Raw genomic sequence first — 71,113 nt, forward strand, 5'->3', positions numbered from 1 at the left:
CTCCTCAGACCATGCAAGTGCGGTTTGGACCGGAGAAGACAGCCCAGGATATTTGAGAAGAGACTTGGGCTGCTCCTGAGGGATTAAACCCCCTGCCTCCTGTCAGGTTCTCAGGAGCAACAGCTGACACAAGGAGTCTCCCAAAGTGATTGATTAAGGAAATGCACCAGGAGAAACTAATGGAGGATGAGGGAAGAAGACGCCCAGCCAGGGTGAGATCTCAGCAAAGCCTTTGCTTAGCCTGATCCTGCGGGGGAGCCTTGCTGTGTAAATTATAGCTCAGGGGGGCCCAACATTCGAGGCAAAGTAGCGAGGGCTCCAGCGCTGACCCGCCATGGCTGAGCTTCCTACAAAAGCAGTGCTGGGCTCAGAAGCTCAATGCTGTTCCCCATTGAGGGGCCATCAGCTCCTGAACTTGCAGGTAAAGCATCCTGTATCCTCTGAGCAGACCTCCAAAGACAGTCACAGCTGCAGCCACAGGATGCACGAGGTCATAGAGCTGAGGACGTTATCCCAGGAGGGACAAGAGACAGGGACTCCGGGTGGAGCTCCAACACTGCAAATCTGCTGAAACCCAGGTGAGCTGGTTAAAACCAATCACCCATTTCTGATCTGCAAAGTGCCCGATTCTGCACATGTGTCCCTCCTCCCCAGGAGCCAGCAGACAGACATAGTGGGTTGAGCACCCATGAGATGAGTGGGTAGCTTGGTGTGACGCCCTTACCACCGGTGTCTGCCATGCTTTCCCCTCACCTTCTAAGAGGCTGCAGACGTCTCTCCTGCTCATGATTTATTTGTCTCCAAGGTTGTTCATTAAAGGAAGCACATCTGCGCATCAAATCCACCCGGCTTCATCAGCTGAGCGCTCTCCACTCCCTGGCAGACAGCCCTACCTCCAAAGAACCATCTTCAGAATGTTCTTGAAGCCACACGTGAGCTGGAGGATGCTTGAGAGCATCGAAATTTTCTTTCCAGAATTGGCTGTGAACCTTCATTCTCGGCAGGGCGAATTTCCCGTTCCGTGGGATTACCCAGGAGGACCCGGGGCCCAGGCAAGTGCCAAGACCGAGCGCCTTTCCTTGGTGCCATGGAATTGCCGTATCCTTAGGTCTCCTCCTTGGCAAGGGATGCTTCGATAGTGTACCACAGTGGATGGCTCATGCCCCTGAGAGTATTGCCTCACCATTCTGGAAGATGGACATGTGGGATCACAGCATGGGCAAGGCTGGCTCCTCTTGAGAGCCACGAGGCACGTCTGTTCCATGCCTTGCCCCTGCCGTTGGTTGGCAGACTTGGGCTACAGATCTGTGCCCCACCTCTGCCTTCACCTTGATGTGGGGGTCTCCTTGTGTGCACGTGTCTGTGCCCAAATTTCTCCTTTTGATGAGACACCCACCATATTGAATTCAGGACCCCCTCCTCTAATGCAGTCCAATGCCTTCAAGGACCCTGTTGTGAGGCCCTGGAGTTTAGGCTTCAACAGGTGAGTATTTGGGAAATGCAACTCCGTCTCCTACAGGCGTCTCACGGCAGGACGGGCTGCCATCCCGTGTTGTCGGGATGATGTTGGAGTGAAGGGTCGAGGGGAGTGTTCACAGGACAGAGGAAGGGAAGATGGCCGGGGTGACAGACAGGTCAACTATGGTGAGAATGAGCCAGCCTTGGCCCACAGCCTCTGCCGAGCCTCCCTGTGGCACCAATGTCTCCAGACCCTCTGTGCACCTCTTCCTATCTGCGCACACCTGCCTTTCACCCCCACGTGTTCCCTTCCCCCACTGGGACACACACACACACACACACACACACACACACACACACACACAGATTGGCCCCAGTTCCAGGTCAGCGGCCACCAGCTTGCTGCAGGTAACACCCTGACCGTGTCGTGGACACTCTCTCTGAAGACTCTGTCCCAAGGTTTGTGGATACCCTGGGCAAGGCGAGGCCCTGGACATCACTCCTCCTAGGCCACAGGCACCTTGACCAACAGAGGTGGGAGCCAACTGATAAGTGCTCCCGTCCTGGGGCCCTGGCAGACACTTCTGAGATGCGTTTCATAGGACTCCTTGGGTCCAGCAGAAGAAGCACCTGACGCCTATGGTGTGGCCAGGTCCTCAGGCTCCTGCCCTGATCTTTTTCCTTCTCCGTGGGGTCAGGTCCTACGTGTGCTCTCTGTGCATGAACCTTGCCTCTGGCTCTGCTCTCAGACTCAGGCCAAGAACTTCTGGGCACTTCCACAAAAGGGAGTGGGCTTCTGCCTGGTGCCAACAGCACATCCCACCTCCTCCAACCCCCTCCCATGGGGACAAAGAAAGCTTTCAGGGGACAGCATTGGGCGGGTGAGGAGAGGGGTGGGAGGGGCTGGGACACCTTCTCCTTCCTGTGAGCTGAGATGGGCTAGGGGCTTGAGGGAATCCCCTGGGCCACTGAGTAGCTCTATTCCCAAGAGCCCTGAGGCTTTCTGCACCTAGTATTTGGAAGTGGGCTGGTCCTCCAAAAAAATAAATAAAGCCACCCTCCCAGGAGCTCCATCCCCCCATCCCCTCCCCCTCCCCCTCCCAGGAGCCCCATCCCCCATCTCCATCCTCATCCCCCTCCCAGGAGCCCCACCATGTAAACATGGCACCCCTGGGGTTGTGTCAGCCCTGAGAGCAGGTCTCAGCAGGGCTCTGGGCTGTGGCCAGGGCTTGAAGCTTTGAAGCCTCACCTTCCCAGGAGGAGCCTTGGGCCAGGGGCTTCTGCTGTCCGCACCTTGGTATTCTGCTCTGTGCAATGGGCGTCCTAACAATGTGGAGGGCAGTGACCTCAGGGGAGCCCAGGGAGTGACAGGGGGCTGCGAGTGTTCTGCTTCTGCATCAAGGGTGCTGCTCTCTGGGGGGGGTCTGGTGGGTGACCACTGAGGACATCTGTGGTTCTATAATAAGAACTTTTAAACACGAAATAAAATATTACCTGCTGCTGTTGCTGTTAGTGATGTCATTCATTCCAAGCTATAGGAGAAGCTGGAGGTGCTCTTGGCTGATGCCAGGACCCCAGGGGCCCTGCCTGGACCCTGGTCACTCGACACCCCTGAGCAAGAGCCCAGGTCACATGCTAGGGACCTCTCCCAGTTATCCCCATTTTACAGAGAGGGACACCGAGGCCCATAGAGTCAAGGTCACCCAAACACAGCCCTTGCTCCTGACGGCTGCCCTTCCCAGGGGGCCCCAGCCCTCCATCCCTTTCCTTCCTGCCCTCACCCCTGCCCTCTCTCCCCTCCCCCGCCAGTGCTTTTAGCCAGGCTGGGTCCTTGCCAAGTCTGGGCTGTCACAGTGTTCCCATCTTGGATCACCAAGCAGCCCAGATGTTGGGCTGATCAAAGGCAGCTGCTGCCTGGACCCGCCCCAGAGAGCACCATTATGGATGCTCTTGGAGAGGGCAGAGCCTGGTGGGACAGATGCAGGATGTGACAAGGAGCCTTGCTGGGCGGGGCTCCGCTGGGTGGTTCCAGGGAGTTAGTTGGGCTCTGGGCCCTTCCAGAACGCTGCAGGTCTCAGAAGGACCGGGTCATGCAGAGAAATGGGTGCTCAGCCCAGGACATGCTGCAGCTAGATCCAGGGGCCCTGGCCTCACGTCAGGTCACGCAGCACCATGTCAGAGGTGAACGAGGAGGCGGGCGGCAGCCTGGCTCCTGGGAATGATTCCTACCATTGATGTGATCCCAGCATCTCACAGGTGCTCCAGAGACAAATTTCCTGCTACAACTAAATTAATTTTTTTTAAAAAAAAAGCAGAGCATGCAACAACATACACAAGATACCTAGTGAGCTTTTATTTTTAAAATACAGAAGAACAGAGGGCAGAGAAAAACAGATACAGTGGGGGTGAATACAGTGGTTGATCTGTTCGTTAATTTGACTCAATTTATAAGCAGACTCTCAAATCACAACACCTAAGATGTATTCAATGTTTCCTGGTTTCCAGACACAGGTTTACCTCAATTTTGGACAATTAACGTATATGATTTTTATTAATATATTTTTTTAATTTGAGAAAAATGTAAAAGCATGCCTACTTGGATACCCACTTTCCGACAGATGTGATGTAACCCGGTAAACACTCCTGGAGGTGACAGATGACCAGATACAAAGCTGGCACATGCCAGGAGCCCTTCACCTGCAACCTGACTGGTGGGTGGAAACCCCACCTCGTCTCTCCTCCCCATGGGCAAAAGGGGGATTTATGGTGTGCTGAAGGGCTGGTCTTCCCCCACCCCACCAGCCCTGGGATCATGCGGCCGCCTTGCTGGGGTGCGTGCTCTGTGCCCAGCTCTTTGCAGTGTTATTTGCAACAAGAGTTGTGGAAAGTGGGATTGTCCTGGGTTTGCCTGGTACAGAGATGGAGACAAGAAGAACCAGGAACTGTGGGTGCTGGAACCCGCACACACCAGCTTCTCCCTGCAGATCATTGCTCAGAAATTTCCAGAGTCAGTGGTTGAATGTGGCCACCATTATAAAAATTATCCATTAAGGCATAAGATTGCAGCTTTGTGGTTGGGCACCTGCCTCACACATGCAGGAAACTGGCCCTAGCAGAAGCGTTGGTAACCTGGAAACTGGCGATCACTATACAACAGGTGTTGTGGTTCAGAAGTGAGGTGTCCCCCCAGAAGGTTCAGAGGTGAAATGATGGGGTTCCGAGAGCCTTAACCTAGTCAGCCTGTTAATCCAGTGGCATGGATTAGCTGGGGTCACCCTAGGCAGGGCGGGTGTGGCTGGAGGAGGCAGATCCCCGGGGTTGTCTGTGGAGGGGATAGTGTCCTTGTTGAGCAGAGCTCTCTCTGCCCCCCGACTGTCATGTCCTCAGCTGTTCTCCTCCGCCAAACTCTTCCCTGGGCACAGAGCAATGGAGTCGGCTGTCTATTGACTGCGACCTCTGAAAACCATGAGCTCCAAATAAACTTTTCCTCCGCTAAGTTGTTCTTGTAGGATCTTTTGGTCACAGAAGCAAAAAAAAAAAAAAACACACACACACACACACACAAACACACCTAAAAACAACTAATACAGCAGGAATTCCTTCTCCCCACAACATACTCTGTCCCATGGAAAACCATTGTTAAACATTTACCAGCTGAGACAGGAGGATCGCAAGTTCAAAGCCAGCCTCAACAAGGGCAAGGCCCTAAGCAACTCAGGGAGACCCTGTCTCTAAATAAAATACAAAATAGGACTGGGGACGTGGCTCAGTGGTTGAGTGCCCCTGAGCTCAAACCCTGATACCAAAAAAAAAAAAAAAAAAAAAAATGGGGATATAATGATGAGGACAGAATTCAAAATACATCCACTCCTCCTTCATGCTTAGCTTCCTTTAAAATTGTCAAATAAAAATTGAGCGTCTTGAAGATGTGGGACATGAGTTGACATACTAGAAAGCACAGAATCAAAAACACAATCTCATGGACACCTACAAACTCCCCCTCCCCAGCACTGGGGTGTTGAACCCAGGGGTGCCCTACCGTGGAGCTGCACCCCCAGCCTTTTTTATATTTTATTTTGAGCCAGGGTCTCGCTAAGTTGCTGAGGCTGGCCTCAAACTTGCGATGCTCCTGCCTCAGCCTCCTGGGCCACTGGGATTACAGGAGTGCACCACTACATCCAGAAGTACAGACAAAGGTCCCAACCCTGACTTTAGCCCTGAATGGGGCATGCATACCAGCTTCCTGGGGCCCACAGCTGAGAGCTACATCTGGTGGCTGAGAATCGTGACAGTACTTACTGAGCACTTGTGCATACCGGGGTGCATACTTGTGCATACTTGGGCAAGTGCTTCAAGGTAATTATCCCATCTCTTCCCACCATAGATGCTTGGACATTGAAATATGCTGAAGAAAACCCACTTTATGTTTCTATTTCCCCCAGTCAAACATTACACAAACCATTCCAAGCCTTTGGAATAGAAGAGCAAAGAAAAAAGAAAGCCCAATTCATAGATATCCTGGTTTCTCTTCTGTCACTCTCTATCTTGAAACCGTCATGTAAACCCCAATCCTGGCAGTCAGCAGTCTGTCAGCCAGCAGACCGGAGCAATACCCCCCAAAACCAACTTTAACACAATCAGAGGGACCCTCCCCATAAAGATCCGGTCTCTGTGCCAGGACAGATGAGTCTCCCCTCTGCCTGCCTGTGCCTTCCTCACAAAGTAACCGGCCACCACCCTAATCTATGCGCATTTGCTGAGTGCTGAACAGACCCAGCTCCCCTGGTTGCCATCTCTGTGCCCTCAAACCGGTGGCTTGGCTTAAAGGGCAGTGCCCGTGAGCTCCCCGTGTGACCATTCCAGACAGCACTTGCTTGTCACTTGTGTGTGACAAGACCTTTGGCTGTGCTTACTGGAAAGGCAGAGTAACCCTGTAACTGAAATGTTACAGATGGCAGCCCTACTGTCTAGCCCCATGACCGCCTGTGAGGTACTCCCCTCTCTGAGTCCTGGTCTCCTCATCCATAAAAGGGAAATGTTAAATCTCTCCCTAAATGAGCTGCAGCAATACTTTAAAGTGCTTAGAACATACCTCAGACATGGCGCCCTCTGTAGACATACCACCTCCCTTGCGGGTGTAATGAACAGCAACAGGAGCTGCTGTGTGACCACAGGTATTGCCCCTACCTCTCTGAGCAGCTTCTTATCAGAAAAGGGTAGTCATAAAAATAACAAAGAAGAAAAAGGGTAAGCTTTCCTGCAGGGTAGAGTTGAGCAAGTCATGAACTGAGATCACAGCGGGTGGCGGGGGGGGGGGTGATGACAGCCACACATTAGGGTCATCCAAGGACAGATGGTGCCACCTTTGCCTCAGTTTCCCACCTGGCACCGCAGATGCTTTCTCTCACCTAGAAATTCCGACACAGCATTGGGTGTGGCCCCGAAGGCAGTGGGTGGACAAAGTCCCCTTTTCCTCCCGGCCTCCTCGACTGTGTCCCCTTTTCATGGAGTTGCCTGAGGCAGCCTCCTCCATAACCACAAAGACCTGCACCACCTCCTCCTTCAGGTCCTGAGGTCAGGGTGGGAGGAGCCCTCTCTGTCTGCCTGGGGAACTACATTTCCCAGCATGACTTGCAGCTAGAGGATCATGTGGCTGAGTCCTGGCCAATGGTAAGCAGGTATACTTTGCTGGGACCCTAAAGATGCCTCTGTGGGTGTCTGACCAGCAGCAAGGGCGCCTGCTCCTCCTCCTTGCTGCCTCCTTCCCATCTGCAATGTGGAGAAGTTGGCTGGAGCAGCACAGAGTGTCCTCCATCTTGAACCACCCTGTGTCTCTCCCCCTCTTATGAGGACACCAGTCCTACTGGATCAGGACTTATGTCCTCATTTCACCTTAATTACCTCCATAAAGTCCCTAATACAGCCGCATTGGGGGCCACTAGGAATGCAGTGGGGACACAGTTCAGTCCCTGCTGTCCCCTCTCAGGTAGACAGTTGGACCCGTACCTCCACAGCATGGCTGGCATGTTGGTGGCACACTCCTGCAGCCAGAGAGAAGCCAGTGAGGCTGTGGACAGAGGCTGGCCTCCCTCCCCCACAAGAAGTGCCTGGCTGGAGGGGGAGGGAGAGGAGTTGTCCATGTCCCCTCCACCTCTGAACCTGTCTCAAGTTCCCAGAAACTCAAATCCCACAGCTTAATCAAGAAAAAAAAGATGATGCTTATGAATGCCCCGCCCCCAGAACAGCACATAGGAACATTGAGCAGGAAGGGAATCTGCTGAACCCCAAGGGGGCGGGACGCTGGCACTCCTGGGGCCAGGCCACCCATCCCCCCCTTGCTGCTCTCCTGGCACCTGCTCCCCTGAGGCCAGCTCCTGCCCTGGGAGCCCCAAGAAACTACGTGGAGAAGTCATCAGGACATCAGGACACCTGACCAAGGGCGTCTGCTCTGGAGACCCCGGGACCACCTCTGCCCAAGTGCGTCCGTGAGCATACAAATGGATGCTTGAGCCAGGGTCACCATTGGGTTCTGGACTGTCCCCTGAGGCTCCTGTGGTCCCCAATGCCGCAGTGTTCAGAGGTGGGGCTGTGGGTGTGACTGGATCACGAGGGCTGTCCTCTCCAGTGGACCTAGCTAGGAGTGGGTGGGTCCCTGGGGACATGGCCTTGGGGCTGTATCTTGTTCCTCACCCCTTTCTATCACTCTCTGCTCTCGGCTGCCTAGGGGTAAGCAGCCTTCTTCCCCCTTGCCCTTCCTCCATGATGCTCTGCTTCTCTGCAGTCAGGAAGCAATGGAGCCAGGGCCGAATGTGGAACTGAAACCTTTGAACCCATGAGACAAAATCCACCTTTCCTCCTCTAAGTGGCTTTTCTCAGGTATCTTGTCACAGCATCAGAAAGCTGACTGACGCCATGGCTTTAGGGATAATTCCTCACACAGCCTTTGTAACTAGAACCACCAGGCATTCTCTCTTTAGAGCTGCTAAAAAGAAAGTAGCACAATCTAGGAGACTTAACAATGGAAATGTATTCTCCCACGGTTCTGGGGGCCTGAAGTCCAAAACCAAGGAGTCTGCAGAGCCGTGATTCCTCTGAAGGCTCTGGGGAGGATCTGTTCTGTGTCTTTCTCCATTTCCTCGGTTGCTGGTGGTCCTTGACCCTCCTTGCCAAGGGCATGAATGCATGGCTCCACTCCATGCCTCTGCTGCCACAAGGTGTTCCCCTGAGCGTCTCTTATGAGAACAGCAGCCATTTTGGACTAGAACCCCTTCATCCAATACCAACCTATCTGAATTTGACTACATCTGCAAAGACCCTATTTCTCGATCAGGACAAATCCACAGATACTGTGAGTCAGGACTGCCAGGTCTCTCTGGGGAGAACACAGTTCAACCCCCTACACAAATAGTCACGGTAGGTAGTACATTTTGTGGGTGATCAAACCAAGGCTCAGAGAGGTGGAGTGACACCAGAGAGGGGACGGGGGAGAGCAGCACCCCTTCCCCTTCCGTGCCCTGCCCACCCTCCTGACACCTTCTCCATCCGGCATGGCACCCAGTAGATGCCAGGGTGGCTCTGTCCTCTGGCGTCCAGGTGGGCACAACCAAAAGGAGACCCCCACATGGGGTCACAGGACAGGAAGCCCCTTGGGTTGGGATGTTTGTTGCACGTCCCCCCTGCAGGGCCACCTCAGGCTGGTGGCATCCCTGAGGGTCCCAGCTGCGCCAGATAGGGCCCTGTACACGCCCCCTCTGGGCTCGGGAGCCAGGCCCTCCCCTCCCCACTTCAGCACTAGAGATGGCCACTGCACTTTCCTGGGACCATCCCTGGGCCCTGGGCGCTCTCAGTTTTACAGGTCACAGGGCTATGCTTCCTCTGAAGGCCTCAGGAGGGACCATCCTTTGTGTCTTCCCATTTCGGGGGGCTCCCGCCACCCCTGGGGCTGTGGCCCCACCACCCCATCCCCCCTCCTCTGTGTGGGCCAATCCCAGGGCCCACCTGGGAGATTCAGGACGATCCCAACTCAGGACCCTTAGCTTCTTGACACCACAATTTTTAGGGTGTGGACAGCCTATGGGGGCCACTTCTGGGGCTCCCCCATTGCTGGGCCTTGGCTTTCCCTTAGGCTGCCTGCACCTCTGGGGGCCATCTCTCCAGCCAAGTCCCTGAAGAGCCCCAGGGGCTGCTTCCCTACCCGGGACCCTGTCCAGCACCTCCCCTGTCCCCCTCCCCAGCTGGACCTCCCTCTGGAGCCACCTGCACTTAGCCGCCTTTGGCTCCTCCAACTTTCAGGTTCAAATCTACGTGTAGACGCAGAAATGTTGACCACCTCTATAGCCTGGCGCTGCGTTGAGCTGGCTCCTTCTGGCGAGAAAGCAGGGTTCTGTCTCCCTGCAGCAGCAAAATCCGGAATAAACCTCACCACTGTGCACCTGGCCAGGTTGGGAAGGAGGCTCAGCCTCAGGAAGCCTCCCTGTTCTGCGCCCCTGCTTATCCGTGGTCCTCTGCTGGCCAGTATCTAGAACTGTGGGCAATTTTCTAGCATGCACAAAGGTGGTCTGAGCCCAGATGCCTCCTGGTCACTAAGCAGCAGGGAAAATGGGTTGGGGACAGTGGAAACCAAAACCTAAAGCAAGCAAAGAGGCATCGAGCTGGCCCGGTCCATGGCAGCTAGGATGCAGGCTCCAAACCCTCGCCTCCTACTCCCAGCTCCGTGAGCTCAGGGAAGTCACTTCATCTCTCTGCTGAGTGTCTTCATCTGTAATAATTGTCCCTATATCACTGGGTTGTTTTGAGATTTTCTTGTGACACAACAAAATATGATTTTGTGGTTGCTGTTATGGGTACTGTACTGGATGGTAAGAATATATCATCTCTAATCCTCGCCACCACCCCGAAAGTGGGCATCAGTGGTCCTGCTTTATAAATGAGAAAGAGGTTCAGAGAAGGTGACTGACTTACCCAAGGTCCCACAGCATGAAATGTCAGCATTGGAATTTGAACCCAGATCTCCCCACTTCCTGTGTCTACCTACATCCTTTCCAGGACTCCTTATCCCTGAGGATCTCAGGATCAGCTAGTTCACATCACGATGTTCCAGGGTTCACCTTGGCCAGCACAAGGGGAGAGGACAGGCGGGTAGATGGTGGCACTATTTATTCTTAAAGAAATGGCAGGGGGCAGGAGGGCACATCTAGGAACAGACCTTAGATGTACCCTTGACGTCTCAGCTGCCTTCTCTTCTAACATGGTGCCCATGATGGCAAAGCACTTGTCCCACAGGGAATGTGTTCAGTGACAACCTTAACGGTGTGTCTTAACTTCAGTCTCATCCACTAGATAGGACCCCACGGAGGCAGGGACTTGTCTCTCCAATCGCCACCTCGTGCTCAGTGGCTGGCCATGACTGGCACAGGACAGGTTCTCCACAGTCACCTGAATGAATGAGCAGATTCGCTCACGTGTGAAGGTGGTGATGGTCTTAAGGGGACGTGTTCCACCAATGGCTGCTCTGTGGTCTGAGGATCTGGGGCTCAAATAACTTGAGAGAAGCTGCTGCCCGTGGGCAGGATCTGTGGAGTAGGTGGAGGGCATCGGACAGTGGCTGTACCTTGAGGCTACAGTCAAGAAATGGACTCATCACAGGCAGCCAGGGTCACAGACGCACGGGGATTTGCAGCCTCCAGAGCCCAGGACAAGATGCCACCAGCTCATCATCTTCGAATGAGTTTGGCTTAGCTGGATGCAGCAGTGCACACCCGCAATCCCTGCAGCTCGGGAAGCTGAGGCAGGAGGATCGCAGGTTCAAAGCCAGCCTCAGCAAGTTAGTGAGGCTTTAAGCATCCTGATAAGAACCTGTTTCTCAAAATTTAAAAAAATAAATAAAAAGGGCCGGGGATGTGGTTCAGTGGAGGAGCACTGTTGGGTTCAGTCCCTGGTACCACAAAAGAGAGAGAGAGAGAGAGAGAGAGAGAGAGAGAGAGAGAGAGAGAGAGAGAGAATGAGTTGGGCCTTTCCCCAGCCCCACCCTGTGTGATGGACGGTCTGTGGTTTCTGCAGTTCCTGGTGGACATTTATGGTTTCCTGCCATGATCAGGAGGAGCCCCCACATCTCCCGGGTTCAGCCCCAGATGCGCCTATGGGGAGGTCAAGGCTCAGCTGCCTCCTGATCACACAAGTGTGGCCGAGACGGGTCACACCTGGTCTCCTGTGTAAGTTCCCCTGGCCACTTGGGAAGTTGTTGACCTAAGAGAGCCCCGGCCGACACCCCTTAAAGTCATGCAGTTTGTCGTTGGGGACAAGTTGACATCACAGCCAAAGACTCATCAGCCAACCAGTAAGTAAACAAGCTAAGGCCAGGTGCAGAGCCCGCCCCCATGGCCACGCAGAGCGCTCCTGGGGGTCCGTCCACGTCTAGGCCCACAGACCGCCTGCACCCCTCCTTCCCTGTGCTTAAAATATCTTCTAAAAACGTCACGCAAACTCTACTTTTGAGTAGGTTTTAGATTGACAAGGAAAGTCGTGGGACCGGTGTGGACAGTTCCAGCACGCCACCCCCGTGCAGTGTCCTTAGCTCTGCTCTGGTTCTTAGTCACAGTCAACCAGCGTGGATGCATCGTCGGTCACTGAGGTCTGGCATCATTCAGATTTCCTTGGGTTTTACCCCGTGTCCTTTCTCTGTTCCAGGATCCAACATTACGCCCAGTCCCCTGGTCCTCCGTGGGCTCCTCCTGGCTGGGGCGGGTTCTCAGTTGTCCCTCATTGTTTGTGACCCTGACAACTCTCGGGAGTGCTGGTAGGTTTTACGGAGTGTCCCTCACGGTGCCGTTGGTGTTCTCATGGGTGGACCTGATGGTGTTCTTGGGCAAGATGTCACAGAGGTTCAGATGCCATTGATGTGATATCAAACAAGGGCCATGTACGGTCACTGTGCCTGGTCATGATTGACATTGACCTTGACCACTTGGTCTGAAAGGTGGGAGCAGACCCGCCCTGGGGCCCCCCGTGGAAGGCAGCCTGCCCACCCCCTGACTCGGACCCCCTTCCCCGGAGAACTAAAGACCAGGACAGGTCCACAGGGTGCCAGGACCAGGTTAGGACGGTGGGGACAGGGGGAGAAGGGGTGGGTGACCTAACTGGCCAGCGGACTAGACAGGCTGAGGACGCGGGAGGGGTCTCGGGACAGTCCCAGGTTTCTGGGGGACGTTGATCCCGTTCATTTGGCCTGAGACCCACCAACCTGTGCAGGACGCCAAGAGTCCAGGCCCGGGAGCATCTCTCCCCCATGGGCCTTTCCCTGGGTGGGATGTAGTTCCCTTGGGGACCAGCCCCGACTTCTCAGAGCCTGGAGGTCACCCCGCCATGGCAGGAGCTGGCAGACCTCCCTGGTTGACTCAGTCCCCAGGCACAGTCCGGGTGGGGTCCAGGGACCCCCGGATTGTACTTGCAGGGACGGAACAGGAGTCAGGAGACCAGGAGGGCTAATAATAACGTCCAATAACGCGCACGATTATGAAGGGCCCGGGAACACGGAGCCTCTGAATGGCCCGCTCCTCCCCACATGTGGTGGCCACATTTCCCTGGCAGGCCTGGGGACATGGAGATCCGTAAAATTCCATTTTCTTTTAATACCTTTAAAACACCTTCTGATTTGCCAATGTCTTTGGGGAAGGATATATTTGGTCGTATGTTTTAATAAAGGCCATTCATGAGGATATAAAAAAACTTACGAAGCCAGCCAGGGCCAGTGGGCAGCCCCCATCTGACCTCTCATCCAAGGCTCATGCCTCGAAGTCACCCCCAAAAGGCATCCTGACAGGGCCTCGGGCACAGAACCCCCCCCCCCCCACCCACCACCATGGTCATTTAATTAAAGACATCAATAAATAGAAATAGCTGTTGAATAAATGAACGACCTCGAAACAAGGACCCCCCAAGTCATTTCCAGGGTGGAGGGTATGTTTTTAAATTTTTTAAAAAATTTTTAATTGACTCATGACAATTTTGCTTTTTGAGGGGGTCACCATCAGATAACTGGCTTAGGTACCACCTCAGACATTTATCATTTCTTCGTGTTGGGAAGATGTAAAATCCTCTCTCTCTCTGGCTGTTTTGAAGTAGATACTTGTTGTCTAGCATGGGTTGTGGAGGGTGCGTTGTTATGTGTGTGAGTTTTAACTGAACAGACATCCACGGAGGTCAGAGGCAGGGTGAGGTCTGGCCTGCCCAAACCCTAATCCCCAGACTGATGATGTCACCTTATTTGGAAAAAGGGCTTTGCAGATGTAATTGAGGGTTTTTTTTTTTTGGTACCAGGGATTGAACTCAGGGTCACTTAACCACTGAGCCCCATCCCCAGCCCTATTCTATATTTTATTTAGAGACAGGGTCTCACTGAGTTGCTCAGGGCCTCGCTTTGATTGAGGCTGGCTTTGAACTCACAATCCTCCTGCCTCAGCCTCCCAAGCCACTGGGATGACAGGCATGAGCCACTGCATCCAAACTAACTGAGGGTCTTGAGATGAGATCGTCCTGGATTTAAAACATCCTCAGCCCAGTGGCAGGTGTGTCATCAGAGGCGAGGAGGTACGTAGGGTGGACTCAGACATCAGAGAGGAGGGGCCACAAGAAGACAGACACGGGGCCTGGAGCCATGCAGTCACAAGCCAAGGAACCCTGGAGTCCCAGAGGCTGGAAGAGCGAGGGAGGGCCCTCCCCTAGAGGCTTCAGACAGCATAGCTGTGCCCACGGCGTCATTTTGGGATTCCTGGCCTCCAGAACTGCCAGAGAACAATTTCTGTTATTTTAAGCTGCCTGGTTTCAGGTAATTTGTTACAGTAGCTCCAGGGAACCAGTGGGCCCCGCAGTCCTTTCACTTAAAGACACAGAGACCGTGTGGCTGCACATGGCTGTGCGTGCTGTCTTTGGGGGCTTGGAGTGAAAAAAAATAAAATTACAAAAGGTTTCTTAGTATGAAGGGTGTATCCCTCCAGCCACACACCTGCTTCCTGGTCCCCTCCCAAATTCACAGGGCAGAGTCCCACCATCTAGAACCCTTGTGGCGACTCCATTTGGAGACTGAATGGTCAGGTTAAAATGTGCTCATTAGGACCGCGCTAGCCACCATGGTGACGTGGCCACCATCCTGATGGGGCTTCTGTGAGCACGAGACGAGGCTGAGATGGGCGATGAACCCACCACCCAGGCCACACCAAAGGTCACCCAGAAAGGAGGGGAGGGGAGGGGCAGATGTGTCCTCGTCAGAAGCAGGAGGATCCGACCTCCCAACCTCGACCCACCCAGGACTGTTCCTAAGTGCACGGGGGCCCTAGCTCACAGGAACAGGGGGAACAGGGGGGGACTGCACCCCGTGCTCCTCTGTCCACCTGAGTGACAGCACTTGTCACACACTAGTTAGCACTTGGCTTCAAGGCCACCCTGGGTGCTACTCACTCTCTAGTGGTCAGTCTCCCGAGCACTGACCTGCTCCCCCACCCTGCTCTGCACCCACGAGCTACCTGTGTGCGCCTGGCGCTCCGACCATGTCTCCGGTCTCTGGCTGGCTCAGCCTATGGGAGGCTGCAACAGGAAACAGGAAGTAGGAGGAAAACAGGACGGAGCAGGGGACTCTCATATCCTTCTGGGACTCCCATACCTCTGCTTCTGTCTTTGCATGACTGACTTCTTGTGTCTCTCATAGGGACACTTGTCACTAGATTAACATCCACTCCGATGACACAGGATCCTCTCATTTTGAGATCCTTCATCACATGGGCAAAGACTCTTCTTCCAAACAAGTTGACAGTCATAGGTGCCAGGGGCCAGGATGAGAAGGTATCTTTGGAAGGGACACCTTCTCCTGGTGCCTGCTGCAGCATTTTGCAAAGACAGATCTGCTCGGGCCCCTTGGGCACCTTGAGGTGGGAAGACCACATGGTCCCATCTGTACCCTGGAATCAGCTAAGTATGTTCCTGGTATCAATATCTGTGCGCTTATGCTATGGCAGATGCAGGAGCTCTGTGCATCTGGGACTCAGGGAGGAAGAGATGGGTTCAAGGACACTACGTCTGAGCCTGTCTTGGAGAATGGGGACAAGGGTTGCTTCAGAAAGATACACAAATGGCCCAAAGTTCACAAATAGATGCTCAAGAACAGGAGCCAACAGGGACCTGCAAACCCAAACCACAGGGAGACGTGGCTTTACCCCCACTAAGGTGGCCAGAATGGGTGGAGACCTAGTAAGAAGCCAGAAGAGATGGGAAACGGGAACCTTCAAATGCCACTGATAGGGAGGTCACAGGGTGCAGCTGCTGTGTGGCTTGGCAATGCCCCTACCAGGAATACACCCTGAGAAACGAAGACACACTTGCACACAAACACTTGAAAGCTCATAGCAGTGTTATCCACAATAGCCACAGGTGGAAACAGCCCAGATGTCCATCAGCGGAGCACTGGGTGATGAAATGCTCTTTATCCGCCCATGAGATATTATCCAGCAGGCATCAGAGGGAAGCACCAACTCACCTTGCTCAGGATGAACCTCGAAAGCAGGATGCTAAATGAAGGAAGCCTGTCACAAACCTCTGCCAGGAACCCCCAGCACAGGATCTGCTCTACTTGGAGCGCTAAGCAGGGGATGTGGTTTTGTGTCCAGTGTTGCCCGATTCCATTTGCATGAAATGTCCAGGGGGGCAACTCCGGGGAGACAGAAAGTCGATCCGTGGTTGCCAGGGCCTGGAGGGAGGAGGAATTGGCCAGTGACAACTAAGGGTGCAGATTTCCTCTGGGGGGAGGGGATACAGACATTTTAATATTGACAGTGATGGTGGTAGCTGCAAAACTTGGCATATATACTAAAGACCATTGAGTTGTACATGTTAAGTGTGTGAATTGTAGGAAGTGGATTGCACCTCGATAAAGCTGTCAACGACAATCACAACCAAATCTCCGATTTTCTGTGTAGTAGCTTTACTCCTCAGGTCCCCATGTCCTGCCTGCAAAATGGGACTGTTCCCAAAATGCACATTCTACCATTTTCCCTGCAGTGCTTAGTAAGGCTGTTTCTCCACCTCCCAAAGGGAGGCAGGGATCCTTAGTCTAGCCCTCATTCTCAGGGCTGTCTTAGGAATCCATGGTAAAGTACAATAAGAAAGGGACACAAAACCACATCCCCTGCTTAGCACTCCAAGTAGAGCAGATCCTCTGCAACCCCCAGCAGAGGTTGGAATCTGGCGCCACCTGCCGACAGGATCATGGCATTGCACTCTCCCAGAACTGCTTCAGAACCTGTGCCTGGGCAGAATGCAAGCGCTCAGGCCCACCTCTTAGGGGTGTGACCTCCTCATGCAGGTCAGGCTTTGGCCACGCCTACTTCCGGGTGGGCGGGCCAAGAGTGGGGCTATGTGACTTTTTCTGACTTGTTGAAGCTGGTGGTGCCCACCAGGGCAGCATGAAAGTTGCCATGGGCAGTCGCTGTCCAGAGGTGCTGGAATCAGAACAGAGGGACCTGGTGCCATGTCGCGACTGATCGTAAAGAACCTCCCGAATGGGGTGAGGAGAGAGCCTGGTGTTGGGAATCTGAAAATGGGACCCTTTAAGCCCTTTGTCCAGGCCTAGCACAGAACCCAGCCCTTGGTAGGCTCCTAGCGAAATTAGTGAGTGAAGAAGAGGGTGGATGGTTGTGGTGATGTTTCTGGCTGCGGGCTACCCAAGTGGGTCGTCGTTCCTGTTTCCTTGTCATTTCTCTGGGATAGAGAGCACCCACACCACCGGTGTGGCCAGGAAAGCATGCCCCAAATACCAAGCCAGCCATTTGGATGGTGTGAGAGTGTCTTCTGAACTCCTGCCTCCATCCTCGGGTGTCTCTTTCCCTAGACAGAGAATGTTAGGAGCCCTTTCATTTTTATTGTGTGTGTGTGTTTTTGGTTTGTTTGTTTTTTTAGTTTTGTTTTTTTCTCTTTGTCATGTGGGAGGCGTTTATGCCACACAATTTAAAAAATCAAAACTGGACCGTGGTATGTGAAATGAGAAGCTAAGTCTTTCTGAGAATATCCATCTTCAAGTGGTTTGTTTTTAGAAGGACTTCCCAGAGGCTTTTCTACATACCCAGGTACTTTGCTCACCCCTATAGTTTATCACAGGGACCATCTGCTGATTCCCTCTACTATGAAAGATGAGGACTTTACATAATCGATTCTTCTAAATATTCTAGTTTTTAACTATCCTGCTCTTTACCTGAAGTGGTATACTTTTAAGATATGTATTACTGATCCATCTATCAGCTTTTTGTTGGTGCCAGGGATTGAACTCAGGGGCACTGGACCACTGAAACCATCGCCAGCCCTATTTTGTATTTCATTTAGAAACAGGGTCCCACTGAGTTGCTTAGCGCCTCACTAAATTGCTGAGGCTAGCTTTGAACTCTGGATCCTCCTGCCTCAGCCTTCCATGCCGCTGGGATTACAGGTGTGTGCCGGCTCCCAGCCATTCATCAGCTATAAACAGTGTCTCCTGATGCTTCACTTAGTTGGATGAGAGTTTCAGCCTGGCCACCCTTCTTTTCCCTCCTAGTTTCATTTTGCATCTCAGTGGCTTCCTTTCCCATTGTTCATCTTTTTATTCTAATTTGTTACATGTGACAGCAGAATGCATTACAATTCATATTATACATATAGAGCCCAATTTTTTACATCTCTGGTTGTATACAAAGTATATTCACATCATTGGTGTCTTCGTACCTGTATTTTATATAATGATGTCCATCACATTCCACCATCATTTCTAAGCCCATGCCCCCTCTCTCCCCCCCCACCGCTTTGTCCTATCTAGAGTTCATCTAATCCTCCCATGATCCCCCTCCCTACTCCACTATGAATTAGCCACCTTATATCAGAGAAAACATTTGGCATTTTTTTTTTTTTGGTATTGGCTAACTTCACTTAGCAAGATATTCTCCAACTCCATCCATATTCCTGTAAATGCCATGATTTTATTCTCTTTTATTGCTGGGTAATATTCCATTGTGTATATGTAACACATTTTCTTTATCTGTTCATCTATTGAAGGGCATCTAGGTTAGTTTCATAGTTTAGCTATTGTGAATTGTGCTGCTATAAACATTGATGTGGCTGTGTCCCTGTAGTATGCTGTTTTTAAGTCCTTTGGGTATAGACCAAGGAGTGGGATAGCTGGGTCAAATAGTTGTTCCATTCCAAGTTTTCCAAGGAATATCCACACTGCTTTCCATATTGGGTGCACCAATTTGCAGTTCTACCAGCAATGTATGAGTGTGCGTTTCCCCCAACATCCTCACCAACACTTATTGTTGTTTGTATTCTTAATAGCAGCCATTCTGACTGGAGCGAAATGAAGTCTTAGAGTAGTTTTGATTTGCATTTCTCTAATTGCTGGAGATGTATGAAAGAATTAACAACAAGCATTAACAATAGTAATGAGCCCTCGGAGAGTTTACTGTGTGCTAGGCGCTGTTCAGGTGTGTTAGGTGAAGTAATTCATTTACTCCTCACACAACCCTGCAAGTCAGCTTCTACACCCATTTTAAAAGTGAAGAAACCAGGGTACATCAAGGTAAAGTTATCGGCCTGAAGTCACTCACATGTGATAACTTATACAACAGTGACAGAATTGAGGAGTCTGTCTGGAATGAGCAGTTCTGACCACTGCACCTCCCGTCTCGCTTAGCATGATTGCGTGCCCTTGTCTTAATTATCTTCCAACAGATAAACATTGGGTCCTGAGTACTTCTGGGGTTGCTGACAGTGTAGACCGAAGTGGACAAGACTTGGTCCCTGCTTTCATGGAGTTTGCAGGGAAAACATATCAAGATGCAGAGATTGAAGTGTGAGCGGGTGCTGCGGGAGCACAGGGGGCTTTGGTTACTGACCCACAAGGTCAGTGGGGCTGCCATCCTTCCGGAGGCTGCAGGGGAGAATCTGTTCCTTCACTTTTTCAGCTTCTGGAGGCTGCCTGCCCTGCTTGGGTCCAGGCCACACGCTTCACTTCAGTCTGCAGAGTGCTGTGGAGCATCTTCCGGTTTCTCTCCCTCTGTTTACCTCATTACATCTCCTTCTCTGACTATGATCTTTCCGATTGCTTAGGACCTGGGTAATGCAGGGTCCTCTCCCCATCTCAGGGTTCCTAATCAAATCACATGGAAAATCCCATGTGCCATATCTGGTGTGTAACCAGCATCTGGGGGGCTAGGGTGCTGGCATCCTTGGGGAGGCTATAAACAACAGAGTGTGCATACTCCATCTGGCGCTCCTTCTGCCCAGCCTTTTGAAGTGGCTACTGGGCAGCAGCATGATAATTCTGTCCTTGGTCCTAACCTTCTAGCAGCCACACAGAGCACCACCCTCATGAGTCTCATTTCTTCACCAGTGAAGTGAGGAGGGCTTGCTTGAGGGCATAGCTCCAGTGTCAGAGCAGGGACTGTTGGGAGTCACCCGGGCTCTAAAGAACTCCCCCCCCCCCCCAGAAGAGCCGTCCAGTGGTGAGCCCTGCTGGCTCACATGATACTTACCCTCCATTCATAAAGCACCCCATGCCAACTGTCAAACTCTTCAACTGTTAAACTGTCATAACTGTCAAACCACCCCTGGCTCTATAAATATGCAGAGCTGTTCCTCAATAAATGGGCATTTTCCCCAAAGACGAGCCTTGTTCATTCTTTCATTTTTGCCAAAATTCGGGAAGGGAAATTCCTCCCTGCTCGAGGGCCCCCTCTCTCAAGGCTTGCCGTCTTTGTTCTCTCTTTCGAGCGCTGCTCCGACTCGCACAACACCGGCTCTTCAGTAGGTGAGTTCCCCTATCGGGATCCACCTTCAGACGGGCTATGCAGGGGCTTTGACCATGATCGTCCAGCAAAACATTGACGCCCAATCTGGAGGAGAGAATGCACCCCACCACGACCTTCATGGTCATAATGGACTCTCTGGAACCCGGTTCATGAGCGGGAGGTCCTGAGGGGTGGAAGAACAGGCACTCCCCTCCCTCCCTCCCTCCCTCTCTCTCTCTTTCTCTTCTTCTCTCTCTCTCTCAATAACCACCCTTGTATGAGGGCCTCTTCTTCCCTCCCTGCAGACTCCCCCTTATTAAATTCTGCACACAAGATTGGCCTACTATCAATTAGACAATCAAAGTCAATGGCCCCCAGGAGGATCCCTAGATCCCGCAATTCTCAGAGATCTGTTTAACTTCTGCGAGCGCTCAAAAAAGTGGAAGGAGATCCCCTATGTTGAGGCTTTTTCTCTTCTTCGTTCTCATCCTGACCTGACTGGCAGATGAACCCCCTCCCTACCCACCTCCCTCATCGGCTCCATCCAGCCTCTCAGGTGCTCCCCCTGACCTGGCCGATACCTTTAGTGCCTCCAAACTAGGTCCCACTCCTTAGTCCCACAAACCATGGCCGCCTTAAGAGAGGTTGCTGGACCTGAGGGCATTATCCGGGTACATGTCCCATTCTCTATGAATGACCTCATGCAACTCAACCGAACGTTGGGCTCATTCACCACAGAAGAGAGTTTCAGTGGGTCCTCCAGGCTTATAGCCTCACTTATATGTTATTGGTTAATACTCTTCTTCTTGAGGAATGTACTAGAGTCTGGGAACTTGCCAGAGCCCATGCTGATGAAAGTCACTGAGTTAATCCCAATCACCCTCGGGGGCCACTCGCTGCCCCAGATCAAACTTCCGACTAGGATTATACACAAGCTGGCATACAGAGTAGGGACCGATTCTCTGCATGTATTATTGCTGGGCTCAATTTCCAAAAATTACAAGAGGCCCCATCAGAATTTCTGGATCAGCTTACGAAAGCCCTTTAGCAGTAACCTAGATCCCAAAACCCCAGATGACCGTCATGTCCTTATGACATATTTCCTCTCGCAGAGCTACCCTGACATCCGGGCCAAACTAAAAAAGCTTTAACAAGGCCCTGCCACCCCTCAGACTAAAATTTTAGATGCTCGCCCAGGCCATGCAGGGTGCTTCCTTGGGTCACCGCCCATCACCGAAAACCCCCTTGGGTGCCTGCTTCAAGTGTGGCAAGGAGGGACATTGGGCCAGGGCATGCCCCGCACCACACACTCCACCTACTCCATGCCCTAAATGTCAACAAAAAGGTCTTTGGGCCTCTGACTATCCTAGATCCTGTAGGAGGCCTATGACCAGGGGACCCTCCGACCTTCTGGGCATGGCAATTGAAGATTGACGGAGCCTTGGGTCCTTGTCCCTGGCTGTTACAATCAATAGACAGGAACCCAGGGTGTGGATTCAGGTGGATAGGTGCAAGGTTGCCTTTCTCCTTGACACCGGGGCTACCTTCTCAGTCCTGACAGTATTCTGGGGGCAAACAGTGCCATCCACCTCTCCTATTGTTGGGGTAGGAGGAAAGACCATCTATCCAAGAAAGACTCCCCTATTCCTCTGTTCCATAGACAACTTCCCATTCTCTCAGCCGTTCCTAGTTATGCCCCAATGTCCAGTTCCTTTGCTTGGCTGAGATATTCTCTCTAAATTCAATACAACAATCAACATCTGGGCTCCTGGCATCAGTCAGGCCCCAGAATTGGCCTGTTCATCTTTTCTGGCCCTTTTGGCAGAAGACTGGCCATTCTGCTCCACTTGTGAGGCTGACGTGAAATACCATACAAACCTGGTTGACCCAATTGTATGGGATACCACACCCCCGCCACCATTTCCTGCCCACCAGTTAACGTTCATCTCAAAGATCCTAACACCTTCCCCAATAAGGCTCAGTACCCCCTGTCCACAAAAGGTCTTCTAGGCCTACAACCTATCATTCAGGACCTTCTTAGCAAGGGGTACCTCTGTCCTGCTCATTCCCCTTACAAGACTCCCATACTAGTGGTAAAAAAGCCCAACGGGTCCTATCACTTAGTTCAGGACCTACAACTCATCAACACCTCTGTTAGGCCCTTACACCCTGCTGTCTCAGGTCCCCCATACTGCCACCCACTTCTCAGTCATAGATTTAAATGATGCTTTCTTCTCCATTCCCCTTGCCCCCGAATCACAAGATCTTTTTGCCTTTACCTGGACAGATCCCACCACCAGATATTCTCAACAAATAACCTGGACTGTCCTTCCCCAGGGATTTCGAGATGGTCCACACCTCTTTGGACAAACCTTGGCCTCCGACCTCCAATCTTTTCACCCCCAGTGCCCCGAATCCACTCTCTTGCAATATCATCCAGCAAATCTCTTTGCCCACCTGCGGGGAGGAAAGCACCCCACCATAGCCTTTAAGGCTACAGTGGCCCTCAGGGACTCCTTCCTTGGGCAGATTCCTAAAGTCCTAGTCCTCTCACCTTTAAGACTCGGCCACTAGAGAGACGCTTACCCTCCCCTTCCTCTCTCTTGCCCTGCCTCTTCCCTCTTTCTGGCCCTGGGAGTATTTGGTCTCTCCAGGAGGGGTTCCGAAAAGCCTTGGCCAAGGTCTCCCATGGCTCCGGCTCCATTCAGGATGAGAGCTTCGACTGTCAGGATTCGGTGACGACCAATCTCTGCAGCTTGAACCTGCCACTTAGGCACTCCTGATTTTTTTGGCTCTAGTGGGAACGCCCCTTTTGCCAATAAATCCATTTCCTCCTTCTCTGTGTCCTCTTCCCGCCTCCTTGAATGGGTAATGTGTCCTCTCTGCCGGTCGACTCTCCCCTACGGTGTCTCTTGGATCAAATATAGCACCCAGGCCTGGCCCACTCATCCCTTAGACAACCAAAGTAGACGGCCCCTTTTTGGGTCCCTGGATCCCTCCATTCTAAGGGATCTCTGTAATTACTGTGAGCGTTCAAGATTCTTCTAGCCCTTCCAAAGGGCGCTCAACAGATGACACAGTTCTCCTACTTTCTTGGCCTTAAAGGGATATCGGGCCTCTCCACAAAAGACCCAAATAGCATATAAAGAGGTCACATATCACTCAAGGGAAAAGGCCATTACAGTAGACAGAAAACAGCTTATTGTATCTATACCTACACCAAAGACCAAAGATGACAGTCACTTCCTCCTTCCAGGGTTCTATCCCTCCTTGTCTCTCCTTGAAAATCCTTCCATCTCTTTTCAGTCCTGCTCTCCATTAAACCCTGCCTCCCTCCTCCCATCTTCTCCCTCACATGAAGGGGTTAAAGTGGCGGGGTATGCTGTCGTTTTCCTCTCATCCATCACAGAGGCAAAACCTCTCCCACCCAATACCACCAACCAACAAGCTGAACTCATAGCTGCCACAGGGCATGCGAGCTAGCAGAGGGAAAACCCTCTCCCTATATACAGATCTCCCATGCAGCCATTTGGAAGAAAGGGGGCTATTGACCACCAGAGGGACAGCAGTCATTAATTCCACACTTATTTCTGGCCTACTAGGAGCCTCCAAGCTGCCTTCCCAACTGGGAATGATCCATTGCAAGGCCCACCAAACTGACTCCTCCCTTACTACTGTGGGAATTCCAAGGCCAATCAAGTGGCTCTATCAGCTGCCCTACAGAGCTTTACCTCCTCTCCGCTACTCTTCGTTACCACCGGGGATCAGCCCAAAGATCCCCAACAACTCTTCCAGTTTCTTCACTCTATTCCATTATAGTCCACAGAGTCTCACTACTTTCTTTCATTCCTTTTTCACCCTTTCCCCACGTGATAAGACCCTCCTACAACAGATCACTTCCACTAGTCAGATCTGCCAGAAAACTAATACCAATACTCCATTAAAACCTAAACATTTCCCTTCTCATAAGGCCCATGGTCATATACTTTTTTGGGATGAGTTGAAGCCTTTCCCACTTCTAACAAGCGGGCCTCTATGGTAGTTGATCTGTTGCTTACTCACATAACCCCCCGTTTCGGGATGCCCACATCTATCCAATCAGACAATGGCCCAAAATTCACCTCGCAGATAACTCAGGGACTGGCTCATGAGCTATCACTCCCTTGGCATTTCCATTGCCCTTACCGCCCTCAGGCTTCTGGAAAGTTTGAAAGGACCAATGAGTCCCTTAAAGAGACCCTCACCAAGCTCACCATGGAATTAAGCCTGAACTGGGTAAAGGTGCTCCCCTTGGCTTTATTGTTATTAGGGCCTTACCAAAGAAGCCTTCTAACCTCACCTTTCGAAGTCACATATGGCCGTCCCCTCATTCCTCCTGGATTGCCTACAGAACCCCTACCCTCCGAAACCTATGCCCTGCCCCTCCTCTTCCATCTGTGCTCTGAACTCTGGCGCTATCAAGACTGGCTCCTTCCCGACCCTAGTGTCTCTCAAAACCCTACCTCCTTAACCCTTTTTTACTATTGTTTACTATTGTCCACCAGGGGAAAAGCCCCCTTTAAAACCAGAATGGAAGGGCCCTGCTCAGGTGATTATGTGCACTCCCTTGGCGGCCAACTCAAGCTGTCTAATAACCAACTTTCCCCATGGATTCACATTTCCAGACTTAAGCCCGGTGCTCCTACACCTTCTTCAGAAGAGCCAAGGATCATCACCTGTTATTAAGTACTCTTGTCATCCCTCCCCATAGATCCCTTCAAGCCTGCTTCTCCTGTGTCTCCGTTCTTAGCCCAATACCTAATGCTCCCCCTCATTTCTGGCCCCTCTTGGGTCCTCTCTTCTCCCTATGTTTGGAGATTCAAAGCAAGTGACCCTAAGGGCCCCCTCCAGCCAGACCCCCTTCTCCTCCTTACCACAGAACCCCACACACACACTTGCTTGGATCTGACCAGTAGTGGGACCATTGTTTGTTGTCCTTCTGAGAAACCACTTAGGTGTCCGGAGCATGGTGACCCCTGAGTAAGTGTGAACTACCTTTATCATAAGAGAGCACTTTACCAGTTGCCTTCTGGGCCTAAGGAGGAACATGTGTGTTTTGTTTACCCTCCCAGTTCTGTAAGAATTTCAAGTATCAGTATTTAAAGTTGAGGTGTTTCACATACAATCTGGAGAGATCTGACTGCTGTCAAAGGGAAATCTGGTAACAATGGGCCACCGTCCTCCCTTGGCCACCTTCGTTCAGAGCTTGGGAGAAGGTGCCTTCTTTATTACAAAGCCCGTGCTTTCTTGGTGTGACTGGGGAAAGCTGGGAACAGTGATAAGTGAGAAGCAAGCTGGTTTGGAAAGCTGGGATATTTCGAGAAAGGTAAAGAGAGAAGCAAGCTGGTTTCAGAGACACCCAGGTAGGAGAGAGTTTGAAGAACGGCCTTAATAGAGAGGGGAGGGAGCTAAATGAAGAATGGAATTGAGAGTGTTAGGTGCAGGACAGGCTGGTCTGCAGGGCATGCCAAACAAAGTTACCTGCAGGATGACCTGGCTTCTCAAGCCCTCTATCTGGTTCTTTATCACCTGTTTGCTTCAAGCCCAAATGCCCAAGCCCCCGTTCAAGGCTGAACACTTAATCCCCCTTGTGCCAACAAGGCAGCTTGCAGACCCAGAGACCCCATTAGATTTGGGCTATAAAAACTCCCTGTGCCTGTTCCTTCCCTCTATCATAAAGTTCATTCAGACTCAGGTGGGTAAGAAATTTCTAATCAAGCTTTTAACCATCTTCTCCTCAGGAATTACCAATTCCTGGCTACTGATGGTACCTCCAGTCCAGACCTATGCCTAATGGACTGACATCATCATGGATCTGTGGTGGCAAGGAACCTTCCTTGATCTGGTTCCTGAAGTTAGACCAGTCCTCTCTGCCCACCCTGGGGGGGGGTCCTTACTTTCCTCCTCTCTGATTCTCCCACAGCACCCCATCTCAGCAGGAAACAACCAGAATGAGTCAACGCCCACTCTCATTTAATAACAAAGGGGGGCGGAATGTTGGGAGTCGCTTGGGCTCCAAAGAACTTCCCCATCCCCTGAGAAGAGCCGTCCAATGGTGAGCCCTGCTGGCTCACATGATCCTTACCACCAATCAGACTAGCCCTGTGGCTTACATGATCCTTATCCACCAATCAGACTAGCCCTGTGGTTTACACAATCCTTATCCACCAATCAGACTAGCCCTGCTGGCTCACATGATCTTTACCCACCAATCAGAAAGCACCCCATGCCAACTGTCAAACCCTTCAACTGTTAAACTGTCATATCGGTCAAACCTTCCCTGGCTCTATAAATATGCAGAGCTTTTCCTCAATAAACGGGCATTTTCTCCTACGATGAGCCTTGTTCATTCTTTTAGGGACCTGGCCTGACTGGCACAGCACACTGCCACCTCCTCATCTCTGGTCGCCCTTAGAGTCCTGGAGCCCTGGGTTTCTAGCCATTTGTCCCTTTGCTCCTCCCACCTTCTGTTCCAGATGAAGGAGGAGGGGTTCAGGCACCTCTTCACCGCCATCAGCATGCTGACCGACTACAGCCTCAAGTTTACTAAAGAAGGCAAGTTCTGCAAGTTTGGCTTCATAGGCTTCAAGTTCAAGGAGGAGGCCCAGGCTGCACTGAACCACTTCAACAAGAGCTTTATCGACACGTCCTGGATCACAGTGAGTGGGCCCCTGCCTGCCTGTCCAGAGTGTCACCCGCTGCTCCACCTGTCAGTGACACTTGGGTCCCAAGACTGTCCTTTTCAGGCCCTTTAGCCTTTGGCCTTCCTCAGCGGTTCCCGCTCTTCTGTGTGTAAGACTCTCAGGGGAGCAGTCAGACTGCTGCTGGGCCTGCCCTGGGCCCTGGCTCAGTGGGGGAGTCACGCGGAAGAATAGGCCTTTTGGAGCCTCAGCGGCACCTGTGCTGCTGGCCAGGAGGGCACTTGAGCCACAGGTGTGCGTCCTTCACTGCTTGACAGCAGGCGCTCAGGAGCCACCGGTCCCTGTCTTCAGGAGCACTGGCAGACGCAGGTGCTGAGTTCAGGATGGTCACTGGGTCAGGGACCCTGGGACAACTGAGCAGGACCCACCCTGGCCAGGGAGGGGTCAGGAAAGTTTCCTGGAGGAGGAGGTCCCACAAGGGTCACCCACAGGTGTTCACTGACATGATAAAACGTCCCCAGCCTTTTGCTGAGAAGGGAAAAGCCAAGATGGAGCAGCATAGAGCCCAAGGCACCGCACGGCCTCACCTCTTGCTCTGTGTGGTGTGGGCGTGGTGGCCTGTGGGGTCATCAGGCGCTGGTGATTCATCTTTGGTTGCAGGAGTTGGAGTCACAGCCTTTTGACCTTCATCATAGACTTAAGGGACTGCTGTGGAAGTCCACACAGCCAGGATGTGACCAAATGGCAGGCTCTTTCTTTGGGGAGGGTTGTGGGTGACCAGGGCATCCTTACCTGTCTGGGAGTTGTCACTCCGGGCTCCCAGCAGGACCGGCCCTCACCAGGGTCACCTCTGAGAGTGCCTTGGAGGCTTTGGTCTGGAGAGGTCTGGCTCAGGCTTCATCCTCAGCACATTCCTGGCCCCAGGGCCACCCGTCTCCTGTTACCTGGGAGGTTCTCCCAGACCAGCGGAGCTTGCCTATTGGTCACCAGTGATCCCAGGAGCAGGGGCGTTGTTGGGAGTCTCCCTGAGAACTCCCCGGGTCTTTCAGACATGGCGGAGGGTAAATTACCAGTGGGCGGCTAGAACTCCCTGGCCTTTCAGATAAGGAGCCCCTAATGGAGCATGGCGGAGGGCAAATTGCCAGTGGGCGGATAACAAGTTGTTTTGAAAACCTTCTAATTGGCCCTCCCGTCTTCCGTGATCCTGGACAGCTCGTGCCCCCCATGAATTTTATGCAGGGCAGACGTGCGTGCACCTTAGGTGATGACCTGACCTTTACTATGATTGGCCCCGGGAGCTTCCTGGTTTAAGATAACTGACTCTCACTTTCTATATAAGCTAGCACCAGCTTGCAGTAAAGTGCTTCATCTTTGTCACTGCTATCTGTGTGTGTGCATTTTAATCTCTGACAAGAACCTTGGTCTTTCAGGCGTTCCCTGCACTCGCCCTTGCTGATCACTGGCCTACATCATCTCATTCTGTCCTCAAAGCCACCATTTGGCATGGATGGTCCTGAGTCCCCAGTCTCTGTCCCTGAGGGCCTGGGTCACCTGGGGCAAGTTGCTTCACATCTCTGTGCTCCAGTTTTCTGTTTTTGAATTGGGGAGAGCTGTGGCTTTACTGCCCGCTATCAGGAGCCTCAGCATGTCCACAATCCTCACAGAGCACTCGGGTACTGCGTGGAACTCGCCAGTAGACGGTAGCTAGTGTAGTGACATCACGGAGCACAAAGCCAAGGCAGGTTGGTAGTCCCCTGCTTCTGCTCTTCTAGTGGCAGCTGCCTGTCTGTAAAGCCCAGGTTCCCAGGTGCTGAAGGGCAGGACCCTCAGGACTGTGGCTATCACAGCAGGTGTGACAATCGCCCTTTCTCATGCAGTTGGAATTGTGCAAGTCCTTCAGGGATCCAAGAAAGCCCTGAGCCTGGAGCAAACATGCCCAGAGACCAAGGCAGCCCGAGTAGCCCTCACAAGGCTCCGTCCCCCCAGAAATTAAGAAGGTATGCAGGTGACCACGCCAGCACCAGGCCTGTGTGGGCAGGCGGTGGCTCTGGAGGTGTCTGCAGTTCCATCTGCCCTCCCCCTCCCGTGTGGCCTCATCCTCTGCCTCTGTTTTTAGGATGACAAGAAGAAAAAGGCCCCACGTTAAAACGGAGCAGGTGAGTCTGTCCTGTTAACCGGGAGGGCAGGGGCAGCCGGTTGGAGGGGTGCAGGCTGGTTCAGAAAGCAGAGCCCACACCTCGAGTCCTGCTGTGTCCCTGTGGACTCGGGGTCCACCAGAGATGGGGAGGATGCTCGCCCTACTGGGAGTTTGGAGGGCTGAGCCCCACTGAGTCCGCTCTGCTTTTTCTCCTGTGTCCCTGCTGCTTGCCTCCAGTGCCCCCCAGCTGAAGGAAGACACCAAGTTCCAGGAGTTCCTGTCAGTTCACCAGAAGCGGACACAGGTGGCCACTTGGGCAAATGATGCCCTGGACACTGAGTCCCCAGAAGGGAAGAGCAAGCCGAGCAGCGACTACCTGAACTTTTACTCTGATTCTGGTCAGGAGTGTGAGGAGGAGGCCGCTGAGGAGGAGCCGGGAGGTGAGGCTTGGGCATTGTGTCTGTGCACCTGTGTCCCTCAGCTGCAGCCCTGTGGCCCACCAACACCTGCTGGCAGGCACTGGCTGCCCCTCCCTCAGACATCAGGCCTGGGGCTGTCCACACATGGCTCGGGAGCTTTCTAGTGGGGGGATGAGGTCACCTGCAGACAGGTCTGCCATGACTAGTCCTGGTCAGGTGCTTGTCAGTCGGGAGTGTTCACTGAGTGCATGCTGCATGCTGGGCTCTGGGGATATAGCGCTGAGCTGTAGACAGGAATCCTTCCCCATGGCGCTGTCAGCTGTCATTGTGGTGAGAGGAGAGCAGTAAACAGATGAGCACCCAGGGACACGTCATGGCGTCACAGCCGCTAAGGAGAGGAAGCAGGAGAGCTTGGGAGGGAGCTGCCAGGGAAGGCCTTGCGGGTGGGTGAGCCTTTGTCCTCTCAGGCTTAGCGTGCTGGGGCAGCTGATGGCCAGTGACCAGCTGCAGTATGGGGTGGCAGCTCTGGTTGGGGGTTGGTCAGGCTGGCTGAGGGCAGAGGATGTGAACGTAGCGTCACCTGTGCACCTGGCAGGGTTTCTGCGCTAAGCTGCCATCTGGAGGATTTGTGGGACGTGGTGGGACACATAGCTGGGGGCAGAGGGGTTCGCAGACCAGGGCACAGCATCACAGGGGCTCAGGATAGAGGAGCGCATGGCTGCAGGGCAGACTGGCTCTGGTCACTGGAGCAGGGAGAGTGGGGCCCAAGGAACTCACACAGGCCTGGAGCAGAGGGGTTGGGGCTCCATCCTCAGCTTCCAGAACTCACAGGTGGGGGTGTGAGGCTAGAAGGACAGTTGTGACAGACAGCTGAGCAGGCACACTCCTCCCCCCCAGCTGTCTCTATAGCACCCCTCAAGAGCTAGCATATCACCAGGTGTCCCCTGTAAGCCGTTCACACCTGTGTGCTTCCCGCAGGGTAGCAGATAACAGGTGAGGAAGCCAGGGGCCCAGCACTGGAGCTGGGCTGGGGTGAGGTCCTAATGTTTGGGGTGTTTGCTGCCTAAGTAGATGATCGAGCGTGGCTCCCACCGGGGTTATGTGGGTGGCCCTGTGAGATGATGGGTGGGTGCCGTAAAGGGTTCACTGTAGAAACGGTTGTGCTGTGTAAGTGCTTTCTGTGGCATGTGAAACCTCTTAGTTACATGACACAATTGGGAAGGTAACTGATGACTGGGAGGGGCCATCCAGGGGAGAGCCTGGCAGGCGGCAGGGATCCATGGAGCTGTGTGTGTGGCGCGGGAGCTTCACCCTCTCACAGTGCCCATCAGAGGGTTTATTGGGGCAGTGGGCACCAGTGCCCTGGTTGTGGTGAGTGTGGCCTCAGGCCACCCCCCAGGTTTCCAGCCCTGTGCTGCTGGAGTCTCTGGCTGCTCAGGAGGGTGACCTCCTCCCCGCCCCCTGCCGTCTCAGCAGAGCAAGGCCTGGAAGCTAAGGCAGGCGGCTGCCCAGCGGGGGCTGTTGGACATGGAGTACCTGAATCCAAGGTGGTGGCAGCCAAGTCCTCTTCCTCAGAGGAGGAGGAAAGCGAGGACGAAGCTGTGACAGAGGCAGCAAGGAAGAGGAGCCCCCTGCTGCCCCGACCAGCCAGAGCAAGGGAGCCCAGGGACCCTGCCTGGGAGGGGGAGGCCGCAGGAGCCTGGAGCCTAGGTACATGCCTACAGGAGGGACAGCGGGGGTGGGGGGGTGGGTGTGTGTGGGGGGGGTTGTGTGCCTGTCTGGGGGTGTGGCCCCACGGCTGGGGGTGTGACACGGAGGAAAGCCCAGCAACCCGCCATGCACTCCCTGATCCTCTGGGCTCATTGCCTGCTACCGGGAGGGGTGGCCTGCCGGGACTCTGGGCACGAGTGAGGTGGTGACGGCTGGGTTACTTGGTGTTCAGTCACAAGGCAGGCAGGTGTGGGTGGGCTCCTCGTTTATGGACAAGCCTGCTGTCACTGGATGCCATCACAGTCACTAGGCAGGCATTCTCCTGCCTCCATTTTATAGGTAAGAAAACTGAGGCCCAGAGAAGGAAAGTGACAGGTCAGGCCCCAGGACCTGTCAGGCTATGAAGTTGAGATTGTAAAGGTGGACGCGACTCCCACCTGGAGCCCTGTCCTCCGGACACAGGGCATGAGTCCCAGTTCCTTCCTTGGAAGCTCCAACAAGAGGAAGGGGCTCCGTCTGCTGCCTCCTCTTCCCCTTGCTCTTCTCCGCACTCCTTTCTAATGCCCACCCTGTCCCTGTCCCTGTCCAGGGAGGTCAGAGGGCGAAGTGTTCAGCTCTCAGCTCTGACCCTGTGTGACTGCTGGGCCCGAGGGTGCTGCAGCTCCACAGGCCTCTCTGACTCTCATCTGGAAGGGACCTCCTCGCAGCACCTGTGTGTCACCAGGCAAGCAGACATCAGTGGTAGCCAGGTCTCTGCCCTGGGGCTCCTCCCATCTCCCCTGGCCTTTGATGGCCTGGGGCACTGCTTGCCTGGCCATGGTGCCCTGAGCCCTGGCTACCGCCCTCAGAGGCAAATGGAGACCCCACAGCCGCCACCTCCACCTGTGCCTGTACCCTGAGCCCGTGGCAGGCACAGATGCGGCACTCTCATGCTACCCCATAGCCTCCACTCCTAGAGCTGCCATGTCCCAGTCTGTCCCCTGCCACCACTGCCCCAGGGAATCCACTGTGGTCGTTTCTCTTTGTTCAGACAGAGAAACCAGCAAACCAGAAGGAACCCACCACGGCCCACACTGTGAACCAGTGTCACAGAGGTAGGTGCTCTGATGACAGGAAGATCACCTGCGGGCACAGACGGCGGGGGGTGGGGGTGGGGGTGGGGGGGTGGGGGGGGGCGGGGGTGGGTGGGAGGGGAGGTTCTGTTGCCTGAGGCCATTAGTATCTTAGGGTCCAGAGCAAGAAGGAATATGAGGCCCAGAGGGCTGACAGATGACTTCAGGGAAGGAAACAAGATGGCTGTCTACAACTAAACAAAAGGGCTTGGGGCCTGGGGAAGGCCAAGTGGTCAGTGTGGTCTCTGTTGGGAGGCCTCACCCTGCTGCCGTAGGGGCAGCCGTCTCAGACACAGGTTAGGGTGTAGATATTGCTGCAGTCTGGCTCAACACTATTTCCAGAAACAGGCCACAGGCCAGACAGAGCACGCACTGCAGCTAGCCTGTCTAGGTCTGCGCCAGCAGAGGACCTTGCTTTATTTCCCTCCTTGACAGTCAGAGAAGCTCACCAGAGGAAATTCTAAAGGACACAGCTACGTGACTAGAGTGTGAAAGTCACCTACAACTGGGACGACCATGTGGGTTACCGTCCACACTGAGCTGAAAGCTGGAGTGTAGCCAGATGGGGTGCCAGGGTGTAATACAATTACTAAAGGTCTAAGGACTAGAGCTGGAGGTGCCAACTGTCCTTGGCACAGTGGGCAACCCTGCTCAGCACTCCTGTGTCGCACCCAGTGGCAACCACTGATACTTTGGGACATGCCTTCTTAGATGCTTTTTCCGGTGCACTGACACTGGTCTGGTTTCTCATTCCCATTTTGGTTTGCAGTGTCCCTGCAGCAGGACCGCACTTGCTGCCCACCACTGCCTTATTGTGTAGTCTTCCTTCCTCAGGAGACGCCTTGATATACTTTCCTGATCTCATAAAGTGGACTTGGGAGCTACTTATAATTTATGCTGTTAGAAATACTGAAGAAATTCCTTGTGATTAAGGGTCAGTTTTTTTTTGGGGGGGGGGTACCAGTATTGAACCTCAAGGCATGTAACTAATGAGCCACATCCTCATCCCTTTTTATGTTTTGAGACAGGGTCTCACTAAGTCACTGAGGCTGGCTTTGAACTTGTGATCCTCCTACTTCATCCTCCAGAGCCACTGGGATTACTGGCCTGCCCACTGTGCCCAGCTAGTTAACTGTTTTTGAAGAAAAGATGAACCCCTGCCCTACTCCTCCTGATAAAATCAGTTTCAGATACATCAAGGATTTGAACTGAAAAAGTTTCTTTCTAAGCAATTTGTAAAGTTTTGTGGGAAAAAAGAAAAAAAAAAATGGGTTGATTACCTGCCCACCAGCCCAGAGCTCTGGAAGCCAGCAGCTGTCGTGAAGTCACAGTGATTCATAGCCTAACAGAGAGTCTAGTTTCTGTAACTTACAGAGATTTTTATGAAGGATTTATGACCCAACAGAAAAATAAAACAAAGAACAAAAGGTTTTCAAAGAACAAGAACTGGGGTGGCCAGTGCACATGTTTGGATTCTGTCATGATTATCAAAAAGCAAAATCAAAACTGGAGTTCACATTTTTCACTTGCCAAAATGGTACGCATCGTTCATGTTTGGCAATAAACATTTTCTTGTCTTTTAGAGGGCCACGTGGAGCTGCCCGGCAACATTACGGACATCCAGGCCTTTGCGGAGCTGGTGCCTGGCCAGGGCTTTGCCCCCAGGTGAATCCCGGCACACCAGAGTCTGAATGCGGGAACGTTCTTGCAGCCTTCCTGTTATTATTTATAACTCAACGTGTTGATTTGCAGTCATTGATAAGAACAAAAACCAAATCAACCCTGAAGCTCCATTTCTGGGGAAGTGATGTGTCCGTGGTTCTCAGAGAGGAGTGGTCTGCCCCTGCACAACATGTGGCCGTGGTCAGAGGTGCTCTTGATGGTGACATCTGTAGGGGGCTGCTGGCCTCTAGTGGGCAGAGTCCAGGTGTGCTGCCTGAGCCCTGCCACACACAGGACAGCCCCTACAACAAAGAATCACTAGCCCAAAATGTCACCAGTGCCAGGTTAAACCTAGGTTAACTCATGGGAACACGTGAAAATGGTGTAAGATGACGTATCACAGAAAGGAACATGATGACAGGGAAGACCCCCAAGGTGCCATGGCCAGTGGAAAAGGCCAGGTGTGGAGCAGGACATGGCTTCATCCCCAGAGGAACCTAGCTGTGTGTGACCCACCATGCTGGCTTTCCTCTGGGCAGGGGAAGGTTTGGAAAGAATCTAGTAATTACAAACTTGGATGCAGTAATGTGAAAGCTCAGAACTTGGCTGGGCTTCTTCCACTGACCTGGAGCGCCCAGATGTGTCCTTCTGTCCTTCTGTCACCTTGTAGGACAAGCTACTTCAGGGCGGGGCCTCAAGGGCTTCCCCCAGGGCCCAGATGGGAAATGGATCTGCAGCTTTTGATTTGCAGAAGGAGCCAGGAAGAGTGAGCTGGCCTCGGAATTAGGAACCAGTTTGGTTTCCTGATTTGTACTTTTTAGTATTTGTTATAATTTCACACCCTGAATGTTCACATATATTTAAAAATGTGTTTAAATCTCACACATGTTCAGAGAAGGGAGTAGGTAAGAAGGAAATTTAGGGTTGTCACTGTGATTAACGTAGACAAATATCCCTGCTTTAAAGAGAAGTGAGGAAAGCCAAAAAAAAAAAAAAACTCCTTAGGAACAAAAGACCAGATGTAATGCCTTAAAATGGTGCTGCTAATGTTACTATTTTATAATTACATTATTCATTTCTTCTTCAATTTTTTTCCCTTTTTTTTTTTTTTTTTTTTTACTTTATGGTGTGGGAGAGATGAGTGTGACTTAAAAGAAGGAGAAAAACCATGAACACTTCGTTATCTTTTCTAATCCAACACTTTGCTCCTTATCTCTTTATCTGGTTGCATGGTTTCTTGGGGGACTGATAAGAGACAAAACTTGTCTTTGCAGAAAAATGTTCTTTAATTCCTGGCGCCCCTGAAACCAGTGGCCATTTGATTAGTGAGAAATGCACACAGGAACAAGACAGGTAAGGCCTGGGAGCTGGGCAGATGTGCAAGGGAAAGCTGGCCACATGGTTGGGGAGGTCCCAAGGCAGCCTTGTCCCTTCTCCTCTTTGGCGTCCTCAGTTCTGTGGATGTGGCTAACTGGTCAAGACGCGGATCTGTGTCATCCTTGCCTCTGGCAGCCTGGTGTATAGTCTCAGAATTCTCTCCTCCACTGTTCTAGTAGGTTCCCCTGTTCTGTTCAGGTAGATGCCCGCAGGTCTGGGTTTGCTGGGCTAAGTCCATGGGCGGCTCTGTGGGTGGGCAGTGCTCTACCTCTCTGCGCATGCGTGGTTTTGCCCCAGACCACATCTCCCCAGATGTCCGCTGGCAGAATAGCCACATCTCAGAGAACCATACTAAGGCTCTGTGGCCACTGGATGTCTGGACCCTGGGGTTGGGAGTGCCTTGGCAGGAAGAGGCCACCTGGGCAGAGTGGTCAGGTCTGGCTGAGCTGGCACCCAAGGAGAAAGGTGCTCCTGCGTCGGGGTGGTCCAGTGCCCTTGCTGTGTCGGGTCTCGTCCCTCCCCAGCTCTCCCGCCCAGCTCACCAGGCTGATCATTCAGGCAGCCATTACTGCTGGAGCTCAGCAGAGGGCAGTATGAGGGGCGGGGGACAGAGCCCCTGCCCAGGTTCAGCCCAGCCAGCCACTTAGGAGCCCTGTGACCTGGGACAGGAACTCAGCTTTCTTTCCCCGATTGCATAAGGGGTCAGACCTATCGTGCAGTTGGGAAGGGTCAGGGTCAGCCCCGGACAGTGTGAGCACTGGGCACGCTCAGAGTGCAGCTGTTGGTGTTGGTGCTGGTGGCAGGGCCACTGGTTCATGGCACCTCAGAAACCAGGCAGGGAGCCAGGAGGAAGGTACCTGCCTTGTTGGGGCTCAGGGACAGCATCTTGAAGGCCCTGGTGCTGGAGAGAGCCAGCACCTGAGCATGACGCTGTTGAGAGCACCAAATGACCCAGGTGGAAGTGCGGGGGCGAGAGCTGGGCTGGGCCCTGGGGCTGCAGTAAATGGGGGAGCCTGGGCCCAGTGGCGGCTCAGGGCTTAGGACAGCCTCGGGTTTAGAAAGGCCCGCTGGCAGCCGGAGGCATTGGAGGCTTTTGCTTGTGTGCGCTGGTGGGGGAGACTGGGGGAGATTGTGGTGGTGTAGACGGGGTGCTGCTTGGCGGCTTCACGGGTCAAGGCCCAGTGAGGTTGAGGCTGTGGAGGCCTCCGCACCTGCTTGTTGCTGTGTAGTCACGGCCTCTGGAGCTGCAGGCAGGGTTGTGTGGAGGTGACCCTCCAGTGCTGGGCTGGGTCACAGCGGCCATCGTGAGCGTTTCTTCTCTGCAGAACATGATCAGGGAAGGGGTGAGGCTGAGAGGAAGGCAGAAGGGGCCTGGTTTTTGCGCCTTTACCCGCAATGCCAGTCGGGTGCTGAGTGCTCCTCCAAAGGGTGTCCAGGTGGGGGGTCAGCCTGTGCCGTGACGGCTCCCGCTTTCTGCACCTAGCCAGGTGCCCACGTCCTCTGACTCCGAGCGTTGGCAGGGCAGGCAGTTACCTTGTCGTGGTCCCCTCTCAGGCTACATCTTTGAGGATTTCAGCAGTGAAGAGGAGGTGAAGAGAGCCCTGAAGTGCAACTGGGAGTACCTGGGTAAGGAGGCGCGGCGCTGCGTCCCGGGCTCCCTGACTTTGAGACAGGGTCTTGGTAGGTCAATGAAGCTGGCCTTGATCCTCCTGCCCCAGCCTCCCAAGCCGCTGGGATTACAGGCATAGCCAAGACGCCCGCAGAGCTGGGATTCTCACTCTCTCTCCAAGCACCGAGCTAGAGAGGTGGAGGTGTTTTCTTGGGCTTCCTTGGCTGCTCGGTGATGGGATCCAGTGGCAGCACAGCCCCCCGTGCCTGCAGTGCTCCTCTGCCTGGGAAGGCTGTCCTTTCTCGTCTTCCATCCAAATGAGCTTCAGAGAAGAGGCCACAGCCAGGGACCTTTGTTCTTGCCGTGGTCGTTACTTCTTGGACTGGGAACTTGCAGGCCTGTGGTCGCGCTCGGCCACACTGGGCCGAGTCTGTGGGGAGGGGTGGCTCAAGGGGCACCGTCTGGAAGTGCTGCCCGAGCCCCTGTCTCTTGGGAGACTGACCTGGATATGGAGCATCAGAGACAGTGTGACGTCCACAGAGGTTCCACATGGGACCTCAAGGTCTGGCCATGCTGTCCTGCTCCCCAGGTCCTCCCACACAGGCTGGTGCCCTGGCCACACAACAGTGCTGCACAGGACAGAAGAGGGATTGTCCATAGGCTCCAAGTGCCCATTTGGGAAGAGGAAGACCCACAGAGGGGACGCGGTCACACCCTGGTGTTCAGAGTGTCCACTGCAGACAGTGTCCTCTGAGTAGGACAGAGTCACAAACACTTCTGCGGCACTAAGTGTAGCTGGTGCTGGGTAGTAACCACACACTGACTCTTGGACCTTTGAGGCCACCCTGCGTTTGGAGACTGTGATGCCATGCACAGGCGAGAGGAGGAGGCCTGAGTGGGTGAGGTGACCGGCCCAGGGCAGGCTGCATGTGAAGCGGGATGGAGCCAAGTGCCCCTCCTCCCCCACTTAGTAGACATGAGGGACTATGAAATGACGCCCTTGTCCTTGGGCCTGGTGGCTGGCACAGCGCAGCTGTTCTGTGTTCGTGTGGCCTACCCTTTAGTGCCCGGTCCTCTCTCAACCTGAGCTCAGCCCCAGCTCCAGCTCCAGCAGGCTGACGCCTCCCTGTCCTCAGGTCCCCTGACGGAGCTCCACTACCCCATTGACTGCCTGACCAAGAAGCCCAAGGGCTTCGCCTTTGTCACTTTCATGTTCCCCGAGCTCGCGGTGAAGGCCTATTCGGCCGTGGATGGACAGGTGTTCCAGGTGGCTTGTGGGCACCGGGTCACTGAGCCTGGCGACGGAGAAGGCTACGCAAGGCGTGCGTCCACGTTCTGGGTCCCAGGACCCACAGTGGCCTGCCATGCGGTCACCCCCAGTGAACTACTCGAAGGGACGACTGTGAGAGGGGAGCTTGCTGGGGCGTGTGGGTGGCCCTGAGGAACCAGGGAGCTGCTGCTCTCCCAGTGTCCCCCTGCGGTGTGCACAGGCCCAGGCCAGGCCATCTCCAGTGCTCCTCCATCCATCTGCTCATGGCATATTGGTCTCGCAAGCACTGGGCCAGACTGGCCCCTGCCGTGTGCAGCTAAAAGTGACACCTATGCTGGGTCTGCTGGGGGAGTCAGGGCCCGTGGGGTGCTCACAGAGGGTACAGTCCCCTTGGCGTGGCTGTGTCAGGTACCCCCAGCCTCAGATGGACGGAGAGTGACCACGTGGCTTTCTGTCTGCCGTCCCCGTCTCCCATCAGGGCTCAGTGCTGAGTCCAGCTGGCTTATGAGGAGGGGACACAATGGAGGGCAGGGCTCTGCTTACCTCCTGCTCTGTCTCCTCAGGGCAGGATGCTGCACGTGCTGCCGTCCACCATCAGGAAGGAAGCCAGTGAGGACGCGGACGTCCTCGGCTAGTCCTACAAGAAGAAGAAGGCGTCCGAGGACAAAGCCCGCAGCTCCAGGTCCTCGTCCGCCCTGCGTGGCCTCTGCACCCGTCCAGGCTCAGCCGCCTGGGCCCTTTCCCTCTGTAGGGTGGGGCCTTCAGGGCCTCAGTGTCCCCGCTGCACATTGGGAGAGTGGGACTGTGCCAACATAGGTTCTGAGGTGTCACCAAGGGCTGGGTCCCTGGCACAGGGCAGATGCCGACACTTGTCAGGGCTTGGGTTTGCGGCCTCACTGCAGGCCGGGTGCTCGCCCAGGACAGGAGAGCTGGCGGGGGGCGGGCAGGGAAGACCGGCGAGGCTCATGGCAGTTTTGGTGTCTGCGAAAGACCTCTGTTGGTCCCAGCCTGACCAGTTCTGCCTGCCCCTGCCCTCAGCTCCCACAGCTGGAACACGCTGTTCATGGAGCCCAATGCTGTGGCCGATGCCATCGCGCAGAAGTACAGTGCCACCAAGAGCCAAGTGTTCGACCACGTGAGTGAGCACGAGGGTCTTGTGCGCGTTGAGTCCACAGACTTCCTTCCAAATGCTGTCCACGGTCGCCCTCTGCTGGGATCGATTCAAGCAAACCCCAGAGTGTTTTTCAGCCACTTGGCAAAGGAAGTCCCTTGGTTCTGCCCATTAGCTGCTTTCTCCATTGTCCTTTACCCTCCCTCACGGCACTAGGGTCAGTGCTGTCCGTTGGAAGTAGAAGGTCAGCCCCGCGTGTAATTGTGAGCGTCCCAGTGGCCACAAGTGTACAAAGAAACAGGCAAAACTAGTCTTAACGAGACACCGTCTTCAACTTGACGTCTAGAGCCTCGTCACTTTGACGTGAGCAACGTAAAAAGCCACACTGTGTTTCCTCCCTTCTTTCCCCCATTCCACTGTATTTTGTGGGTAGCACAACCTGGATCTGAACATGCCACACTTCAGGTGCCTGGTCCTGTGGTGGCTTGTGGCTGCTGGACTGGGGAGGGCAGCCTGGCCTGAGTTGGAGGGACAGCCATAGCCGCTTAGGTCCTGCATGTGTCCTCTGAGCACTGGGGCTTAGCAGTCCCGGGACAGGGGTCCCGCCTTGTAGTGCCACCTTGAGGAGGCAGGGGAAGAGAGGAGGGCTTGGGGGGGGGGGCTGTGGCAGGAAACTGGGCGAGTGGGGAGGTGACAGAAGCAAGGACTGCTGTAACGGGGTCAAGGTCAGCGCATGCAGAAGCCCCAGGTCTGCAAGAGGAGCCTCACAGAGACCTGCCCACTGTGGGAAGGGAAGAGCCCCAGGGTGGGTGGGGATGCGTGGCTGGGGAGGGCAGAGCTGGTGTAGCGCCAGAGCATGGGCCCCACCTCAGTGTGGGTGGGCGACAGCACCCTGAATCCCCTCCCCGCTGGGCCTGCCCGGCTGGCTAGGCCCTGCTTGACGGGCCCGGCCTCCTTTCCTCTCCCCACAGGAGACCAAGGGCAGTGTGGCTGTGCCTGTGGCCCTCTGGGAGACTCAGTTGGTCCAAGAAGTGCTTCCTCATCGACAATGGCGTCAGCCTGGACTTTTTCAGCCAGGTGGGTGCCCACTGCCCCGCTGACCCCACCTCTGGGGAGTCGACTGCTGCTGCTGAAGAGCTGGGGATGGCCTCAGGGGAGGCTGGGGGTGTGGGGGGGTCCTGTGGTGACTGGAACCAAACCTAGGGCTCAACCTCAGAGTTGCCCCTCCCAAGGACAGTGACAGCCAGCTCCTGTGGGCAGTGGGCTGCTCCTGGGGGCACGGGCTCCTTGGTGCTTCTGCTTCCTACGCCTGTGGCCGCAGGTGGTCCTCAGTGCCTGGAAGAGCCCTCCACGGTGAGGTGCCGATCTCAAATACTGCCCAGTGGCAGGGTGCCTGGGAGGTCCAGCTGGGCTGTGGTCAGTCACTGTCAGGAACTGGTGACTCAGCTGGGGCTGGGATTCGATCCTGGGGGTCTCACCAGGCGCCTTGTGCCTTCGCCCTCAGCGGAGCTGCCTGTTGGCTGTGGAGCCAGCGGGTGGCGCCTCCTGGGTCCTCCCAGGTGCCTGGCCACTGAGCTCCCAGGTGCGCACCTTGACTAGAGGCCACCAGGTCAGTGCCAGTGTCCAGCTGAAGAGCCCTGCTGCCGTCCCTCATGTGGCCTCTCCTCCCTGCAGGCGGCAGCAGAACGAAGCAAGACTGTGATTCTGGCCAAGAACCTCCCGGCAGGCACCCTGGCGGCCGAGTGCAGGAGACCGTAGGCCGTTTCGGGAGCCTGGACCGCGTGCTGCTGCCCGAGGATGGCGTCACTGCCATCGTGGAGTTCCTGGAGCCCCTGGAGGCCCGCAAGGCCTTCTGACACCTGGCCTATTCCAAGGTAGGCCACTGGGAGCTTCTGCAGGGAAAGGGCCCGGGAGCTGGTGTGCCCACTGCCCAGCACGGGCTCCACCTGGCTCCACCTTGGTGCTGGTCCCGCCCCCCAGCCCTCCCTGAGGGCGCTACAGGAAGCTCCCTGGGCCCCTGCCCAGCTCCGGCCATCCTCGGCCTTCCTTTCCTGTCCCGACTTGGGTCTCCCTGGTTCGCTTGGCGCCGTCCACGCCTGTGGTGAGCTGCGGCCTGTCCTGCATACAGGGCCATCCGCGTGTGCACACGTGTGTATCCGCAGCACAGGGGCCTCTGGGGCTCCATGACAGTGGCCGTGAGCCAGGTGGCCTAAGACCACACAGTGCACCTGTCACAGAGCTGGCAGGCAGTCAGGCGTCCAAGAGCAAGGTGTGGCCAGGGCTTCCATGGGCTCTGGGGAGGACCTGTCCTGCCTTTGCCCACTGCTGGGCTCCTGGCGTCTGTCAGCTCCCTGCGCCACTCCCGTCCCTGCCCCATCTTTACGTGGCCTTCTTCTTGGTCCCAGATCCCTCTCCTGGGCTTATAGCCCACCCAGATAACCCTGGACCATCTCGGGGTCTTGATGGTACTTGCAGGGGATGCACTGATAGGTCTTGGGGGTCTAGATGGCCATCTCTTGGGGAGCCACCTTTCACCCACCACAGGTCATTTGTCTGCCAGGCCCCTTAGTGCTTTGCAGGTCGTGATCCCTAGTCACCAGCAGGCAGGCCTTCCTGGCCCCCTCCAGCCCTGGGGGGTTCCCAGCTGGGGCCCTGCCCACTGCACCATCAGGGCTTGGTGAGAGCCTGGCCCGTGAAATTGCAATGTCTCTGGTGGCCCGGCCAGGAGCTGTGCCTGGACTGCGGCCGCCCCCTTCCTTCCCCGCTGCTTTGGGAAGGAGTCCCCATCACCAGAGTGGACGATGGCAAAGGCACTGTCCAGGCGCAGCCTCCCCTTTGACTCTGACAGGTGTTTTTTCACTGACCGCCCCTGTCAGCTACCTCCTCTGAGGCCCAGTGACCTGAAGCCACACAACTCCTAAGTGGCACCGCCAACTGTCCCACCCCCAGGTTGCTCCCTCTCCCTCCCGAGCACATTTTTTTCTTTTTCTTTTTTCTTTTTATACCAAGGATTGAGCCCAGGGGTGTTTACCCACTGAACTACGTCCCCAGCCCTTTTTTATATTTTATTTTGAGACAGGGTCTCACTAAGTTGCTTAAGGCCTCACCAAGTTGTAGAGGCTGATCTGGATCTTGCTAACCTCAAACTTGCTATCCTCCTGCCTCAGCCTCCCAAGCCACTGGGATTACAGGTGTGCGCCACCGCCCCCGGCTGCTTTTTTTTTTTTTCCTGGACATAATTAATCTTTGAGGCTTGAATGCAGTATGAAATTTTAAAAGAGTCCCAAAGGCTGTAAGTTGACAAGTCTCCCTTCCACCCTGCCCTGAGCTATTCAGGGGCCTTCTACTGAGGTGGCTGTTAGCAGTGGCTGTCTCAACCTTTTTTAAGAAACCCCTGGCACACAGGTCGCCTCTGAACGGCAACACGAACGCTCTTGGCTTTGCGACCTGCTGACTTCCCCTGGAACTGCCCTGTGCCAGCAGTTCCTCCCCTTGTCACAGTCCCCATTTCATCCTCTGACTAGAGAAAGCGCACAGGGCACCTGGAACCCACCGCAGGTCAAGGCGACAGAGACGTGGCCTTTGCCTCTCAGCCTGGGCCCGAGTGTTTTCCTCAGGCACCCAGAGCACTTGGGGTTCTGGGCTGCACGTATCCTGGCTCCTCTGCCCTGCCGAGCACCCATCTTCTCGACCCTGGAGCGCGTCATCTGCACATGGGACTGAGTCCCTCTCAGCTGTGTCCCGTGTCAGGGACCCACAGTGTTGGCACCTTTGCCTCTGCAGTTCCACCATGTCCCCCTGTATCTTGAGTGGGCTCCAGTTGGCGTCTTCTCCAGCACAGCCCCACAGGGGAAAGAGCCCAAGAAGCATCTGCGGGGAAAAAAAACATGGTGGAGCCAGAAACCGCAAGAACAGGTCAATATCGTGGGAGGGTAGGCGAGGGGTGGGCGGAGAGCCAGGAGCTGTTCAGGAGACCACTGCTTTACGGCTTTGTTAATCCGCAGATCAGCGGGTCTGGGTCTCTGATTATGCAGGTGTTGAAACATCCCTGAAAAACAGCATCAGAGCCGGGTGATGAGGCCCACGCCTGTCACCCCAGCAGCTCAGGAGGCTGAGGCAGGAGGATCCTGAGTTCAAAGGCAGCCTCAGTGAGACCCTGTCTCTAAATACAATACAAAATAGGGCTGGGCTGGGGCTCAGTGGTGAAGCACCCCTGAATGCAGTTCCTGGTACTAAAAGAAAAAGAGATCAGAATTAGGAGTGCAACGTAATGTAGCATATTTTTAGTTTGTCAGCTAACGGTTAAGGGGAGAAAACCTAGATCTCTTCATACCCAGAAGAGCCCATGAAAGCCCAGAGCTCCACAGGTGGCTGAGGGGCTGGGGGTGTGTTCTTGGAGTGGCTCAGCGCCCTCTGGTGTCCAGCGACTGCCCAGGCAGGAAAGGAAAGACCAATGTGTGTCCCCAGCCACAGGGGTGCCAGCCCCCTGGGTAGCCCTCACAGTGGGGCATTTGAGGCAGGATGAGGATGTCCTTCAGGACTGTGGGGCACACTGCAGGTCATGGCTGGGCCCCGGCCCTCGCCCCGTCAGGATGCCAAAACCTGAGACCCTCCCCGTCCCCCAGCTGCCCCTAGGAGCCAGGCAGCTTCCCATGGAACCACGTAGTCTGGAGACCACGACCACGTCTTAGAATAGACACCTGGAGGGAGGTTCTGAGTATTGGGTTGTTTGACCCAGATGTTAAGATTTTACCTTCTGCCCACCCCCCCCACACACAGGGCTTCCAGTTGCTCAGTTTACTAAGATGAGGATTTTCCTCTTAAAGATAGACCGTCTCTTGTTTACCACCCTCGTTGTTCCCGTATATTTACAAAAAATTAAAGTGTTTTACGGTTTAAAAAAAAAAAGTAGAGGAGGAGTCGTCTCTGGTCAGCCAGTGTCAGTTGAATTCCGCAGCCTTCTCTGAGCACAGGCCTTCTGCCATGCCCGCGGCTCATGTCCACTCCCCATGGGTCTTCAGGACTGACCGTCTGTGCCACGTGAGGTGACCGCCCCTCGCGGCTGGCTGCTGCCTGAGTTTGTTCCCACCAGAGGGTCCACTCCACAGCAGCATCTGCCTTGCTGACCACAGCACCCTGCGGAGTGCCAGGCCCCAGCAGTGACAGAAGGCAGAGTGACATCTGCTCCCTGCCTGCTGGCCTGCCCTCCATGTCCTTCCACTCAGGAGCCACTGCTGGGGAACTGGCCGCCATGCTAGTGACGTGGGTAGTGCCATCCTCGGCCCCCGCTCTGGGACTGGGCTGGCTGCCTCCTCTCAGGCTGTTTCTGACCCTGACAGAGAGAGTGGTGCCCAGGCACCCTCCTGAGGACGCGGGAGATGCAGCCTGCTGGCCACCAACACCCCCACGTGGTGGGAACACCTGTCTGTAACTGGTGGCTGCTGCCCAGGGTGACCAAGACAGGCGTGAAACGACTGTTCCCAGCATCTCTCAGCTGGTCACAGGTGGTGTCAGAGGGGGGCCCTGGGGGCATACGGGCTCTAGAGCATGAACAATGGCTTCCTGGTACCCGTGTCTGGACCCTGTCAGAATGCTCCTCTGTCCCCAGTCCTCTGGTTGGTTTTGAGGCCCTGTCCCCTGTCCTCAGGTCGGTGTTGAGTGTCCTGACAGTGTCCAGCCTCTTGGAGGGTCTGGCTTCTGCTCACTGGATGACAGAGGAGGCCTCAGCCTGGATCTGCTCCAGGACGTGGTGTGACGTCCACCCGCTGGGCTCACGTAACCTCCTGGGTCAGCGCCCTGAGCCCGTCTTTCTCTTCTGACCATGTTGCCTACACAACCCCCCGTCCTGGTCCCCTGAGCTGTGCCCTCTCCCCTGCTGCTCCCCACCCCGCTCTCTGCCCGTTGTTCCAGATGTCATTTTCCCCAGGATGACAGGAGGGGGACCTGCCATGTCTTGGGCTGGGCGGGGCAGGAGGGCATCTCTGGCAGCTCTGCTCGGCTTTCTGTTCTGGTCTCCAGGGGGGCGGCCATGTTATCTCCCCACCACCAAGACCTGCACCTCCAGATAAAGGGCTCTGGGTGTGTGTGTGTGGGGGGGGGGGTCCTGGAAAGCTGCTCACGACTGATAACAGCCCTGCTGGAGGCCAAGGGAGCCCGGAGGGGGCAGCAAGCACATTCTGCACCTGATTGTAATGAAGCCCGAGCCCTGAATCTGCCTGTGTGCCACAGTCCGCCTCTCAGCCACCGACTTCCACGCCTGGCTTGGCCTCTAGAGGTGCAGCTAGCAGTGTCTCAGGCAGGTGGCCTTGAGTCTCTCGGGCCAGCTGTGATCCTTGTGGTGTCACGGTCACTCCTGGCGTGGTGTGGGACATCAGGGATCAGCGTTTCTCAGTGATGCGCAAACAGCAGCTCAAGAGCATCCTCAGGAGTAAAGGCCCTGGAGCTGAAGGCCCAGCCAGGACCATCTAGTTCAGATTGGAGACTGAGCTTCAGAGAGGCTGCTTCACTGTCCTGAGGTCACACAGCTCATTAGAAGCACACCCAGCGCACAGGACTCCTGTCCCAGCACCTGAGTGTAGAGCCGTGATTGGGGTCAGTCCTCTCGGGTCTGGATCCTGGCCTCACTCCTGAAGTGGGCGAGTCCTGCAGCCTGTCTGTGCCTAGGTCATGAGACATGAGTAGAAGTTCCCGTTGGGTGGTTTGAAGGTCTGACTGGGACAGTGAGACCCTGCAGTACAGAGCCCCATGCTTGACGCACCTGCCTGCTGCGAGTGTGTGCATTGGGGTCCCCACTCCTCCTGCTCCCCGTCGCTTGCCTGCTAGACGGTACTGAGCACCTGCCTGTCTTTGGTCCTCAAGATGCAGACAGAGCCACATGGAGCTGTCCCCAGCCAGGCCCCAGGGAGACAGAGAAGGGAAAGGGAAATACAGGGTGGGATGTGACTTAGAGGCTTTTTGTTGTTGTTTGTTTGTTTTTTGTTGTTGTTGTTTAATTATTTTGGCTTTAAGCACTGAGGGCAGTGAGGTCAGGCCTGGGGTCAGTAGGCTCCACGTGTCCAGACTGACACCCGGCTTCTGCAGCAAACCCCTCAACGGCTCTGTGCCCCAGTTCTTCCTTCTATAAGTGGAGCAAGAACCAGCCTAGCTGCCACCTCGGGAGGCCTGGGGGACTGGCCATCACTCACCCCCTCAGAGCGACCCAGGTCTCCACAAGGCAAATTTGGGGGGGAGGGCTGCGTGGTGGCTCAGAGCCTGGCTGGCAGCTGAGGACCCCAGACCCTCAGCCACCCATCTGAATGTGCCTTCGGGGTCACTGGATGGGTGGGTGCATGGGGACCTGGCACAGGCCAGCACATCAGGAGCAGCACCTGAGGGCAGTCTGCATGCCCCCTGCTCCCCGTTCCTGCGGTGGGCGCGTAGCCCATAAGGAGCTATGCCTACGCGGTTGGCGGGAGGGCCTGGGAGTGCAGGGGCTGCATGTTCCTCTTTCCAGGTGTTCTCCAAAGTGGGGGCCGTGAGGAGCTGCTGCGTCTACAGGAAGAAGAACAAAGCAGGTACCCTGTTCTCGTGGAAGGACGCGGTTCTGGGGAGACCACCCCTGGGGGGTCCAGGCTTGTGCAGAACAGCCCCTCCTCTCCTGGGGACCCCTGCCGTGCTGTTGGAGAGGTCCTGGGCCCAGGCTCTGAGTCAGAGCCTTCGCAGGTCCTCAGGTGGTCCTGAGCTGTGTGCGTGGTGGGCAGCAGCAGCACCCATCAGCACCCATCAGCAACCAAGGCCTCCCTTGTTCCCACGCCTTGGCACCCAGGGAATCCTCAGGCATAGCAAAAAAGGATGGATTGTGGGCTTCCCCCTCAGTTCCAAGGGAAAAGACCCCGATATGGAACTTCTAGAACATTCCACCACGTCAGTAATCCTGCATCTCCCTGGCCAGTAGGTAATCGGCAGGCACAGGCCTCCTGGCCCCTCCGTTAGCCCTGGACCTTGTCCTGACGCTGTTGGCCTCTGTTCTTGTGTTGTCCAGCCCTGAGGCTTCAGAGCATGAGCAGGGACGGTCCTTTGTCCTTTTCACAGCCATGCAGTCCCGTCCAGCAGCCCTTGGCCTTGCAGAATTGGTGGGTGCAGAATTGGTGGGGTGCAGTGTGAGTCAGCCCGATACCGTCCTGGGTGCCTGTGCGTGTGGCCACAGTGACTGCTGCTCCTTCATTCCCAATAGGCCCTGGGCCACCAGGCCGTGGGCACCCAGGACAGTAGACCAGAGGAGATACGGTCCCTGTCCCCAGGCACCCACAGTAGCCGGGGACATGTGAGCTGGTGGCTTCAGCGCAGGAGGCTATACCAGGAGGACCATGTGGTCTCCAAGTCAGACTGGGGCCTGGAGGCAAGGAGGCCAAGCAGCCTGGTGGCAGAGGCTGAGGCGGGAGGTGCCCTGGAAAGGGAGGCAGACTCCCGTTGAGAAGTGGCTTCTGTGCCCGGCAGAGGTTTGGATAGCGGCCTGGTGGGCAGCCACCGAGAGTTTTAGCAGACACTTCTGTGGCATAGAAGTTAGAGTCCCTTGCCTCCGTCTGCTCTTGCTGCTGGAGCAGGGGGCCATGCCTGGGGCCTTCATCGGCAAAGACTGCCTGCCTTAGGGTTCTGGAGGCCAGAAGCCCAAGGCCAGGCGTTGGCAGCAGTGGCTCCTTCCGAGGGCTCGGCGGTGAGGGGCGGCCTGTCCAGCCCTCCTTGGCTGTGATGGCATCCCAGTGCCCACAGGGGGCTTTCCTGCGTAGGCCTGTCCTGGGTTCGATGCCCACATACCTTTTAAAGGGCACCGGTCACTCTGGCTTAGGGCCCACCCCAGTGACCTCGATTGACTTGATTATTGATGCAAGGAGCTGGTCTCAAGTGAGATTCTGAGACCTGGGGTCAGGCCTCCAGTGCAAGACCCAGGAGACCACGGCTCCGCCCCTGTTGTCCCTGTTCTTGAGCACTTCAGACCAGTTTGGGACACGAGGAAGGGCAGCTAAGTGCCACATTAGTGGTAGGAGGGTCGAGGCCTGGGGATTCCAGGAGAGGAGTCCTCCCTGAAGTGCAGCAGGTAGATCGGGCTGGACTCGCTGTCGGCTCTGTGCCTGCCACAGGGACACTGCCTGTCCCCGTGGTTCTGAGCCACATTGGGGCAGTTCTTGGTGTCTGCTGCTTAAAGAGTCCAATTTAAGACCTGCCAGTTCAGCACAGGCTGCTGAGAACAGCGTGTGTGGATCAGGAAATAATGTCCCTGGGAAACACAGTTCCTCTAGGCTCCCTGGTGCCTCTAGGTGACACTTATCCAGAGGAATAAAGGTGGGCAGTGAGGGCGGAAGGACTTTCTTTGATCTCAAGCTCCCTGCCTATTTCAGGACTTAGTGTTTCCTGAACTTAATTATAGGAGCATCCCCTCCCTGCATTGTCCTGGAGGAGTTTCCCAGACCTGGGAACCAGGCCCTTCCCTCTCCCTGCTCCCTCTCCAGGCCTCCTGGGTGGCACTGGCTGATGGTTTGAGGCAGTTCTGAGTGGCGGACAGCAGGGGTCGCTGTGAGCCTGCTCAAGGACTGAGGCTCCTCCAGGGAAGCCCCAGATCTTAGACAAAGCCACCAGCCAGCAAAGGTCACCTGCCAGGGGAGGAACTCAGGGCCGGGGGACAGTCTGGTGCTCTGTGTCAGGCTGGTTCTGCAGGCTGCCCTCCCAGGTGTAGGAAGAACCACCAGCCCGTGTGGCACGCTCTCGGTCTTGTGTCTGTGCCCAGCGCCTTCTGTGCACCTGTCCCCCTGTGCCACATGCAGCCCTGTGAGGGAGGAGCAGCCACCATCCCTACACCCTCAGGGAGACTGGAGACGAGGAGGGAAGTCCTGCCTGGGATCCCACCACCACGACGGCTGAGGGTTTCAGCTGGTCTGACCCAGAGCCGGGCTGGGAAGGCTCCTCTCTGCCACCCTTTGTCTTCCTCCTGGGTCTGGAAGGGCCTGTCGTCCCCTGGTTGGTCTGATTGGGGACGCTGTGCCTCCGCCAGCGTGTTGTTTTTACCAGGTGCCGTGTGGGGCACCACGTGGCACTGTTTCAGGCAGCCCCAGGCCCTCCACAGCCCAGAGCCTGTGGAGACTCAGGAGGGAGCCCACGCAGCAGGCTCCCCGGCCCCAAAGGCCTCGGCTGGGCCCCCCAGGGCTCTGCCCTCTGCACTTGACCTCGCTGTGCTCCCACCTGTGAGTAGTCCATCCTTGGTGATGCCCAGACGGGCGCCAGAGGCCCTGCGGACCCTCACTTCCTTGGGGTCATTGTGGGCGGCTCAGGGACTGCTGTGGGAAGCTCAGAGTCCACACACCGTGGAGCAGGGTGGGCAGAGCGGCTCCACCCCCTGCCCGGCCACTGGCTTCCTGGGCCTCGGTTTCTCCTGGCTTCAGACCGTGCAGAGCTCATGAGGCAGGCACCGTGGTTCCCGATGGCGCAGGGGCGATCTGGTGGTCCTGCATGCTGGGCCAGGCTAGGGGACCGGGCTGTTTCCATCCTCGGGTCCCGTGGTCATCAGAGCCTGGGATTTGTCCTCAGCCCCATTTCCCAGTAGGGAAACCAGCTCCTGAGCCCGAGCCCTGTCCCCTCAGGCCTCAGGCACCTCAGACTATCACCCTCCTCCTTCCCTCACTGCATGGCTACCCTCCCTGGAGCTGTTCAGAGGTTGAGATGAGATGAGGCATCTGGCAGGAGCAGCAGGCGGGAGGACCTGCCATCAGTGGCAGGACCGAGTCCTTCCCACTTGCCTCCCTCCCTAGTCACGTCCCACCCTCCTAGCCTCCCTAGCTGCCTTGGGTCAGGCTCTAGGGAACCTGCCCCCAGTTCTGCTGCCCCTGCCACCTGCTCAAAGGCACTGTGGTCACAGCTGGGGGCCCCAGACTCTGCAGGGCCCCAGCGCACAGTGGCTCCAGCAGACTCCACCCCACAGCAGGGGCAGGGCAGAAGGGGCCTCAGCCCCCAGCATGTACCCAGAGACCTAAGTCACTTCAGATTCCTAAATAAGGAAGGAGGTTTGGTCCAGACGTCCCTGTCTGGTCTGCCATGTGCCCTTCCCTAATCTCCACCTGAAAGTCCCCCGGGCGGAGAGGCTGTGGGCTGGGGGCATGCAGGGCAGGCTCTGGGGCCTCTGCCCTTAGGCACAAGCCCCTGTGCACAGAGCTGAAGGACTCGCTGGACAGGTCTCACTTCTGCCCATGTTTCACATGATGGCCTTCCATACCAGGGCACTTGTGGGGATGGTGCTGGGACAGAGGTGGCCAGGACTGAGGGCACTTGGGAGGCCTTGGGGCTGGGCTGGGCTGGGCTGGGCATGTCCCCATGCTCTCGTTCATTGTCCCTGCAGCCCAGTGTGCTAGGAGCCCTGTTGGACACTGGTTCTGGCCGAGGCCCTGGCGCCGGCAAAGGTCCCTAGAGGCCTCATCCCCTTGTGTCAGTGGCCTTCCTTAGGGTGGCCTTGCTTTGAGTCCTGGTTTCTGGAAGGCAGTGGTCTCCCTCTTCTAGGAAGGAGGTTCTGGAACACAGCTGGCCCCTGGGCAGGTGACTGCACGGCCACACAGGCCGAGGTTAGGGTTCTGCTCCGGCCGTCATGGAATCCTCCGTTTTTGAACCAGGGCCTGGCTGTGCACCAGGCTCCTTAGGTCCCTTGGTCACCTCTGCCTGTGGCCCTGGGATCGCGGCTCCCAGCCCCGGCCGCTCCCTCTGCCCTGGGCAGTGTTTCCAACTCTCAGAGCCTTGGTCTCCTGTCTGAAGAGGGAGGGGGAGCGTTCCTAGAGCAGGAGGCAGAGACCGGGCGTGGGCCGCCGCCTGCAGACCAGACCCAGAGCCCAGCACTCGGCTTTCCGCTGGCTGCAGGTGGCCACCCCTAAGGAGCAGCTTGCTGTGGGCATCTGCAAGGGGGAAGCATTTTGAGTGGGGTCGTGGGTGCTAGAGTGTTCCCCACTGGAAGGGCCAGGTGACAGCTGCTGTCCTCCCTGTGTTCAGAGGGGCTGCGCTGCTGGGCTGAACCCACCCAGGATCCCCGTGTTCTTCTTCGTCATTTTACAGATGGGGAGGCTGAGGCCTGGGGACTTTGGGCTCCCCGGTCCCCAGCTGATCACCGTAGGACCACAGCAGGATCTTGGGTACCTGGGCTTTTCTGGACCTCTGTAGGCCCAGAATGAGTCCCTTAGCCTCAATTTCTCCTGAACTGGCCCGTCTCCCTGCCCATCCTCCTGGGAGGAGCCACAGAACACAGGGCTCTTAGGTCATGCAGCGCCCCACAGAGGCTGGGAATTGGGTCCCCAAGACCTGTGGTCCCTCTTAGGAAGCACTGTCCTGTCCGAAGGCTGGAGTGACTGGGCTCTCTGTGTTGACACCTGACACAGCTGCAGGGGGCGCAGGTGCAGGTGCAGGTGCAGGTGCAGGTGCAGGTGCCAGTTGGTGTGCATTCTGCATGGGTGTAGCCAGCACCTGCCCCGACGCTGGGTGTCCCACGTGAGCGTGGGTGGCAGCCGCAGCCTGTGTCATCACCTTCCATTTCCTGGTGCCCGTAACCTGCCCACGGATCCAATCTCAGAGGCCATTGTGCACCTCGGAGGCTGGCGATCAGCGCGGCCCTCGCCTTGAGCAGCGGCAGGGAGGGGGAGGAGGCTGCCAGCCCCGCATCCTGTCCCCTGTCCCTCTCCATGGCCAACAGTGTCGATGCAGCCGCTGGCCCTCCTCTGTGTCCCCATGGGCAACTCAGCGTGTCCCCACCTGAGCCCACTCACTCACCCCAGGGAACTCGGGAGCCCACCCAGTGCCAGGCGCAGATTGGGGACGCAGAGGTGCACAGGACAAAGGAGGCTGTCACGTTGGTGGGCGGGCTGGGCAGGGTGGGCAGGGAGCTGGGCGAGGGCTCCAGGTGGGCACCTGCTGCAGCCTGGGCCAGCTCAGGTGATGCCCAGAGGACATGGGGTCTCTTAGGTCACAGATGCCTGGGGCACATGTTCAGAGGGGTCCTAAGAGGTTGGGGTTCCCAGAGAGAAGGTGACAGGGGCTTACGGAGACCACAGCGTGGAGAGGACAAGAAGGGCCACGTCCCCTTTAGTGACGGACAGTAAGACGGGGGAGGTGGCTCAGTCAGTCCCCCCGGGCCCCTGGAAGGGCACCAAGACATTCCACCCTGGGCCAAGCACTGTGATACCACCCTTGGGGAGTCCTCAGGCCAGTGTGGAAGGAGGCCAGGGCTCTGGGGGGACGAGGCCCCTGCAGACTCAGAGGAGGAGGAGGAGGAGTGGGAGCACATGAGGTTCTTCAGGCTGCCTCTGTACAAAGAAAGCCTTAAATTGAGTGAGGCTGCCCACCAATGAGTGGTTAGACTAGCAAAAGGACTAACAGAGCAGGCAGCCCAGAGCTCAGCTTCCCTGTCCCGTTTCCTACCTGGAGGGCCAGGGAACCAGCACCCCCGCTCCGACTGCTGTGGTCTCCTGGCTCTTCTCTGGCCAGCACCAGAGTCGTGAGAAGCAGAGAGGACGTGACTTAAGTGTGACTGGAGGTCAGGTCCATGATCTGCCACTTCCTAGCTGGATAGCCTTAGACCTCCGTCTGGTTGACTCCCCCTCTGTACACCTACTGTGGGCCGTTAAGAGGAGCAGGGCCATGGCACGCAGTAGGTGCTCCGTCAGGGGGAGCCTGCATCAAAGCCCAAGCCAGATGTCCCCGCTTCTCCAAAGCCGCTCCTCATCGTCACTCTGCACCACCCCTGGGGTCCCTGGGTTCTACAGCTGTGCGCCCAGATTTATTTTTGAGCTCCTACTGTGTGCCAGCCACTTCTTACGCCATTAGCCTCTGGCCTCCAGTCAGAGGAGTGGCTTTTGCTCCTCTCCTCAGCCCTGGAGCGTACTTGACTGGCCTGGGACCTGGGGAAGGGAAGAGGTAGGAGGGGAGAAGGACGGACGAGGCCCGAGGGGCTGTGTTGGGGGAGGCGGGGGTGTGTGGGGGGAGGCGGGGGTGTGTGAGGGGAGATGGAGGAGGTCCGCGGGGTTGGGGGTTGGGGGTTGGGGGGGGAGACGGAGGAGGCCCACGGGGGTGTGGGGGGGGGGACAGAGGAGGCCTGCGGGAGGGGGGGGGCAGAGGATGCCGGGGAGGCCTGGGACAGAGGATGCCGGGGAGGCTGGGGCCAGAGGCTGCCTGCCCTTCCCTCTCCTCATGTTGCCTTCCCTCTCCCCTCCTTCCCTCCCCATGTCCCCTGCCTGGCCTCCCCTGCTCCTCCCTGTGCATGTCCCATCTGTCTATGTCCTCCTGGACCTGCGTCTCCCCGCCCCCGCGTCCTCCTCTCCTGCATCTGGGCTCCCACAGAGCCCCCGAAGAAGAAGCGGTCTGTGGTGTTGGACGGGATCCTGGAGCAGCTGGAGGACAGTGACTGTGACGGCGACGAGCAGACACTTCAGCTGTGAGCTGGCACAGAGGTAGGTGGTCAGGGGCTGGGATGGGACGGCGTCCCCACCCCTGTGTGCCCCACCTCACAGGTCCAGGGTGGACGGGGATGAAGCCTCGGGCCAGGGCCTGATGCCCACACCTGGGCATCCTGGTGGCAGGTGCCTCGCGGGTGACACTGAGCCCACACCTGCACTGTGCCCCAGGAGCAGGGGCGGGAGCAGCCATGCAGGGGTCACAGCCACACGAAGCCAGGACCCTGCACCCCCAGCTCAGTTGGGAGGTCCCCACCCAGTTCCCTTGCCCCCCTGACCCCTATGCCACCTCGTTCCCTGGTGGCGGCCCATGAAAGGGTCACCCATGGGCTGAACAGGTAGGAGCCTCTGTTCTTCCTTCCGCCAGGCTGCCGTACAAGAATTCCCACCTACGTCCGTCCAGTGAGTGGTTAGACTAGCAGAAGGACTAACAGAGCAGGCAGCCCAGAGATGTCCACATCAGTGGGATCGGGAACCCTGGATTCCTCCAGGGACACCTCCGAGCAGCTACTTAGGCCTCGGGCTCCAAGCCGAGCCTGTCACCAACGCCAGCAGCATCCACTCCCAAGCAGGGCTGTGGACACATCACAAACCTCACTCCTGGCCAGAAGCGACCCCAGGCTTTGCCCAGAGCCGGGCATCTGCGTGTAGCGCGTCCGCTCCCGCTGCAGCCTGAGGGGAGCTCCCATGGCGGGGCTGCACCAACGCTGGCCAGCGGGCGAGACGCTGCCCAGCAGAAATGGCCAGGCCGCAGCCTGCACCTGAGACCCAGCAGCCACCCTGGCCCGTCGACCACAGGCCCAGGCACCCTGGAGCCGCAGTCGTTGCTCTGTCATTGGGGGTGACCACAGTCAGTGAGCCGAGGAGTAAAGCTCAGGATGTTCCCGCGCTTCCGTCTGCTTCCTAATCGGGGCCACTGGGCGGGGACCCGGGTGAGCCCAGGGCCCCTCGGGCTCTGGTCAGCTCGCTCTGTATGTTTGTGGGGACGAGGTTCCGGTCCTTGTCCAGTGTCCAAGGTGGCTGGGTCCCGAGGAGGGCTCCCCAGCGCTCAGCTTGCTTCCCGGGCGTGGGTGCCGCTCAGTGGCCTGGCTCGGCCCTGGGCACAGTGGGGACACTGGACCCAGGGCGGCTCCTGCCCAGCGCCACTGCACCCTTGTCCCTTCCTTGCTGCTGAAGCAGGATGATGGGGATGGCAGCCCCATCGTGGAGGCCACAGAGCACCGGGTGCCTGTCCGGGGTCCCAGTGCGAGTGAGGGCTGCTGGCAGGACGCAGGCCAGGCCTGAGTGACCCCGAGACAGGAGCAGAACAAGGAGAGCCCAGCCCCAACCAGGCCTGCTCAGAGCCATGGGGGCAGTGGGCATGCTGGACACTGACCTCGGCCTGGCCCAGGCCCTGCCTCCTGGCCTCACTTTGCCAGTGGGGACAGACCCCTAGATAAACAGGAAGTCACTCCCCACAGAGGCCCCAGACTGCCCAGCCCCGGCCTTCCATCACCCACGCAGACCCCCCTCTGCAGGTGGCCAGCATGACCTGCTGGCACTGCGCTCTGGACCAGGCCGACCCAGTCTGACCCCCCTGGCCTCCCCACATGAGTGAGGTCACCTCCTTCCCAGGCCCAGCCCCAGGCCCTGCCTGGGGTCCCGTCCACCCTCGTCGTTCCTGTTCCTCCTGAGCCCATCTAGATGCCACCAGCACGGATAGCGCCCCCAGCCCAGCCTCAGCCCCGCCTCTGTCCCCGGGCCTGGTTCCCGAACCACAGCTCTCTGTGCAGGGGACAGCCTGGAGTCTGAACAGGGGACAGCCTGGAGTCTGAACAGGGGCCCGAGTGACCCTGGGCCCGGGCCCTGAAACACATGCTCCGGCAGTTAGGAAGCCCTGGACGGTTGTGGCTGTTGTCACCATTGCTGGGGTCACTGGAATGGAGTCGTGGAGCCAATGTGAGGGGGAGCTGGGCTGGGGTCCCCCTGCCCAGAGGAGCAGCTTCCTTGCTTTGGACGGGGTGCCGTTTGTTGGGGAGTCTCAGCCGTGTGGCAGGAGGGGTCAGTACTCCTGTCCCTGGGAGCAGGCCGAGGAGTCTCCGCCGGGTCACCAGGCCCCAGCTCTGGGCTCGGGGCCAGCAGCAGATCTTCCTCCTGCTGCGCAGATTTTCAGGCAGCAGCTGCTCTGCATCCTGGGAACTGTCGGGCCTCGGGGTCCCACGTGGCCCCCCACCCCCGCCACACAAAGCCTCATGGCAGTCCCTCCTTCCCTCCCTCCGGCCCTCCTTGGGTTAAGTCTTGGCAAGGTCGTGAGACGGGGCTGACTCTCCCCTTGCACAGGTGAGGAAACTGAGGTCAAAGTCCCTGGGAAGTGGAGGCAGAAGGCGGGTCTCTGAGAACAGCGGCTTGTTTGGAGCCAGGGACCCTGGGTGGTGGCCCCCAGGGAGATGGCACATAGGTCAGGGTGCGCTCAGCTGCTGTGCAGACCCAGGGGGTGTGCACAGGGTAGGGGGTTCTCCCCCAGGGGACACTCGGGAGGGGAGCGTGTCTGGTCTGACGGGGCTGTGTCATGGGACACAAAAGTTGATGTCCCTACAGGACCCAGAGGCTGCTCGCCAGACAGCACCAGGGGGAGGCACCTGAGCCGTACCTTTCGGAACATGGTAGGGACATCCTCACATCCTCACATAGACCTAGTCCTGAGTGCTAGTGGGCCTTCCAGTGTGACCCAGGTGGCACCTAGTGCAGCCTCAGGGGAGACCTGAGCCAGCACCCAGCAGGGCTGCCGAGCTCCAACCACAGAACCTGCTACTGCAGAAGCTGCAGGTCCCAGGGTGTCTGTCATGCAGCAAAGGATGACCAGTGCACCCCAGTGGCAGAGGCCCACAGCCCCTGCCACCTGCCAAGGCCTCCCCCCAGACCTCAGCTCTGAGCCTCACTTACCTGCAGCTGTTTGAGGGCTCTCTGGGCTTGCTCCTGCTTCTGGTACTCCACAAATTCAAATCCCATGGAAAGCAACACCCCTGAAAGAGGGGGAGTCCCCAGCCAGTGGGGCTCAGAGTGACCCAGGACCTCCGCTTCCCCCCCATGGCTCCTCTCCAGGCCCACCTTCTGACTAGCCTTCCCGCTGAGCCCTACACCTGAGGCTCAGGACTGTTAATTAACCAATGATTGACGTGAGGATTAACTTCATCATAGGATCCCGCCTTCGGGAGGGTTAGGGACAGAACAACCCCAACAATTCATCAGGGGACATCAGGCTTCCAGAGCTGTTTGGGACATAAATCAAACGGAGGAGGAGGAAAGGTTTTTAAGAGAAGGTTTAAGGGAAGGTAGCGAGGAAAGAAAAATCGGGGAAGGGGTGGGGGAAGAGCGATGGGGGGGGTGAGATCAAAGGAGAAATTTGGTCAGAGATAAGCGAATTATTTATTTTTCCTGCTCTCGATCTCTGGGCTTTTGAGGGCTCCACGCTGATGTATTTGGACGGCTCGGGGCCGCCTGCTGCAGAGGCCACCCCAGCCTCCGCCCTGGCAGCCCCCAGCACACTGGTTCCATCACCAGCAGCTGCCCCTCCTCGAGGCCCGGAGCCTTTTGAAGTGGGTCCTGCTGGTGTTCGTCCCCCTCCTGGAGGGGCATGCACGTGGGGCTGGCAGGACAGCTGCCCGGGTGGGGGCAGGAGCCGAAGGTCCCCTCATCACTCATGAGCCTGTTTATTTGGGAACCAGAGTCCCCCCTTCTCTGGTTATTACTCAAGTCCCCTACCCATGACACTGCCCCATTCCACTTTTGCAGGAGACGCCCATCTTTCCTTGCTCACGGTACACTTGGCTTTCAGAGGACAGATGGAGGTGGAGGGCCTGAGGATGCGTGTCCCCAGAGGGCTTAGGAAAAGGTGGCTGGAGGCATCGCTCACGGCCAGACACCAGAGCTCAGACTCTAGCTCTGCCTCCGCCACTGCGTGGCCCTCACAGGCAGGAGGACTCCAGATCCTCAAGTCCATTCTGTGCCCACTTTACAGACGGAGAAGCTGAGGCTCAGAGATGTTAATGTCTGCCAACAGGCTGAGGTGCCTGCCACACAGTAAATCCAACACCTGTTCCTGTGATGGTTGGAGACTGGCTAAGGGCTCCTGGGATCAACTCTCTTCTGATTTTCTAGTTATCAGAAGAGCTTAGGGCACTGGCCCACCCGTCTTCATAGACCAGCTAGTTGTGTGCTAATAAGTGAGTTGTCATCCAAATGGGTTCCGTTAAAATCATGGATAGCTTCCTGTTGACCAAGAAGAGTCACCTTCAAAGATGATGGCCATCATGTCCCCAGTGACTATCAGATCAGCTACCACCACATTCAACTCGGTACCAATGCCAAGACTGCAGTCCAGATGCCTAGGCTGACAATCCAGGCTGCACTTGCTGTGACCCTGAAGCACGGGGACCAGCGGCCCTGCTTCCTTTTCAGCCAGCAGCAAATAGATCCTTCCTCTGCGAGACCTTTGACGACTCTGCGGGACCTCGAGGAAAGCTTCTCCGACAGGACGTGCCAGGTGCTGTTCTCAGAGCCCGACACATCCTGGCTCATTTGACCCTTAGAACAAGCCCATGAGATACATACCAGTACCCCCACTTAACAGGGGGTAGAAATGAGGCTCAGAGGTGAACAAAGGTATGTAAGCCTGTTTCTAGGGGCTGTAATAGGTCTCCAGAAATAGGACGCTATTAAGTCTCTGCATTTCTAGGACTTTAAACCTAGTTCCCAATTGCAAAGCTGCCTTGTGTATACCCTCTGGGGAAGGGCACTTTGGGATGCAAATGAGCAGGATTGAAGCATCTCCCCTGGAGACACCCAACTAGAATAGGAAGTGTCCAGGCAGTAGGACCTCCATGAACAGTTACCCAGTCCCTTTTACGGAGACCCCAGGCCCTGCAGGGCTGGGATGAGGGCAGGGGCGAGGGCTGTCCCAGAGTAAGAGGTGCTGATGCCATTCAGGTTTGAGTGAATGGCACTGTGGTCCATGGCCCACCCTTCTGGGTGCCCCCTCCCTCCCCTGCCACCAGATCCTAGGACACCAGGCCTCATCAGCACTAAGGCAGCTGGGTTGACGTCGAGTCCATTTCATTTTATTTTTTAAGCAGAGTCAAGTTTCTACTCTTCCTCTTCCAAGAGGACCATTCCACAAAAGCACAGCAGCACCTGCTTCTCAAATTGGTGCTTCTTACACCTTCCCTTCATCTAGTCTGGGACTTGGGATACTGTCACCAGGCTTTCAGAAGAGGCCACTACTCAGAGCACTTAGGAATCAGACCCCAGGCAGAGATTTCAGATGACCGTTTCCTGCTGGGACCTCAAGGACTCAGTGATACTCAAGCCCAAAGGGAGAGGCATCAAAAGGTACCACGGGTGTCCGCAACTGGGGACTTCCCAGAAGATGTGATTCAGGAATCTTTGGCGCTCTGGGTAGGAGGGTGGGAGTTGGGAAATGTCAGCCGTCATGAAGTATCAGGTCTCACTTGATGTTTTGAGTTTTAAGACCACTCAATTTTTACTGATTCTCAGAATAGGCAGATAAACAGGCTCAGAACAACTCATGAGAAAGGATTCCCCCAAGTGCGTATAGTGAGGACACAAAAACATAGAGATAGGACACAATCCGGGTTCCCCAGGCTCCATGGTGCTCTACGGGGCTCTCCAAGGGCAGTGACCTTGGCCAGCTCCCACCCAGTAGAACAGTCGGGTGCATGTCAGAAGCCCTGGTGTCCCACTTGGCAAAATCCCGCCCTCGAAGCTCAGGGTGGGGAGTTTCCTAGTTTTTTTGTTTTGTTTTGTTTTGTTTTTTGCAGTTAAAAATGGAAGTAGGGAAACCTCTTTGGCCTCCCAAGGCAAGGAGGTTCTGGGAAGGACACATGGGCCAAGGTGGCAGGTGGCCCTTGCCCGTAGGTTTTCATAGAGGTACTAGAAGGGGCCTCAGGCACCAGAGTCTCCGCCACCCTTCAACAGAACGCAGCTGGGTCTCTGGCCAAAGCTCCCTGCAGTCTTCAGACACCTGCGGAGGCCCCACAGCAGCAGGACTGGAGCCCACCCTGCTCCTACGGGCTCGGCTTTCCCGTCCCCATGGAGGTTCCCACGTGGAGCCCAGAGCCAGCCAGCGCTTCTGGAGAATATTTCTAATACAATACAGGGTTTTATTTCTTAAGCCAGGCCACAAAAAATAGTTCCCCGTGGCCGTCCATCCTCTGCCACCTTCTGGACCTACCTCCCTATACCACACAATTCGGCACCTGTCAGGTAGCAGTGCAGTTTCAACCTCAGTGAACCACAAGAGAAGCATTGGGTTTCCCAGTGACACTAGCTACACTTTGAGCACTCACTTGTCCACATAGCTAGTGGCCACAGCTCTGGATAGCAGACTCCCAACTCCCCTGTTCTAGACCTTTGTTTCCTACAGATATGTAAATACACACCTTTGATTGCTTTGCATTTGTCGGGGGTCGGGGGGGGCTGTAGCCCACCCTGCATGCAGAGGTTCACCCAGAGCATTACAGAGCTCAGTCCACAGGGGCACCTGTCCAGCCTCATTCACCAGCTTTTTGCCAGCCTGGGGTGGGAGTGGACCCCTAAGTCACCCCCTCGTGATGGGCACTTATGTCATCCCCAATTCATTCCTGTCATAAGAAGGTTTACATGGAATGTCTGTAGCCATCCCGAGAAAGTCCAGGGTTGATTTAACTTGGGGGTAGAGTGGCCGAGGCCAGCACCCACACTCAGGGGCAAGACTGCAGCCTTGGCGAGCGAGCAGGATGCCTGGTCTCCCACGTGTTTCGAGCCCTTTTAGAAAGCAGGGGGCTAGACATCCACTGGCCCCTGCAGACAGAACAGTATGGTGATCAGGCCATCAAATTGCGATGAATTGTCCTGAGGGGACAGTTGGGTGGTTTGAGTGGCAGGTCCTGATTATACAATGCAGCCTCCCATTTCTATTTACCACATGAAGCCTCTGTCATGCATCTAGTCCTTAACAGCTCATTGGCTGGTTCCACCAACCCCATGTCACAGGTGGGGGAGTTGAGGTGAAGGGTTAGGGAACTTCACCCTGTTCTCTTAAAACATCCAGCTGCTCAGTGGCAGAGCAGGACTTGAAATTGGCCGGAAGTCCACAACCCTAGCACATGCCCCAGCCCATCTGCCACAGGCCTGCATTCAGATAGTACAGAAGTTCCCCTTGGGTCCCCCGGTTTGCATCTTACCACGGAATCTTAAGAAGTTAACCCTCCTACGTCACTGTTAGCTAAACCCCTGGATCTAGCCCTTCTCCTACCTAGACCCCTGTTCTTAATGCCCGTGGCGGAAATTCAGCCTCATTTCTGTGGGAACCAGCTCAGGGAGATTGTGTTCTCCGACCCAGGCTTGTCCCAAACCAGGCTGCACTGTCCCCACGTGTGATCTTGGGCAGGTTGTACTTGGTCCATCTTCTTGTTTGCTGATGTGAACACTCGCAGACAGCTGTGTTCTAGACACAGAAAGCACCAAGTAACTGAGGAGTCCCAGGCCAGACTCTGGGCCCCCCACCTCCTCTTGGTGTTTCTGATCAAATTCAACCATTTGGCTCAGAGGTGGGGTCTGCAGCCCTGGCAAGGCAGATCTGCTGTTGCTGGCCATGCAGCCAGGTGCATGGGCCCCTTCATGCAGGGTCCAACCTGAGACAGGTCTCCCCTGATAGCACAAGCCATGAGGCTCACCTGTAAACTTCTGTCACAAGCCCCCTCAGAATTTTGTCACGGAGCATCACGGCTTCAGTTCTCTCCCGTTTATCACAGAGGGTCCCACAGTGGGCTTTTGCAGAAAGTGGACTGAGAGAAACAGGGCAACATGACAGCAGAATCCCTTGGGTCCTTTGTGTGTGTGTGTCCAGAGGCCCCGGGCCCAACTTCCAGTCCACTGAAATCAGCCCGAGCCACAAGGCGCAGGCCTCTGGTCTCTAGGTCTCCAGAGGTTGCATCAAAGTCCCATGAAGGAGGCATAATAGTGACCCCACTTCCCGCCATTCTACAGGCACCTTTTTAAGGAGCCATTTATAAACTGAGACATCCTGTAGGATTGCTGAGTGTCACATGCAGATGTGACCTGTCATTTTTCTATCCTGGTGAACTCAAATCCCCCTGAGGGCATCCCTAGTAGAGATAGACCAGGACACTCCCCTTACTGGGGGGATGGACATGTATATCCCAGCTCCTGGGAAAATAGGATGGATACTTTCTGCAGAGTATGGGATTCTAGGCTGCCAAAGCTCCTCTGCCCAAATTAAGCCTCAGTCAAGTGCATGGTACGAACCACCAGAGAAATGTGCACAATGATTTTTGTCTCATGTCAGAACACGTTTACCCCCAGCACAAAAACCTCACGAGAGCCCTATACATACAGGGTTAGAGCTTCCAGAGGGAGTGATTGCTATGCAGATTTTGATCTTCAGATACCTCACTTTGCTTATATACTATCTGGTTATTAAATCAGGCTCCCAGTTTAATATGCTATGTTCCCTAAAGCCTGCAGACTCGCCCTGCAAACTAATCATAGTTAACTCAATACAACTAACAAGAGCTCCCAGGCAGCCGTTCTCTAATGCTGCTACCAAGAATGCCATCCTGGATTTTGTTAATAGGGTGGATATATCATTCTGTCCCATGAGTATACCAGAGCCCATTTACAGAAAATAATGACAACCTAATATTTACTACAAAGGTAGGTCTTTGCACCCTTGACCAGCAAATCCTCAGTTCTGAGCGAATTCCGATGTGTTTTCCCCACTTAAAAATTTACAAGAGTTTTAGATCTACAAAAAACTGAAGCTAATGGAGTTCCCTCATGAACCTGTGCCTACTTTCCCTTACGATTAACATCTTCAATTGGAAGTGGGACCAAGGTTATAGTAAATGAGCCAGTAGTGACACAGTATTATTAACTGAAGTACAAGCTTTCTCCTATTTAGCTTTTATATAATGTCCTTTTTCTGTTCCAGGATCCCCAATTCATTGAGGACAGAGGCCACAGAGTCAGTGCCGAGTCCCTCACCTGTGGACCCCATGACGGCAGGCTTATCGTTGTCATAAGGTCTAGGGAAATTAAAATATTCTGGGAGAAGCCTTTGTGTGCATGTATATGTATATGTATATCAATCTTGTGCAACAATTAACAATAACTTGTCAATCTTGTGCAACAATTAATTATTCTGTGTATGTTTGATTGGAAATAAGAAAACTGGATATTTTTAGTGTGGGTTGAAACAATATTTATTTCTGTACCCCAAACCAGAATCTCATAAACCTTTCAGACTCTAAAAATTGATTTTTTTAAACCTTACCAATAAGAAAGACTGATGAAGAGTCTTACTAGTCTCTGGGGATTTGTAAGGGTAATGGGATGTTAATTTTTATGATCATACATGTGCCAGGAGAATTTTCACATTTATCAAATATTTATAAGCTTTAAGTAAGTACTAAATATAGAAATACTAAATACCTCAACCATCTTTCTGGATTCTTCCGCTTCAGAATAAATATGTTTCAGGAACACTTACTAAATAAAAATTCATTATCTATTGTACAGGAGTAACAACTGATGTATATTTTCACAATCACCTTTGGCATTTTTGATTGAGTTTTTAAATTCAACTTTTTCTTGCTAAAAGGTTTTTTTTTTTTTTTTTAAATGAGGTCACACAACTGACCCAGCTCCTGTCTGTCTTCACTTAGTATTATATACCCTTTTTGTTAATCTTTATAATGCTATGTGGCTGGTGGAGCTGGGGAGTCAGGAAGGCCTTGGAGTATGTTTTTTACATGGGGTACCTTGCTTCTCCACTCCAGTCTATGTATGAGAGAAATTTACCCCGAGTGAATTAAATAAAATGCATTTTGAAGAAATTTTACTCACAACAACTGGAAACTTATAACAAAACTACAAATATGTTTTTCTATTATGATTGAGTGACTGTCATCCTTCTAAGTTCGAAGGCAGAAAATAAAGAAATCCCTGATCTATAAAGCCTTTATCCTGGTAGAAATTATGTCAAACAAAAATAACAACACACTGCTTTAGAATTAGGCCTTAAATTATTCATTTTGATTCACATATTCTTTCATTGCTTAACTCATTCAACAAATATTACAAATGGTAGCAGACTTCAGGGTAGCAACATTTAATTGGATCAAAACATTTCAATTTCTAGACTGAATCAAATCACTTGCTGTGTGTATTAGAGACCTACATGGGTTCTCGCACATCTGCTGGTTCTGCTGACCTAGACTTAGCATAGCAAGGACACATGAAACCTCTCCTTGCAGATTTCCTGAGTGACTGAAATCTGACTGAGTGTTAGCTTACCTAACTTGGCTGCATTACAGACAACTGGTTTGCTATTAATTGGATGCTGGATGTTCCTCAGGGCTCAAGTATTAAAGGCAAGTTCCTCAAGGTGGTGCTGTTAGGAGGCAGTGAAGCCTTTAGTAGATGGGGTTTAGTGGGAGGTCCCTAGATCTTTGAGGTATACCATCAAAGAGGATTTTGGTATCCTGATGTTTCTCTCTCACTCCCTCTGTATTTTGGCCCTGTGAATGACCATTTTCCTTCTACATATGCTCCTGCCAGGATGTGCCACCATAAACAACCCATAAAAAACTGGGTCAATTCAGGCTTCATGACTTTGGACCTTCAAAACTGTGAGATCAATAAATCTCTTCTCTTTATTAATTAGTTGCCTCAGATATTTCATAGTAGAAATGTGAAGCTGACTAACACATGCCTTTTCTCTCACAGGCTGGATGTTTCATAGAGTAGTGGATTAACTGTAAAAGTGTCTTCTGTTTCCTATTCTTTCCAGGATCCAAGTTGTTTGCAGTGGGACTGTGGAGCCCCTCTCATCAAGAGATAAAATCAATTTTTCCATTTCCTAAATCTGGACAATGGAATGTGAGGAAGTGATGCTATTTACTCTTCAGGCTGTTGGACACTCTTTATTCTCTCTTGCTTCTCTACTTTTATACACTGTCCAAACAAGGTCCACAGACATTTGTGGCTGTCTTCTCAAAGCAGCAAAGCTGCATAGCTGATCTCCAGTCAACCCATGAATAATAGATGAAATGAGTCCTTGAGGCTAGCTCATACCTGTCAAGCTGCCTGGTTGAACCATGGATGTGAGTGAAATCAAGTGCTTACTGTTGTATGCTGCTGGGGTAATTTGTTTGGTTGTTCCTTTCAATCTTGTGCAATAATTAGCTATTCTGTATATGACTTTAGGAAAGTCGTCAGCCTCTTGACTTGTGATTTCTGCCCTTAAACTGCACATGTCAGTGGAAGAGGCTGGGGTGAAAGATCTCATGGTATTCTCAGAGAAGGATTGGGTGGGTATTAATGTGTGTCTTGTGCAATTGTGGGAGAGTATATTAGTGAAATAATATCACATTGTAAGGTTCCTGCTATCTACTCCTTATCGTCAGAGATTTTGCTACTCCAGCAGCACCCATACTTATTAATTTTTCAGTAGATATGTGTTTGAAGTTATTGCCCATTTAAGTTTTCTCTCTCTCTCTCTGAATGAATGAATGAGACAAAAAAATTGCAGAGGAAGAGGAGAAGACATATATAGGCTGATTGACTAAAACAAACAAACATAAACTTCTCTGATTTGGCCTGTCTCCCCTGCCTGCCACATCTCCAAAATACCAGATGTGTAAAAGAAGAAACCATAGATCATCTCGGCCTTATTACATCTATACTTGAAAATCACATTCTGAAGAGAGAGAACAATTCACCATGGCTCTGACTGGGGAAAGGGTTTGTTTGTATGTTGATGACTGATGCCACGTGTACCATGCAGAAAGTAATTTTTACATGTATGTCACACAAATAGCCAGGACAAAAGGTCTCAACATCTTTTCCTTCTTAATACCCTGTCTTACAATCTGGTCTGCAATTCTAGTATTGACCGGAATTCAACCTTCTGTGTTTTTAGTATCTGGTAAGCAACTGTTAGTTTGAAAATGAGTTTCATTCAAACTTAACCATAAGGAGTTAGTGATTTTGGTGAGAGGCCAAGGAAATGCACTTGTACAGGTGTGTAATGATGAACTCACTGGAGTTCTGTGGCCTTCAGGGAATTCTGAAAAGGAAAGAGAAAGCATAGGTAACAGAGCTGAGCCCAGAGGCAAATGATCCTGCAGTGTTGGACATAGAAAGTAACTGGAGAATCTAAAGCTCACTTATGGTTACATCTGCCATGACTCTTATCTTGGCCACGAACCTTGCAAAGTAGCCAGTGGAGGTAAGTGCTGGCCTCTACCGCGCATCAGAAAAGCAGGTCACCAGCATAGAGGCAAAGCCCACGAGTACATTCTATAACTCTGACTCATCCCAGGTTGAATCAAACCTTAAACTTCTGTGAATCAAGTATTTTCCCCTGTTCTAGAACTTGAGCCTGAAATAATCAGGTATAGACACAATTGGTCTCTGAAGAATACATTTTTTTAGCCTCACAATATGGAACGAGCTTACCCTTCCCTGTGGAAAACTGAGTAATAGCACAGAAACTAAGGTTATGACAGGCATCATCCATCCAACTAAAGAACCCACCTACCTATGTTCTTTTGAGTTAAATCCAGAAAAAGTAAATAGTTTGATCTTAAATTTATGTTCTTTGTGTTTTTCCATAAAATTTTTTAGATATTATCCAAAAGAGCTGGTCACTTAAGTTCTGTTGCAATTTTGATTAAATACATAATTTTGCAAATTTTATTTAAATATTTTGTAAATTTTATTTACAAAATAGTAGTATGTAATCACAAGTAATACATATTTTCAAATATTAGATCCCACGGTTGTTTTTAGGAGAAACACAGATTATGTTAAGAGATGTAAGTTCTTTCAACTGTATGTAGAAAGCATAGTTATTGACCTCCACTGTTTTTCCTAATTGTCTCTCTTTGTGGAAGTTTGTTCATAATGATATGTCCCAGTCAAGTTTGACTTTTAGCATAAAGAGGGCAATGGAGTCTGTGTCTGCTATGCTCTGTCACTCCCATCTCTACTGACCTTGGATAGCTCACACTCATATGCAGGCCCTGCAAGCTCCTCTTTCACCCCCCATTCTCCTCTCTCACCCTCCATCCTCCATGCCTGACCCTTCTAGTCAGCCATGCCAATGCCTTCCATTTCCATCACTCCAGAATTATTTGCCCCCATGATTGGTGCCATTGTCTGTGTTTTCTACCCCTTCCCTGTCCAGATTTTCCCCAGAACCATGTAGTTCCAGTGACTACAACATTATAGGTCTGTGCCAGTAACTTTCACATGGCTCTCACCGCAGCTATTAACTTCTTATATATACCCGATTACATTTCTGAGGAAGGAGTCTTTTTCATACTCCACTGCCCCTTGCAAGCAAGTGATCTTTTTTTAATATATGAATTCTAGTCTTATTTTATTTTTATTTTTTAATTCATTTTTTATTCTAATTTGTTATATATGACCACAGAATACATTACAATTCATAATACAAATATAGAGCACAATTTTTCATATCTCTGGTTGTATGCAAAGTATATTCACATCATTCATATCTTCATACATGTACTTAGGATAATGATGTCCATCTCACTCCATCATCTTTTCTACCCCCATGCCCCCCTTCCTCTCCCAGCCCTCTGCCCTATCTAGAATTCATCTAATCCTCCCATGTTTCCCCTCCCTACCCCACCACGAATCAGCCTCCTTATATCATAGAAAACATTTGGCATTTGGTTTTTTGGGATTGGCTACCTTCACTTAGCATTATATTCTCCAACTCCATTTACCTGAAAATGCCCTGATTTTATTCTCTTTTATTGCTGAGTAATATTCCACTGTGTATATTTATCTCATTTTCTTTATACATTCATCTACTGAAGGGCATCTAGGTTGGTTCTACAGTTTAGCTTTTGTGAATTGTGCTGCTATAAACATTGATGTGGCTGTGCCATGTATAATGCTGTTTTAAAGTTTTTTTGTGTATAGACTGAGGAGTGGGATAGCTGGGTCAAATGGTGGTTCCATTCCCAGTTTTCCAAGGAATCTCAATACTGCTTTCCATATTGGCTGTACCAATATGAGTCCCACAAGCAATGTATGAGTGTGCCTTTTTCTCCACATCCTCACCAACACTTATTATTGTTGGTATTCTTCATAGCTGCCATTCTGACTGGAGTTAGATGAAATCTTAAGAGTAGTTTTGATTTGCATTTCTCTAATTGCTAGAGATGCTGAACACTTTCTCATATACTTGTTGATTGGTTGTATATGTTATATACTATCTTCTGAGAAATGTTTGTTCAGTTCCTTGCCCCACTTATTGATTTTTTTTTTTTTTGGTGTTTAGCTTTTTGAGTTCTTTATATACCCTAGAGATTAGTGCTCTGATGTGCGAGTGGTAAAATTTGCTCCCAGGATACAGGCTTTCTAGTCAACTCACTGATTATTTCTTTTGTTGAGAAGAAGCTTTTTAGTTTGAATTCATTCCATTTATTGATTCTTGATTTTAATTTTTGTGCTATTGGAATCTTAGTAAGGAAGTTGGGGCCTAATCCCACATTTGAGCCTATTTTTTCTTCTATTAAACTCAGGATCCTTAGTTTAATTCCTACATCCTTGATCCACTTTGAGTTGAGTTTTGTGCATGGTGAGAGGTAGGGGTTTAATTTCATTTTGTTACATATGGATTTCCAGTTTTCTCAGAACCATTTATTGTAGAGGTTACCTTTTATCCAATGTATGTTTTGGATGCCTTTAAGTGGAGAAAAATTGAAAACTGGAACAAGACAGGGATGCCCTCTTTCACTACTTCTTTTTAAAATAGTTTTTGAAACACTGGTCAGAACAATTAGACTAAAGAAATTAAAGGGATATAAATAGGAAAAGAAGAACTCAAAATAGCACTATTTGCTTAGGATATGATTCTATACCTAGAAGACCCAAAAATTTCTATCAGAAAACTTCTAGAACTAGTAAATGAATTCAACAAAGTAGTAGGGCACAAAAATCAACACCCATAAATCAAAGACATTTCTATATTTCAGGGACAAATCCTCTGAAAGGGAAACAAGGAAAACTATCCCATTTACAATAGCAGAAAAAATACTTGGGAATTAACCTAACAAAAGAGGTGAAAGACCTTTATAACAAACATTATAGAATACTAAAGAAAGAAATTAAAGAAGACCTTTAAAGATGGAAAGATCTCCCTTGTTCTTGGATAGGCAGAATTAATATTGTGAAAATGACCATATTACCAAAACACTATACAGATTTAATGCAATTGTAATCAAAATCCCAATGAAATTCCTCATAGAAATAGAAAAAGCTGTCATGAAATTCATCTAGAAAAATAAAAGATCCAGAATAGCTAAAGCAATTCTTAGCAAGAAGAGTGAAGCAGGTGGCATCACTGTAACAGGCCTTAAACTGTACTACAGAGTAATACTATCAAAAACAGCATGATATTGGCACCAAAATAGACTAGTAGACCAATGGTACAGAATAGAGGACACAGAGTCTAACCCACATAATAACAGTTATCTTATATTAGAGAAATGCTCCAAGGAAGTGATCTTACTCCCAATTTCTTTTAAGGAAAAATGTATGGCTATCTATGGCCATTTTTAATGTAGCTTCTTTTCTCCACCTCAAAAAATTTAAGAAATCATTATCCTGTTTCTGCTCTCTTTTATACCTTAATTATCCCTTCTTACTCATGTCATAAGAATTCTCTGGTTTCTTTTATAAGATCCTTCCACTCATGTCCATGATCCTTCTCTTCTCTCTCATGCTCCTCTTTTTCAATTACTCTCATTTTCTGCATCTCTCCATTATAGCTGATACTTTATTCTGCAAATATTCTAAATAATTCTTGGTGTGCATGAGAACAGAGAAATTCTTACAAACATCCTCAGGGAGGATGGAAGTTCTTGGCTTTTGAAGGTTTGGACACAGGCACAGATGGATTAGACAATGCTATAAATTTTTGAATAAAGTAGGGCTGTGAGACAAGAGGGTGGATGTGAGAATCAGCACTCCATAGAGACATTTTACAAAGGATTATTGAAATATTAGGTATGATGTATCATGAGGTACTTTATAGAAGTGTCTGTGTTTGGGATCCTGGGGGAATGATATAGGCAGACACCATGGGGAGAAAAGGGTATTAGAAAAAAACAGTAAAAATTACAAGACTAACTGAGCCCTTTTCAAATTTCAGTGCATTTCTGGAGAAAAATAATTCAGGTGTCAAATACACTTCTCTGGCTAACTGCTTCATAACTCTTGATAGTTACAGAAACTGTTGCTGCCAACATGATTTTTAAATTAGGCCAATTAGACTGCAAAGTTAGAAGTCTTAAACCTTAACTGTATGTATGGAATGAAAAAAATACCATTTTGAAAAAGAATCCAGGTTAGACATTTAGAGAGAAAGAATTCATGTGATTATTCAATTTGTATGCCTAAATTTAACTGTTCCTTAATTTAATCCTATGGAATAATTTATTGTTAAACATCTACTGTAAGTCTAGATATTCTGGAGGATGCAAATGTATTTCTGACAAGGTGATATAAAATTTGTTTCAGGTGAAGGGATTTATGCATGTGAAAAAATTAGAGAATAGAGTTGGATTTTAAGCAACTATGAAAATATATGCTAGTTAATTACCCATAAGTGGTGCAAAAAGAAAAGTTCAGTGTTGGCAGGAATAATCTGAAAAGGAAGTAGAAAAGAAAAGCCATTGGAAAGTATAGAAAAATATTTTGAGAGAGAAACAATGGTATTTCAGCCTAGAAGAGAAAAATGTAGGATATAGCAACATGGATAGGAGCCTAGCCTACTTATTGCAGTATTTGAATATTGGCCTTGGAGAAATAAGGATAGAGACAAGCAGATAAATAAAAAAGAGGGGAGTTACCTTTTAATGATGTTAATTCCTATGACACTCTTCATTTAGACTCTCATTCACTTCTGGACAAAGCTTCTTTAGCACATTTCATAGTAGAATTTGATGGTTATAGGCTCTGGAGCTGGAGTGTGCTTGCAAAGCTTGGTTACAAATTATTCAAGTATTCTATTGTTTAAGTTTTTTCATGCATAAACTGGAGACCATAAGAGAAACTACTTGAGGTGGTGATTGTCAAAATTAAATGACAACTATGAAAAATGTTAAGCACAAAAACTGGAATAAAGTAAGTGCTCTGTAAGTAGATACTCTCCTTAAGTTACTTTCTGCTAGTTTCTGAGCTCCATGAAGTGAGTGATTGGGCATTATTTATTTAATTTA

General features: G+C 53.4%; 1 pseudogene; it reads left to right on the forward strand.

Moving 5' to 3' along the window:
- Positions 1 to 20,881: 20,881 nt before the first annotated feature.
- Positions 20,882 to 53,777, forward strand: LOC143642076 (putative RNA-binding protein 19; annotated as a pseudogene).
- The last annotated feature ends 17,336 nt before the right edge of the window (positions 53,778 to 71,113 follow it).

The sequence above is a fragment of the Callospermophilus lateralis genome, chromosome 1 (genome assembly GCF_048772815.1).
Source record: "Callospermophilus lateralis isolate mCalLat2 chromosome 1, mCalLat2.hap1, whole genome shotgun sequence".
Taxonomy (NCBI): domain Eukaryota; kingdom Metazoa; phylum Chordata; class Mammalia; order Rodentia; family Sciuridae; genus Callospermophilus; species Callospermophilus lateralis.